This window comes from Diabrotica virgifera, chromosome 4 (assembly GCF_917563875.1).
Source record: "Diabrotica virgifera virgifera chromosome 4, PGI_DIABVI_V3a".
In the NCBI taxonomy this organism is placed as follows: Eukaryota; Metazoa; Arthropoda; class Insecta; order Coleoptera; family Chrysomelidae; genus Diabrotica; species Diabrotica virgifera.
In genome coordinates, this window is record NC_065446.1 from 260,554,526 (window position 1) to 260,611,313 (window position 56,788).

Genomic DNA, 56,788 nt, shown 5'->3' on the forward strand with positions numbered 1-56,788 from the left:
TAGTTTAATAAAAGGAAATTTAGAAAGAGATCCAATTATAAAAATCAGAGGGAAAACAATAAAAAGAAAAATGGAAACAAGATATTTAGGTATTATAATAGACGAACAAAAATTATTTACAAAACACATGAATTGTGTCTGTGAAAAGGCAACAAAGATCATGCATAGCATTGCTAGTCTGGCACAGAAGGAATATAGAATTTCGTTCCGACAGATGAGAATATACCTAAGTACAATACTTGCATCAATTGTAGGGTACGGTTCAAGTGTATGGGCACATAGATTAATAAATAAAAAAAATGCAGAAAAATTAAATAGAGCTCAGAGAGGATTTCTTGTAAGAATGACGGGAGCATTTGGAACAACTGCAACACAGGCACTCACAGTTTTAACTGGAGTAATGCCAATGCATTTAGAAACACAAAAAAGAGCATGTAATTATTGGCTAAAAAAAGAAAAATATGAAAAAATAATACAAATAATAGGATTAGATATAAGAAATAAAAGAGAATTAAAAGAAATAATAAATAGAAAAAGACAAAATAAATGGGAAAATTCAACAAAATCTAGACGTTTATACAATTTTATACCAATATTAGAAAACATTCCAAATTATTTTAATCCAAAACAAGGTTTAATACACTTTTTAACAGGACATGGACCGTACCCAACATATTTGGAAAGATTTAACTTAAAAGATGATGCATATTGTGAATGTGGAGAACTAGGTACACCAGAAATATAGTGTTAGATTGTGAAAATACTATAGAAAATGAAGAACATACAGAAATGAGAAGAAGATTAGAAAGAATTGAAATAAGAGATATATTACAAAATGAAGAATATTTTGAAATATTAAACAATCTCACACAAATAATATCTAAAAAACAACAAGAAATCTATAATAATAGAAGAAGACAACCAATAATCCAACCAAATAAATAAATAAAAAATTGTCGATTTTATTAGTAGGTTGTGGGACGCTGCAAAGTCTATTAACCTTGTTCCATTATCGTTGCTGACATCGTGAAGACTATGGTTACCTATTGTTGGTTTGTACGCTGCTTCCTTCCCAATCTTTGCATTGAAATCCCCTAAGATAATGAGCATGTCCTGTTTTTGTAGATTATTTATTTAATAACGTTTATGTAGATAGACAGCAGCTTGTCATTGGTTACAAATTAATTTAATTTTTAAACAATGATAGGCTACAACATGACATGCTCACCCATTACCTGTCTAAAACTGGCGTCTGAGCTTATCTTGGAAATGAACGTAGTATAATTCTTTGGTTTCTAACTAAAAAACTTTTATTTACATTTCAGTTTTGCCGAAGATAAAACCGAAGCAGTTTACACGGTATTGCCAGGTCTGATGACTGCGTTTGGGGCTGTTTTAAGTCTTCTTAATCCTTTTTATATAAAAATTCTCAAATCGTAATGAAGATAGGAATTTAGATATATTTATTTATGTTTATATATTTATAATTTGAATAAAGAAATTTTATAAAAAATTTTATGTTTTTTGAACCTATTCACGATATTCAAACTATTTTGTATTGTTGTGTTAAACTATGATAGAAACCAAATAGACAAGGCGAAAACGGCGGGTTCGTTCGGAAAAATATTCCCATGAGATTTTTTTGCATAATCACAATTGTGAGACATTCCAGAATAAGGTTCAAGAAGTCGCCCACTTGAAAAGTGGTCCAAATTTTTTTTAACAATTTTTTTAACCAAATTGAAAGAATCAATATTTTTGGCCTGGATAATTGTTTTGTACATTTTTTGGATCATTCTGGATAAAAAAGGTCTCTTATAATTTTTCTCTAAAGTTGATCTTTTTGAGTTATAAGCAATTTAAAATTGAAAATTTTTTTTAAAATTGATTTTCAAGGCTTAATAACTTGGTTAAAAGTTCTTATTATGAAAGTCAGAAAGTGACTAAATCAAAATTTAATGCCCTCCCCCCCCCCTACAAGATCCTGAAGAAATGTTGGTCATTATTTTATTACTAAGCTGTTACATATTTTTAAGTAATAATAATGAGCGTCATGCACGTGTTAGGCGGCCGTAAATTCCGAGTGCGAGAGAGATGCCATTCCGGCAGTCCAATAAATTGTGCATGTCACTTTTACAGCCGCGTCAATACGATCTAACCGCCCATTTTTATTAATTAAAAATAACAGCTTAGTAATAAATTTCTAATACAGATTTCTTCAGGATCATGTAGCGGAGGCTTTAAATTTTGATTTACTCACTTTCTAACTTTCATAATAATAATTTTTAACCGAGTTATTAAGTCTTAAAAAGGGTAATTTTCGCGTTTTTCAAATTTTAAATTGCTTATAACTCGAAAAAGATCAACTTTAGGAAAAAATTATAAGATACCTTTTTTGTCCTGAATGGTCCAAAAAACCTAAAAAAAATTTGTCCGAAACAAAAATATTGATTTTTGCAATTTGATTAAAAAAGAATGTGTGTGTACTTTGTACGCACTTACGAAGTTATACTTCTATTATATGATTTCTTAAAAATAAATAGGTATACTTTAAACAGTTTGTTTTAATTTTTTTAAACACCAAACTAATTTTTGTGCTTACCGCTTTCTCGAAAAAATAAAAAAAGTATAGGATTGCACTGGATTCGAACTCACGACCTCTCGAACTCTGGCCGAATTAGTCGAGGCATTGAAGCACAAAAAAAGGCTTTACTGTCGATTTTTGGCACAGTAAGACGGATTTTAATGCAGTTTGGTGCGTTGGATTCGTGAGAATGTCACAAAATTTTGTGAACTATTGTAATGAATAAGAAATCTGAAATTGCAATTGTGCATAAGAAAAATTCATTTCAAAAGTGCATTTTGAAATAAGTAATTATTATAAATTTGCAACTCGGTATAAATAGTTGGGCAATATCCCGATTAATTATCTTAATTATTTTTAATTATTTTTAATCATTTTTAAGTCCATATAATAATAGTCTAAGATGACAATAACCATTAATAATAAACAAAAAAATTTTCCTTATAGGGGAATTGAACCAAGTACTAACAGGTCCGCAACTAGATACACATACCGCTAGACTATGCAGACACTTGATTGACAAGGGCGATATTAGGTATAAATAAAAACAAATAGGTAAGTAAAAATTGTAAAGAAAATTAGTACATACTTAAATGTATTATAAAATTAATATAATCCTAAATTTTAGAAGAAACATTCGTAAATAGGTATTGTTAATATCTATTAATGTTAATAAATGAAATATAAATATTTTGACGTTTCACAATTTGACAATTCACTTTTAACTGCAGTGTCTTATAAAATTTTTAAAGCACCTGTGCTTTAAAGTAGCATTTTTAACGCTCCTATGGAGTGCTATAAATTGCATTTTTAACACGTTTGTAGACAAATATATTTAAAAACACTAATATACTCTTTCCACACCTTTTCTGGACTGATAAATACATAAATTAAAACATTTAGTAACGAACTCCATAGTGCCTGTGTGCGCTTGCTCGCTACTAAAATTTCACCCTCAATGACATCGCGCCTAAAGAAGTATAACTTCAAAAATATAATATGAAAACTATTTAAAAAGGCAGTATAACTATTAACTAACCTTTGTTTGTTGTTTCTCTTCCCACAAATTTTAAAACGCAACAACGATACATAACCAAACCGTCAACCGTCCAAACTACAGCTGCCATATTGGATAATTTTTGACATGTCATTTGAACATCCAATCAGAACAAAGTTATAATGCGCATGCGCCCGGATCGTAGGTTTTAACATATAAAAATTCACCCTCATATCGCGCGTAAAGAAATATAACTTCAAAAAAATTGTTAAAAAAAATTGAACCACTTTTCACGTGGGCGACTTCTTGAACCTTATTTTGGGATGTCTCACGAATGTGATTATGCAAAAAAATCTCATGGGAATATTTTTCCCAACGGAACCCGCCGTTTTGGCTTTGCCTAAAAATTAAAAAGAAGTAAGATAAATAAATGTGACATAAGCACACATAAAACAATAATATACTAGAAAACTTATGGGAAAATCGCCGAGAAAAGGACACAACAAAAGAATGAAGATTGAAAAGTAGGTACCTACATTTAAAAGAAATTAAATCGGCTCACAGATTAAAGACAATTGCGAAAATATTTGTCTTTATTGTCAATTTATTTTTGTCTTTTAAAAGTCCAGTGATATAATTTTAAATTTAACATTTTCCTTGTCGCGCCCTCTATTAGTAGGTTTCTGTAGTCAAACAAGTTGGAGGGTAGAACGGTGCAGTTTCCTATAACACCATCGTTCTTTTACATACAAAAGCAATGCTTTAGCGCTTGTATCATAGAGGGCAAAAGTGGTATTATTAGCAGCTAGAATTTTATTAAATATTGATATTATTTAAATTCTAATATAAAAGTACCTAAAGAATGTACAAAGTATACAGAACAGTAATGAACAAGTACATATAATAAAATATTGAAAGCAAAAGGAAATATTGAAGAAATATACAGGAAGAAAACAAAATAGATAGATGGAGGACATACATACCTACTTTAAATAATAGGGCTTTTCATTCACAGTCATTTTTTCGAGCTTCTGTCATTGTCGTATAATCCGTTAAGTTTTTCTGACACGCTTCAATTTTTTCTGAGTCCCCCACTTTTATCGTGTCCCCTTCTAATTTTTCCTGGCTCCCTCTAAGTCTTTTCAGGGCAAATTCAACCTCGGTAAAATGTATGTCAGGTTCGTATTCAAAGACTGTGATGTGGATCTCTGCGAGAAGAGTGCGATGTGTCACTGCTGGAGGAGAGTAGAAAAAGTGGAGATCTGACATCCAGGTTCACACAAAGTATCCACCGGAATCTGATCCATATTGGCGTACCTATACCCTAAAGGCTTACAGTACGACCCAGGGCCGTCTTAGGCATACACGGCGCCGGGGTGCAAGACTCATCTTTGCGCCCCCTTTTGTCAGAAGATTATACAGGGTAGCGAGAGAGTATAGAAACACGGTAATTTCTCGGAAACCGCTAAAACGATTTTTATAGCTTTTGTGAGCCAGGGTCTTCTAATGCGGCCGATATTATAGTGGTAATTACATTGTTGTCAAATCTTCCGTTTCTCTAGAAATCTAATGAACTTTCTTATTTTAAATAGAACACTCTATATATTTTTGCGTTTTTAAGTATCTAAGAAATTTTCATGTTATGTTCCCTATACCTAAATGCCACAATTTCGGAATTATTATGACATTTATTAAAAACAATTTTAAAGGAAATTTAAAAATCAATTTTTTCGGCCCGGTTAGCTATTTTTTAGGTTTCTTGGATCATTGGGAATAAAAAAGGTCTTTTATAATTTTTCTCTAAACAATTTAAAACTGAAAAAAAAATCGAAAATAGCTGATTTTCTAGGTTCAAAAACTTAAGTAAAAAATATTATTTTTGAAACTACAAAGTGCCTAAATTCAAACTCAAACTTTATTTTATCAGCTACCGATAAGTGATTTGGTCTTATTTCATTCTAAAATATTGTTTTTTAGTTGTTAATGCAGCCCGATCGCCCGTCCTCTCTTATGAGTTTCATTAACAATAAAAAACAATGTTTTATAATAAAACGTGCCAACAATTCTCATAGGGAGCTGATAGAAGAAGGTTTGAGCTTGAATTTTGGTACTTCGTAATTTTAAAAATTATTCTTTTTACTTGTGTTTTTGAACCTTTAAAATCGTCATTTTTCAATTTTTTTCAGTTTTAAATTGTTTATAACTCGTAAACGATTAACTTCAGAGAAAAATTACAAAAAACCTTTTTTTATTCCCAATGATCCAAAGAACCTAGAAAATGTCTAACCGGGCCGAAAAAATTGATGTCTATAATTTCTTTAATTTTTTTTTAATAAATGTCGCAATAACTCCGAAATTATGGCATTGAGGTATAAGGAATATAACATAAAAAATAATCAGTATTTCTTAACGACTTCAAAACGCAAAAAATATACAGGTTGTTCCATTTAAAATAAGAAAGTTCATTAGATTTCCAGAAAAAAGGGAGATTGGACAACAATTCGTGTAATGTGTTCTGATAGCGTATTATCAAAATTGGAAATATATTCTATTAATTTTAAAAAGTTATCCTATTCATGGAACCTTTGACTGGTTCCTCTTAATGGTAAATTTTGTCGTGCTAAAAATGTTATTATTTCGATAATTCTTTCTAAAACCGCCGTCCACCTTTTTCTTTCGCGTTCAACTTCTGCTGAATTGACAGAGTCTACTGTATGACTTTCTAGCAAGGCTTTTTGTAGATCTAGGTACATATTTTTTTTTCAGAAATTAAGTGGCTACCCTTCTCTCACGTCTTTCTAAAAACGTAAAATAAACGTCTTTCTTGTCACAAACGTAATAAAGAAAATTAGGTTTTAGAAGATCAGCATTTATATTTTCCTATTAAAAAAGGCGTCGCTAAAAGTGGGATACATACATAGCTCCCCAACGGCAATTATACTTTTATCAGCAGAATCGGATACACTGATAATTTTTACAAGATGGTGATTCATTGTTACTCGACATTCAATATTGGTCAAAATAGTGTACGCGTCACCTTTTTGAAATTATTGTCGGAATAAACTAAATGGGTTTCGTATTACATTTGCGTATTGTAGGTGTAGTAAGATTAATAGCCTTTGTAAAAAATACCGAAAGCGCACTTGTATGTTTTTGTTATTTTTAGGTTTTTTAAGGACAAAAAGCGCAATTTTGAGCTTAGCAAATGTTCGGCTTGCGCCCCTTGGACTTGGCGCCCGGGTGCCTCGCACCCCTTGCACCCCCGGGTTAAGACGGCCCTGGTACGACCTCCGAACATCCATAACTTTTCCAAATTCGTCTGTACACGGCCTTCATCATCTTTGATAGAAGGTAGAAGATTTCTGTTTCTCTATGAGTAGTCTGTCTTTGTCGAAGAGTATTTCAGTGTTATTTGTATCAGGTTGAATCTCTCAGCAGATAGTCAAAAACTATAATAAATTACGACATACTGTATTATTTATTGAGTAACATTTTTTATATTAAAGTAATGGTAGGGGAGCAAAGTATGCTAAATGTGCAGTCCCTAGAGCGTTATGGGGACCTATTGGGTTGTGCAGAGTCGGTCCTAAAACCAAAAAAAGTTAAATAAAGTTTTCCATTTTAGTGGGCGCTTGTCATTTTAAAATCTTTTTATATACTTGGCTTGGTTGGTGTCACGGACTCCGCAAATTTTGTAATCCATTTTAAAAATAGTTCTAGGCTACCTAGACACCTGAAATTTTCAGGATAGCTTAGAGCTAGTTAACAATGCAATATTTAACTGCTATTATACAGGGTGATTAATTATTAGTGGGGTGAAGCTCCGTAGATCCGTTATAGTAATAGATAGCGATAATAATTAATAACAAAAATTGTAGCGAACTTTGAGCTTCACATTACAAAATTAGCTAGAATGTTACAGGGTGTTCGATAAAATAGTGGCAGACCAAACTTATGTTTTTTTTAAATAGAACACCCTGTATTTTATTTTAGATATATTCGAAATCCTCATAACTTTTCGATTACAAAAATATAAAGGTTTGGTATGTTATACGGGGTATTTATAAAGTTATAACCAATTTTATATGAAATTCGTAACAAGTTTAACTAGCTGTATAAATAAAAGCAAGCACAAGGTCAATGGTTTATTGACGTCATATTTTTTTATTTATTGTCAAAATTTTCGTAAATGTTTGTTTTGCTAATTTTGTTTATATTGAATACAGGGTGAGACAAAACGCAAGTACATTATTTTCTCAGTAATTTTAAATAGAATACCCTGTATTTTATATCATTATCGAAAAGTACCATTACCATACTATAATTTTTGTATAACATTCCCTATGTATAAATTTATTAGTTTTCGAGATATTTTCATTTTTCAGAGCAAAATTATTAATAATTACGGGTCTAAATCTTTCCAAATTTTAATTAAGCCATGACTAAATAATTGTCTAAAACAACAATTTACGATTGTTGATTATCAATATGTAATCAAAGTTAGCTACAATTTTTGTTATTAACTTTTATTACTATCTATTACTTATAATGGATCTACAAAGCTTTACTGACCAATCACGCTATATTAGTCCAGAAAGCCACTGCGCATTCGCTAGGAAAAATATTCTAATTCGGATTTTTTGCACAATCTTACTCAAAAAGGACTCCTTTTAACAAATTTGCATGTTGCTAGGACCAAAAGGTGGCCAAAAATTGTTTAAACGTTTTTTTTTGTTTTTTTTCCTAAAATTAATTTTTTTGCATGAAAAAGTTTTTTTAGGTTTTTTGGATCATTCCAAATAGAAAAGGTCTTTAGTGACTTTTCTCTAAAAATTATAGTTTTCGACATATAAGCGATTAAAAATTGCGAAATCGGCCATTTTTAACCCTCAAAAACTATGTGAAAAACTGAAAATTTGAATGTTGCCAAGGTAGGTGAATATTCTTTAAACATCGATTGATGAAATCCCTAAGAGTTTTTTGCAATACAATATTCAAAACTCCTTTGCTTTTTAATTGCTAATCAAGCGTGCGCGACCCTATTTTCCACCGACAGTATGGTGCAAATGAAAGTAATAAATTCGTTATTTCGTAAACCGGCGACTTTAAGGAAAAATCCCGAAACAGGTCGATTTTTATTTTAAGTTATGATATTGTGGCATATATGGAATACTAGTGACGTCATCCATCTGGATGTGATGATGTAATCGATGATTTTTTTAAATGAGAATAGGGGTCGTGTGCTAGTTCATTTGAAAGGTTCTTAAATTCTCTATTCAGTAATGTAAACATTTACATAATTATTTATTCCAAAAAATTTTTATTAAATTAAAATATTTGACAAAAAAAGAAGTAGAAGGACACCCTGTATAAATAATTATGTAAATGTTTACATTACTGAATAGAGAATTGAAAAACCTTTCAAATGAGCTACCACACGACCCCTATTCTCATTTAAAAAAATCATCGATTACGTCATCACGCCCAGACGGATGACGTCACTAGTATACCGTATATGCCACAATATTAAAACTTAAAAACAAAAATCGACCTGTTTCGGGATTTTTCCATAAAGTTGCCGGTTTACGAAATAAAACGAATTTATTCCTTTCATTTGCACCATACTGTCGGTGGAAAATAGTGTCGCGCACGCTTGATTAGCAATTAAAAAAAAAAGAAGTTTTGAATATTGTATTGCAAAAAACTCTTCGGGATTTCATCAATCGATGTTTAAAGAATATCTACCTACTTTGGCAACATTCAAATTTTCAGTTTTTCACATAGTTTTTGAAGGTTAAAAATGGCCGATTTCGCAATTTTTCAATTTTTAATCGCTTATATGTCAAAAACTATCATTTTTAGAGAAAAGTCACTAAAAACCTTTTCTGTTTGAAATGATCCAAAAAACCTAGAAAATACTTTTTTCCATGCAAAAAAAATAATTTTAGGAAAAAAACAAAAAAAAAACGTTTAAAAAATTTTTGACCACCTTTTGGTCTTGGCAACATGCAAATTTGTTAAAAGGAGTCCTTTTTGAGTAAGATTGTGCAAAAAATCCGAATTAGAATATTTTTCCTAGCGGATGCGCAGTGGCTTTTTGGACTAATATGGATAAATAATTTTTTTTTAAATTTCAAACTATTTTAAAAATGTGACTACTGCAATGATATTTTAAAGTACGTTAATAAATCGATATCTACAAATTGATGGTGCCTAAGTAGCATTAGACTGCAGATCGAGAGATCCCCAGTTGGAACCTGGCTGTTGCGTATCTTTTTTTACTTGTTTTAATAAATAATTAAAACTTTATATACTTAAGATTATATTATATACCGTTTTAAACAACAGTGGTATTTGGTATTTTAAAAAATACTATTTTATACTAGTGTAATTTTTGGAATCATAATTTTTAATAACAGTTAATACATCTACCTACTAAAAATTTATATTTTATATGTTAATTATTCTTTTCAAATATGTTGTGCCCTACATAAATATGTACATGTACAATAACAAAACCGTGATATTATAAAAACTACTTTTTCTACTCTATGTCATAATATTAGGTATAAGTTTTTAGTTTGTGAAAACTGTCATTATAGATAGCAGTGCGTGAAGGATTTAAAGTGTGCGTGAAGTAACAATGTATTTTAAATGGGATTTACTTTTTCGCACTGTTTTTAACTTTCGCGTTGTCATGGTCGCAATCCTTATCTTTCGCGTTGTCATGGTAATGACAGTATGACCAATGAATTACAACAAAAGTCTTGACAGTTTTGTGGTTTGAAAGTAGTTAAAATTTTTGTTTAGGCAATACGTAAAGTATCCTTAACAATAGTAACCTATACTTATTGTACGGTTATAGAGTATATTCCCATAGGTAAGCTGGTTAAGAGTAGATAACGATTTTTCATATGTAATGTAAAGTATTATCTGCATAAATGGCACAAAGAATATTTGCTACGAGAGGTATATGGTTCAAAATGCATACAGTATCACGACTAATAAGTTATGTTCACATACATGTAGAGTACTTACAGTTTTATTCCTTGATGACGTGTCACATCAGAGCTCTGATTGAATTCCATAATCCATTTGGTTCATTTGTAAGGCACTCACTAATACGCTAAATAAATCATCGTCGATAATACTGAGCAGATTGAATTATCTGAGCGGTATAAAACGATAGCAAAAAAAGCCGGTAAAATGCGGCCTTTTTACGAATAGCGGGAGCGTCGATAGATTAGAGATGATTCTCGTTAGGAAGCTTTTGACGATCTGCCCCGGCGAGGGGTTCAAATGCGAGTCTCAACAATAACCTGGAGTTTCCAGAAAGGTTACATAAATACTACTTGAATTTTAAGTAATCAGTAGTACAGGGGCGTAACTAATTATTTTAGTGAGCCGTGTATAATATATTTATTGTACATATTGCCGGGGGCGACAGGCGAGAGAGATGGCCTATATCACCTCGAAGAGAGGGGATTGGCAAAGATGTGCACAACGATAAGAAATGTTTGAAGAAATTAGAGTTTATATACACAAGGGGTAACAACGATAAAATGGAGGAAAACGATAAGTTTTCCCCCTAGGGATAGATTTTAATCTTCCAGGGGAATCACAGCGATTTTCGTAATACCACGAAGAAAATCACCGTGAGTAGTGTGAATCTTGACAGTACGAACTAGACCATCCTTACCAGGCAATACATCTATTACCCTGGCAGTTGGCCATAAGAGTGGAGGAGTACCATCCTCCTTCAACAGAACCAAATCCCCGATCTTGACAGGGTCAGTAGGGTCGGTCCATTTATTTCTTTGCTGCAGGAGGCAAAGATAGTCTTTTTTCCACAATTTCCAAAATTGCTGTTGAATTTTACTAATACGCTGAAAAAGATTCAACCTATTTTCAGGTATCTCTGAAACACTTGGTTCAGGGGGCGCGGTTAAACTTCTTTGAACTAAGAAGTGAGCTGGAGATAGGAAAGCGAAGTCATTGGCGTCAGACGACATCCTAGTGATGGGTCTCGAATTTAGAATAGCCTCGATTTGGCATAATACTGTGTTAAACACTTCAAAGGTGAAGTGGGAATTTCCTATAATTCGATAGAGGTGATACTTCACACTCTTTATTCCTACCTCATGGAGGCCGAATTGATGGGGGTTGCGGGGAACACCCATCTTGAAAGTTATGGAGTTTTGAGTACAGAATTCCTTAATCTGTTCCGAATTATTTTGATTTAAGAAAAAATCATAGAATTCGCGCATTTCATTTTTTGCCCCATGGAAATTTGTGGCATTGTCGCTCCAAATAATACTGGGCGTGGATCTTCTGGCAATAAACCTTTTCAGAGTAAGAATATAGGCTTCTGCGCTTAATCCTGTGACGAGTTCGATATGAACACATTTAGTGCTCATGCAAATGAAATAGGCTACGTATGCTTTGTAAAGCGGTGCCTTCCTCAAATGTGAGGACTTAATTAAGAAGAACCCCCCATAGTCCACTGAGACGACTTGGAAGGGTCTAGTGGGGAGTACACGATCGGGATGCATATCTGCCATCTGTTGAACAGAATTGGGTGTCATGAATCGGAAACAGTTTACACACTTACGAATTAAGCGTTTAATCTGTCTTAATCCGTCAATTGGCCAGTACTTCATTTTGACATACGAAAGTACTGTTTGCGCGCCTGAATGTAATAACTTATGATGAGCTTGAGTCAAGATTAGTTCTACAACTCGACATTTAGAAGGAAGTAGAATGGGGTGTTTTTGATTATACGATATGGGGGCGTGTCGGAGACGTCCTCCCACACGAATCAGCCCATCATTATGTTGTAGGAAGGGGTTGAGTTTACGAATGGCTTTATTGGTCACGAGTTTAGCATTTTTCAATTCAAGAATCTCTTTTTTAAAGTAGATACTTTGGATATACCTGATGATCGCGTGATCAGCGATCTCCATTTCGGGTGGCGTCAATATATCCGTATCTCGTGGAGAGTTATTTATTTTCTTTTTAATATTACTGATGAATCTAAAAAGATAAGCGACAATTCTTTGAATTTTACGAAAAGAAGAAGATTTAGCGAATAGATTTTCAAAGGTGTCGTTGAGTTCGTGATTTGTTGCTATGTTTGAGACAACTAACTTCCTTAATTCAGGAAGATCATCCTGAAAATGAGGAATTTGATGAAGAGAAAAATCGATGGGATTGTCTCTAATAAAGCTAGGTCCGCATAACCAGTCTTCGGTGGTCTGGGGATTATCAAAGACATTTATCCCTCTGGAAGCGGGGTCAGCGATGTTTTCGTGACTTCTGACGAAATGGAAATCACAAGGAAAAGTTTCCAACAAGGAATTGACCTTTTGAATTCTGTTTTGTACAAAAATGTTCCAAATGTGTTTTTTAGAAAGTATCCAAGACAAGGCAATTGTAGAGTCAGCAAAGAGATGAGATGAAGATATACTCAAATTTTTCTTGAAGATGTGAAAAAGTCTATGAGCCAGAGTGACTCCCAACACTATTCCACAAAGTTCCAATTTGGGGATGGTGAGTTTATTTTTTAGCGGAGAAATTTTGTTTTTAGAAGCGATAAGCCGCGACGATACAGAAAAGTCTGAGTATGTCGCTTTGAGATACACACAAGTGCTGTATATTTTTTCCGATGCGTCGGTGAAAATAATTAATTGAACATCAACAACTTTCTTTTGTAAAAGTAAGCATCGAGGTACCTTGACCTCTTCTATAGTTTTGAATGTCGATAAGAGGTTTTGCCAATTTTTCATAATGATGGGTGAGTCAATGGGTTGATCCCAGTCCAATTTCTGGGACCATATTTCCTGTATCAAGAGCTTAGCGTTCACAAGGACAGGGGATAACCATCCTAGCGGGTCATACAAAGTAGCAATGTAGGAGAGAATAGTACGTTTAGTAACAACATTAGCCAATTTGAAGATAGGAGTTTTAAACGAAAAGTGGTCGCGTTCTGAATCCCAGAATATGCCTAAGACTTTATCAGATCCCGTGAAGTTAAGACTGACTTCAGAGACGGGATTTAAATTGTGTTGAGACAGAAATTCTGAAGAACTGCAGTTCCACTTGTGGAGGAGGAAACCATGGGTTTCTAGCAAAGAAGTTAATTGTTCGAAAAGACAACTTAATTCATGAAGACTGTCAGCACCGCTGATCAGGTCATCCATATAGATAGATTCTTGCAGAACACTAGTAGCAAGTTCGTGGGTATGTTTGTTGTTGTCAGCGATGTGCTTGATAACTCTTTGAGCGATAAATGGGCTACTTGGGAGCCCGAAGGGTAATCTTTGAAATTGATAGCACCGTAAAGGCTGCTGAATATTGTCCCTAAAGAGAAAATTTAACAGAAATGTTTCAGTGGGACAAATGGCGATTTGTAGGAACATAGCCTTGATGTCGCCTACTAGTGCGAATTTAAACTGACGAAACTTAGCGAGAATGTCAAAAAGTTCATGTTGGACGACATAACCTTTGTCTATGACGTCACTGAGGGAGATTCCCGTAGACGATTTATTGTTTGGATCGAAAACTATACGAGTGGAAGTAGTAGAGTTGGATTTGAAAACGGGAAAGTGAGGGAGAAAGTAATTAGGTTTACCTGAGTCATTTAGCATTTTTAACGGCACTTGAATTATTTGTCCGTTATTGAGATATTCCGATATAATGTCCTGATATTTTTCCAATAAATCAGGGTTGAGTTGAAAACGTTTCTCGAGACTGAGAAAACGTCTTTTTGCCGAGAGAAACGAATTTCCCATGTCTATATCTTCGATAGGGAGTTTGAGATTGAGTGTGGACTCATATCGTCCATTGGGGAGAACATTAACATGTTTTACAAAATTAATTTCAGCGGGGTGATCATTAATGAGATCGGTGTTCTGAGGAGCGGCTTCTTCCAGCTCCCAGAATTTTTGTAAATGATCGGATAGTTCCTCGTTGGACACTACCGGCTCATTTACGGCGGAAGGAGTGTTATGAGAACAACAAGTAACGAGAGAGTTTGAATAAAATTCCAAAGCCTTTTTAGTATTTTTCGACTTAAGAGCAAAGTCTGGAACTGACCCTGATATCGTGTACCCGAGTAGAGTGCGTTGAAGAACGGGAAGACCTTTTCCCAAACGAATTATTTCAGGTTGAATGATATCGTTATACAGGTCTGCACCGAGCAGGATACCAATTGGGGATGTTACATGGAACATCGGATCACCTAATGGTATCTCTGAGGGTATGTTTAGTTTGCTCGCCGAAATAGAAATTTGAGGAAGTGGATTTGTTATCTTTGGGAGTACAGAGCACGAGATGTCAAAAGGAACGTCGTTAGCGACAGCGAAAATTGTTGTATCTACAATAGATTGAGACGAGGATGAGGTGGAGTTAATTCCATTGATCCGTAATTTTCCATCTCTAGTGGTGAGTGACAGTTCCTTTACGAGGTCAGCACTAATAAATGAAACCTGTGAGGCCGAGTCTAAAAGTGCCTTTGCGAAGACCCTCTTGCCGCTAGGAGCGACAAGATAGACCTGGAGTGTGCTTAATAACACCAAATGATTATCAAGCGAGGCTGCAGATAGAGCCATTGAATGTGGAGTCGAATTTTGAAGATTAACTTCCGTTTCAGGAGCTCTAACATGTGAGGGCCCCTGTTGTGAATTACCCTGTGTATGGGAGTTATTTGAGATAGCGGTTTTATTATGATTATTTGAGTTGTGTTGGCCAACAGCCGCGGAAGGGTTACTATGACCCGTTTTGTCGAAATGGAGCAACGTGTGATGACGAGATTTACAAACTATGCAAGAGAATTTGGATTTACACTGATCGAGCATGTGAGACCCAAGACAATTAATACAAAATTTATTTTGTTTGACAAAACTAAAACGTTCTTTAGAATTCAACTGCTTGAACTGAGGACAAGAGTAGATCGAGTGAGAGTCGTTGCAATAGGAACATTTCTTAGGACCTAAGCGAGGCGAAAGGTTACTGGTAGAAGTGTCTGAGGCTAGGTGTAAAGAGTGTCTGGAAGTAGTAGTCGATTTTGGTTTTGATTGAGATTGAATATTCTCAAGATGAACAACGCGTGTCTCGATTTCCCCTAGAAAATGGACAAAATCAGGGGTAGCTTGGCTACCACCGGATTGGAACTCAAGAGCCCTAATGGTAGGTGCGTCGAGTTTCTGAGTAGCGATATGTATGAGAAGTAAATGCAAGAGATCTGAAGGGGGCCTATTCAAGTTCAATAGGGCCTTGAAATTATTTGACATGACCGTATGAAAATTTCTTAATTGTGAGTGATTTGCGTTTCCAGAAATAGGAGGCGCATCAAGAATTTGAGAGATGAGAGTTTTGATAAGCGATTTAGAGTTGGCGTACCTTTGTGTCAGGTTATCCCGGGCTATTTTGTAATTGTCACCTGTGAGTGGGATATGCTCGAGAAGCGTCAAAGGCTCGGAAGTTAGAAAACTTTTGAGGTAAATGAGTTTTTCCAGATCACTTAATGTAGTATCAGATCCTATTATTGTATCAAAGGTCTCAATGAATGAATTGTATTCAGTAACTAAGCCACTAAATGGTTTTAACTGAATACGAGGGAGGTTTACTGTTCGTTGCCTAGCCATAGACTGTGAGGTTAGAGAAGAATTAGGGTCAAATTGGAGGGAGGGGGTAGCAGTCACATTAGAACTTTCAATGACCTCTAACCTTTCTTCCAATAGAGAAATTGTATCCAAATATTTATCAAAAACCACAGAGGAATCAGTAGAGGGGGTAGGTTCCTCGGGGATCGTCTCCAGCACATTTTGAGCATCGCGGAAAAGTCCGTAAGAATGTTTGAGTTGTGAAATTATTTCACGAATTTTATATTTGTTTAGAGAATTAAGAGTTGTGGGAACCGAATCAGCCAACTTGGTTATATCAAGTTTTGCGGTGAGCCTCTGTCGGTTATATTTTGATCGGTCAGCCATGTTGCGAGAATGTGAGATTAGATAGATTATTTGCAAATGTCTAAACCTATAAATCGATGCGAAAATGAGAGAATATGTACAATATATTATATATTACACGTTTAATAGTGTGAGATTGGCTTAATAGTATCACCCTGTATGAGCGCAGATTAGTATATGAAATGCAAAACTATAAAATTTCAAAATATATGCAATTTTCCAAAATGGGTATTTTTCAGCAAGTGTGAGACACCCTTAACAAGTATTTAAATTAATTAAATTGAAGGAAAAAACAATTATTTATTTTCTATAGTTTTCTAGAAGTGTAAAATGAGCTTAAGCGAAGCTAAATGTAGCAAAAACTTACAATTTATGCAAGAAAACAAAATTATTTTTAATAATTTTTGTAACCTGTGAACCAGGCTTAATCGGATTCAAAATTATAAATTTAATTTAAATCAAAAGGTTGAACAAACAATGTTAAAATTATAACACCCGTACTATCAGCCAAGAAATGAGTACACTTTTTGTATACTATAAACAGAAAAATATATTTACGAAAATAAAATAATGTAATATATGCAAATATTTTTTCATACAAACAAAACGACTCCTTTATTTGAACAAAGCAAGTAGTTTCTGAAATTGCACGTGTAGACCGGGCTTAACAACCTACCAGCTATTGTAGAGACGTGCTGGGTTAAATACTGAGAATTTGAGTGCAGAAAGAGAGGAATATTTTATTTTTGTGCCGGGGCGGCGTGGCTTGGAAATTTCCAAATGCAACAGAAAGACACTATAAATGAAAAACCGTTATTCTCAGAATAGAGATTATCAAAATATGCAAATACGAAGGACCTTGAGGATTTAATTAATAAATAATTAATATGATACGGCTCGATGGAACAGAAATGTTTAGGCAATACGTAAAGTATCCTTAACAATAGTAACCTATACTTATTGTACGGTTATAGAGTATATTCCCATAGGTAAGCTGGTTAAGAGTAGATAACGATTTTTCATATGTAATGTAAAGTATTATCTGCATAAATGGCACAAAGAATATTTGCTACGAGAGGTATATGGTTCAAAATGCATACAGTATCACGACTAATAAGTTATGTTCACATACATGTAGAGTACTTACAGTTTTATTCCTTGATGACGTGTCACATCAGAGCTCTGATTGAATTCCATAATCCATTTGGTTCATTTGTAAGGCACTCACTAATACGCTAAATAAATCATCGTCGATAATACTGAGCAGATTGAATTATCTGAGCGGTATAAAACGATAGCAAAAAAAGCCGGTAAAATGCGGCCTTTTTACGAATAGCGGGAGCGTCGATAGATTAGAGATGATTCTCGTTAGGAAGCTTTTGACGATCTGCCCCGGCGAGGGGTTCAAATGCGAGTCTCAACAATAACCTGGAGTTTCCAGAAAGGTTACATAAATACTACTTGAATTTTAAGTAATCAGTAGTACAGGGGCGTAACTAATTATTTTAGTGAGCCGTGTATAATATATTTATTGTACAATTTTTAAACGTCAAAGTTCTAAAAATTGTAGAATAGAAATGAATTCCAGTGACGAAGAGTTACAGTTTTTATATTTGTTTATCGTAGATAAAATATTGTATGAAACTGTACGTGAAGTACTTTTTGCGAACTTACGCGATTTATAGCACTCACTCCGTTGTCGCTCGTACTCTAAATATCGCGTGCGTTCGCAAAAAGCATACTTAACGAACTGTTTCATAAAATAACTATTTTTATTAGAGTATAATTTTTGGAATTTTAAGCATTTTATCGTTAAATCGTTTATCGTTAAATAATTTTATATTCTTTCCTGTAAATAATAAAAAGGTTTTATTATAAAAAAAGTTCTTTTTTATAAAAGTGTAATTATTTTAATTTAATTTTCCATGTCCAACAATCGTTTTTTCCGATTATAAAGCCATCTATCCTTAATTAGAAAAAATGTTTCGAATAAAAGTTATTTATTTTTACGTAAAGAATCCAAATCTGCAATAAAAAATGGGGGCTCCTATTTAAGATTTTAAAGTAACCCCCACCCCACCTCAGTGGGGGTCTTGTTTGATGCCATTCGATAGATTTTTCAAAAATATTGAAGTGTATTTTACAGTTTCTCGATCTGATGTTCATTTCGCGAAATATCGCGGGATTCGTATTTAAAATATTAAATTTACCCCCCACCCCTCTCCGTGGGAAGTCGTGTTTGGTATCATTCGATAGATTTTAAAAAAATATTAAGCACATATTTTTTAGTTTTTCGATCTGCCATTCATTTAGCGAAATATTCGCTTTTTTCTTGTGAAATTTTGGGATTCACCCATTTCCTTACGCCCGGCTCAAATCGTCAGATTTTTGAAATGTACACTCTTTTGCATGTACTTAACTTACCTTATCTTAATCTGACAATTTCGAGTTTTTTTAAGAATAATTTTTTTTTTTCGTGCCCCCCTTAACGAACTTTCCTGTGGTAAGAGCCAATATATGCTAGAGGTACATCTGCAGGGTACCAGGTTTCTCCCCATATGATAATCTGACGCGCTCGAGTAACTGCAAAAATCCCCGCTTGGACTCCCCTATAGTCCAGAAAGCCAGTGCGCATCCGCTAGGAAAAATATTCTAATTCGAATTTTTTGCACAATCTTACTCAAAAAGGACTCCTTTTAACAAATTTGCATGTTGCCAGGACCAAAAAGTGGTCAAAAATTTTTTAAACGTTTTTTTTTTGTTTTTTTCCTAAAATAATTTTTTTTGCATGGAAAAAAGTTTTTTTGGTTTTTTGGATCATTCCAAACAGAAAAGGTCTTTAGTGACTTTTAAAAATTGAAAAATTGAAAATCGGCCATTTTTAACCCTCAAAAACTATGTGACAAACTGAAAATTTGAATATTGCCAACGTAGGTGGATACTCTTTAAACATCTATTGATGAAATCCCGAAGAGTTTTTTGCAATAAAATTTTCAAAACTCCTTTGTTTTTTAATTGCTTATCAAGCCTGCGCGACACTATTTTCCACCGACAGTATGGTCAAATGAAAGGAATAAATTCGTTACTTCGTAAACCGGCGACTTTAAGGAAAAATCCCGAAACAGGTCGATTTTTATTCTTAAGTTATGATATTGTGGCATATATGATATACTAGTGACGTCATCAGTCTGGGCGTGATGACGTAATCGATGATTTTTTTAAATGAAAATAGGGGTCGTGTTGTAGCTCATTTGAAATGTTCTTCAATTCTCTATTCAGTAATGTAAACATTTTCATAATTATTTATACAGGGTGTCCTTCTACTTCTTTTTTTGTCAAATAATTTAATGTAATAAAAAAATTTTGGACACCGGCTATAAATAACTACGTAAATGTTTATATTACTGAATAGAGAATTGAAGAACCTTTCAAATGAACTAGCACACGACCCCTACTCTCATTTAAAAAAAATCATCGATTACATCATCAGGTCCAGATGGATGACGTCACTAGTATACCATATATTATGACACAATATTATAACTTAAAAATAAAAATCGACCTATTTCGGGATTTTTCCTTAAAGTTGCCGATTTACGAAATAATGAATTAATTCCTTTCATTTGCACCATACTGTCGGTGGAAAATAGTGTCGCGCACGCTTGATTAGCAATTAAAAAACAAAGGAGTTTTGAACATTGTATTGCAAAAAACTCTTCGGGATTTCATCAATCGAAGTTTAAAGAATATCTACCTACCTTGGCAACATTCAAATTTTCAGTTTTTCACATAATTTTTGAGGGTTAAAAATGGCCGATTTCGCAATTTTTCAATTTTTAATCGCTTATGTCAAAAACTATCATTTTTAGAGAAAAGTTACTAAAGACCTTTTCTGTTTGGAATGATCCAGAAAACCTAAAAAACCTTTTTTCCATGCAAAAGAAATAATTTTAGGAAAAAAAAAACGTTTAAAAAATGTTTGACCACCTTTTGGCCCTGGCAACATGCAAATTTGTTAAAAGGAGTCCTTTTTGAGTAAGATTGTGCAAAAAATCCGAATTAGAATATTTTTCCTAGCGCATGCGCAGTGGCTTTCTGAACTACTACCGTATAAATGAAGTTCTGGTATGTAACAGAATTTTAAACTATTTTTACTGTCTACGAATAGTCCATGATAGTAAACGTGATTATCTGTGCATGAGGGCTAAGTACGACCACATCTGCAATTGCAATCTCGTGTGAGGTTTAGATAAATCCACTATCCACTTAAAAAATTCAAATCGCTGATTTATACATAAGTATCTCATTTCAAAACGATTTACATTATTTAGTTAATCCCTACAGTATTTATTTGTGACGATGGACGACCAAAGTGACAAAAAAGGTAAAGAAAAAATAATTTCTAAGTTTCTTGTTTTATTCTTTTCTTTTGTTTCCTTTAGACATAAAAATTGAGTAGGAGCAGGAAGCATCATTTTATATTACCTTGGTTAAATAACTATTTCTCCATCTCTAGGATGGTTTCTAAAATGGTTGATGTTATTGGATTTTTCTTTGAGTGTCTTTTTATATCTCTCTCGATTTTCTTCTTTGTCCAATGTTCAGGTAATTATTTATTTTCTCATATATTTTTAATTAGATGGACTAGATCACTCCATCTTCTTGTGCGCTCGGCTGATACTTCTTCTCTACAACTTCTTGTACCACTTGGGGACTTGTTCCCTGCTATTTTAACGACTTTTGTGTCCACCATTCTATTGATTTGATGGTTGCATTCTTTTTTCTATTTAGTGTTACGCCTTTACATGCTATACATTACACTTATGTTTTCTGTAATTCTTCTGCGTATTTTCATTACTCTGTTTTCCTATTCATTACTAGCATTCTCTATGTTTTGATTGTGTCGTATAGTGAGTGTGTGGAAAAAGAATAATTCATTTGTGTTGCAGAAGTCCGTCAGAAGATCTTCGTCTTCGTTTCTGGACCTTTTGGTTCTGAACTTGGACCAATTCTGTAGAGCATTTAAACTATCTTGAAGATAAATAAAAATGTATACCATTTTTTTTACCTTTCAATTGCCAGATGACGCTAGTCACCTAATCCATACACGTCAGTTGCAATGTGGAGATAAACTTTCATGGTTGGTCACTTCGAGCAGATAGCAGCAGGCCTACGCCTCTCCGATGATGACTCCAATAAGAGTCGAAAATCGTCGATTCAAAGTGCTGGACTGCGCTCCCTATTCTAAGTGAAAAATAAGATTGTTTTGCCTTCGCATTGCAACTGAATAAAAATGGTATACATTTTTATTTTTATTTTTATTTTATATGAGTATTACTCCTATAGAGTAACTAGGTCCATTTTCCGTTGGAACTTTACCAAGCTACAGACGGGGGTTGTGAATTGCATAGTGTATATTCCTTCCTTTTTGTCTTCACTTCAGCATCCATCTGGCTTGCACATTGTAGAAGCCTTGGAGGTGTCACCAGGGAAATGGACCAATAAGTTTCAATTTAAAAATCTTTTAGTAATATTTTTAATATTTTTCAATATTATTAATGTTGCTATTAGGATTGAAAACTCTACCTTTTATCTTGAAGATGTTTCTGAACTGTTATCTATCTACTTTTGTGTAAAGTACCAATCCGGCATTATGTTATGATTGTCCTTTAAATATTTGGGATCTGTTTACTTATTGCAGTGGCGGCCCGTGAGGTAGTGCCATAGAGCCATGGCACTACCTTGCTAACTATCCATAAACATATTTTTTATCTTCAAAACTTTTTAGTTCCTATTAATTTTTTTGTGTGTATTTCTTTTGATCTTCATAAATTATATAAAATATGGCAACTATGGGCGCAATACAATCCCTGCCGACAGCGGAGAGCATTCGACAGGAGAATCTCCTTCGCGCCGAAGTCAGTACTGGCACGAGTAAAGAGAGAAAGATTTTACGAGCATTATATGTAAGTGACAGAGAAAGAGCTATATTGGACTATTAGTATACCTTAACATTAGAATCTCTGTGCCAGGCACGAGGGTATGAAGCCAGGTCTATTTATTTTGAGTTTCTTTACGTGCTGGTTTGTCGCTTTTATTATGTATATTTTCTGTTAAAAAGTTTTTGTATTTATAATTAAACGTTTAGTGCATCATGATCGTGGGTATTTTGATAATATTTTGATTATTTATTAAGTTTAATTTATTAACTGACAATAAAGATTAGTATTTTAAAAAATTTTTTGGTGGTTTTACAAATGTTATAAGGTGTTGTGGAGCTTTCGAGTTAGCTTTAAGAGGTCACGACGAAAAAGAAAATTCAGAAAATAGAGGCATATTTAAGGAGCTGGTCAATTTTAGCGCCGAATTAGACAACGACTTAAAGGTTCATATTATTCAAAGTACCAGATCTTTCAAAGGTCTACCTTCTCCGGACATTTAGTTGCTTCTAATTTATTTATGTCGGAGAAGTTTTCTGCTTATAAGCATCGGTTCTCCGAATCATTTCTTAATGAACCATGGAGACAATTTTAATTTTTAAGCAAAACTCGGTTTAAAACTGAATTAGAAGTAGGTACTGTATTAGCGAGACGAATTAAGTACTACCTCTGGGGCTGTTTCGCTATCGGTTTTATTGTAGAGGGAAGGTTTAAAAAGCACATTTGAAGAAACTATTAAACTTTTAAGTATTTTAGTTACCATTCCTATATCAACATCTGAAGCAGAACGCTGTTTTTCGATGTTTACATCGAAACCTAGTGCTTTAGGTATGCTATCTGCAGAAAAGCATTTTGTAAATTGTATTGATAATTTTAATTATAAAGTCATTGAAAACTTTGCAACCAAAAAATAGAAGAATGAACTTCATATATCGTAAACTTTAAAAGTGACATTACAAAAATTTGTGTATGTGTGTGAATAATGAAATAGTATTATTTTTATAAATTGGTAAATAGAGACTAAATCGTAATTTAGTCAATTTTCAAGCACTATCAGCAGTAAATGCTGGTGGTAGGTTAAGAGGTTTTTATTATTAATTAATTTACGGAACTGTTTTGATCAATGTTGGACAATTGCTTGGCACCTCAGATCAATAAACTTAAGATATGTACATAAGATAAAAGTATCCGCGCATATTTTTTTTTTAGTTTTTGTTGTCAGTATACCTTTTTTTGACAATATCGTGAATCCGTCACTAAAAATTTTGGCGGCTGCCCGAGTTGTGGCACTACCTTCTTAAAGTGGTACGAGCCGCCACTGACTTATTGTTCCGTTTTGTTCCGTAGAACATATTCTCATGTCTTGCAGTATATTGTAATATCTTTATTCAACATTTGTAACAAATATTTTTTAATTCTAACAATAATTGGCTACTTACTCAGTCCTGACCTGCAGTAATGCAATACTCCATACTCCATGCAATTACTATTTTCCGAACAAAGTAACAAAGACAAAGTAAGTGCTAACATTTCCAAGGTTATCAAATGCAGATGGCACAATTTATTTGCAGTTTATCTTTCCCAATGATTTAAACTAGTGTTCATTGATCTAAAAATACATTTGAATGATTACATGCAAACTAAGTGAAATGTCTTAAAAAGTCTTCAAATAATATGGATGGTGATTATTTAAATGGTGAAACAGGTAAAGTATGGACTCTGTATATTTATCAAAATCAAGGGAATGGACATAATGCAAATTTGTTGGTCAGATTTATATATTTTGGTATCATAAACTCGTGAGTGCCAGCAATTTGTCGTGACAGAAAAAGTTTCCTGTAAGTTTGTTTGAAAACAGAATTCTTTCTTTGACGTATGAAATCGTTTCAAGTATCCTGCAGACAAAAAGTCGCCATCTTTTATCCAAACTATTATTATTTTTTAAACTTCACAAATGGAACTGTAATAATTAAGTAAACTAATTTATTTAAATTTTTTTATGGTATTCTATTTTTTTCTACACATGTAATCAACAATGTAAGTAGGTAGTATAATTTAATTTATCTAGGTATCTTTCGCTATCTTTTTGATCGTTCTGATTAATTAAGTATTACTGAAAAATAGTGTAGAAGAGTGAACAGAAATATATAATAATATCTATCATCCTGCAAATAATTTGACTGAAAAAGAGAGATAAATCATGGAAATGTCAGTGTTATTGTCATAGATTATCCTAGAAATAAGTTATTTATTTATATACCGCTGTCAAACCGCATCTTTGTCTGGGTTGTACTTTTATTATTTTTACTTCTTTTCGTGATTGAGTCCCGTTTTAGGATCACCTTTCCTTTCCATTCTCATCACGTGTCCCATCCATCTCACTCTCTATGCTTTTACGAAACGACTGATGCTTGGCTCGGTATACAGTTCCTCTAGCTCTGTTCATCGCGGCTAACCTTTCAGCGTGTTAATAGGGAAAAACATCTTTTCATACAGATTACGAATAGCAGCAGAAATTCAAAAGCAAGTTTTAGATAAATCTTCAAACAGAACAGGCCATCCAGCAATAGGTACGCCTTATATGAGAAGACACAATTGGATATTGAAAACGGATAAAATTTCGAGAAAGGTTTGAATTAATATTTCTATCATTTATTTTCCCCTTTCAACTTTTCCATTGTGTTTTTCCTCTTCCCTTTCGATCTAATTTATTTTTTTTCCTTTTTTGACTTATTAGACAAGGCGGAAACGGCGGGCTCGTTGGGAAAAATATTCCCATGAGATATTTTTGCATAATCACATTCGTGAGACATCCCAGAATAAGGTTCAAGAAGTCGCCCACGTGAAAAGTGGGCCAATTTTTTTTTAACAATTTTTTTTAATCAAATTGCAAAAATCAATATTTCTGGCCCGGACTATTTTTTTTAGGTTTTTTGGACCATTCTGGACAAAAAAGCTCTTTTATAATTTTTCTCTAAAGTTGATCTTTTTCGAGTTATAAGCAATTTAAAATTTGAAAAACGCGTAAATGGCCATTTTTAGGACTTAATAACTCGGTTAAAAATTATTATTATGAAAGTCAGAAAGTGACTAAATCAAAGTTTAAAGTCGCCGCTACATGATCCTGAAGAAATCTGTGTCATTAATTTACTACTAAGCTGTTATTTTTAATTAAAAACAATGAGCGGTTAGATCGTATTGACGCCGCTGTAAATGTGAGTGCGAGTGAGATGCACAATTGGACTGCTGGAATGGCTTCTCTCTCGCACTCAGAATTTACAGCGGCCGCACACGTGCATGGCGCTTATTATTATTACTTAAAAATAACAGCTTAGTAATAAAATAATGGCAAAAATTTCTTCAGGATCTTGTAGGGGGGGCTTTAAACTTTGATTTAGTTATATATTGACTTTCATAATAATAACTTTTAACCGAGTTATTAAGCCTTGAAAATCGCCATTTTTCGTTTTTTTCAATTTTAAATTGCTTATAAGTCGAAAACGATCAACTTTAGAGAAAAATTATAAGAGACCTTTTTTGTCCAGAATGGTCCAAAAAATTAAAGAAAAAATTGTTCGGGCCAAAAATATTGATTATTGCAATTTGATTAAAAAAAAATTGTTAAAAAAAATTGGCCCACTTTTTACGTGGGCGACTTCTTGAACCTTATTCTGGGATATCTCACGAATGAGATTATGCAAAAAAATCTCATGGGAATATTTTTCCCTTTGAACCCGCCGTTTTCGCCTGTATATATATCTGTATGTATGTATCGGTTTTAGAATGTCTTTCGACGTTGTCCAATGCCTAACTTCCACACGTCCTTCTATCATCCCGTTGGTCATCTGTAAGATCACTTGTACTCATTGCTTTGGTTACCTCTTCTTTCCATGACTTTTTGGGTCTTCCTCGTTTTTTGCGGTTTGGTGGTACCCACTGCATAATCTTTTTGGGAAATCTTGTGTCTTCCATTTTGAACATGACCATACCAAATCAACTGTTTCCGCTCAATGTCTGTTGTTAAGTAACCATCTATTCCAATTTGTCGTCTTACTTCCTCATTTCGAACTCTTTCCCTACGGGATATACCTAACGATCTTCTAAACACATCAATTTCTACAGTTTCTAATTTTTTCCTGTTCTTCTCGGTTATTCTCCAAGTTTCTGCTCCGTAAAGTAGGCTGCTTTTAATAAGTGTTTCATAGATATTGTATTTTCGCTGTATTCCTATTTTGGAGCTCCAAGTATTCCATTTAGGCAGCCAATTGTTCTTCTAGCTTGTGTTACCTTTTTCTTTAATTTCCTCATCGTCTTTTCCCGATCTATCGAAGATTACTCCCAGGTACGTGTATTCACTACAGAATGTGATTTCTTCATTATCCTCTAGTTCGAGATTGGATAACTCAGCTCCTATGGGTAGGTATTTAGATTTTTCCACATTAATTTCCAAGACCCACTGTTCATATTCCTCCTTTAGTTTTCTTGCCATATACTGTAGATTGTGTAGATCGTCTCTATCATTAGCTTATATCTACTTAACAAATTAATAAATGCTCAAGAAATTCTATCATTTCACCATTTTGTTTTAGATTTCAATGTAATCGTTTTTTGTAGTTTATCTTTGTCCTGACGAAAGATCTGATCCAGACACCGAAAATACTCAAGATGAATCCCAGCGGAAACTCAGCGATCTTGTAGCACCTCCTGACAAGTACTTCATCGCTCATTTGTTATTTTTCTTCACTGGCTTGGCTGGAATGTTACCTATTTCCTTTTTCATTGTAGCAAATGACGTAAGTATGATATTTTGCTAAAGGATTTACACAATAGCAGGATCAAAGATATCGTAGTCTACCTTTTAACATAATATTAGTATAGAATAGCAAAGAACGCACCTATAACGGTATCATCCAATAGAGAAAATAATTAATAAGTAAAATTTGTGCTATATATATGGTGTTCAAGATTTAACTGGTGTAATAAACCAATTTCTTCTAAAATTAGGACTCGTACTCTTCGCTACTCCAGCCTTCATCGTAAAAAAATTGTGATATACAGTGAGTCACCGATCAGTCTATTCCTTCTACAGCTCAATCTGAAATTATGTGAGTACATATCCCTTTTTGTCGGCCAATTTAAGTGAAATTCTTTCTTAAGAAAGTTACAAATAGAACAAGGGACTAAATATAGTAACTCATTCGAAATTAATCCTCAAAATCTGATATTGAAATGGTGCATATTTCATTATTTATTATTATTATATTATATGTAATGCTACTTAATATCCTTGCGTAGTCTGCAGTTTAAATAAGTTTAACTTAGATGGATTAAATGGACAGTAAATTTTTTTGGTCTTTTTGCATATTTAAAACTGAACAGCATAGGTATTTTTTAAAGTTTGGATTATCAAAATTATCAACTCTGATCATCAGCAAAATGTTAGTAATATGGTCTAAATTGAAAGAATATCTTTTACGAATTAATTAATTTTCACCTCTTTCAGTATTGGATGTACAAATTGAGAGATATAAACTCTGATGAAGTAGATCTAAAAAACAAGACAGACCTCCAAAGAATGTTCGTTTCAGTGAGTTCAATAAGTCAGGGGTTTCCCCAGCTAATAGCATCAATTTTATCAGCAAAATTTGCGTATAGGATAGGCATTAAGACAAGGTATCTCATCACCTTGGGATCCATCAGTGCCCTCTTTGGGATTTTTACAGCGTTGGTTAAAGTCAATACAGATTCGTGTAAGTAGAAAAAGAAAAATAGTAGGTACCTATTTTTATTTACCTTAAGTAGGGGACGTTTCCGCTGATGTTACCTGCTATTATAATCCAGTCTTGATAAAGTCCATAAGGAAAAATTTCCTGTAACTGGCTGTATACCATTAATTAAGTACAAAAATTGAAGAAAATCTTCTGTCTAAAAGGTATATTTATTTAAAACCCCAATAAAGGGCTACATTAAAAAACAGAACGTTTTCGCTCTAAAGAGAGCATCATCAGTGTTCTAAGTAAGCTCTACATGCTAAGCCACCAAAAATACATGGGTTAAAACCCTTAAAACGCCGACCAAAAGTCTTACATTGGCGTGTTATATATTAAACCCTGGCGATGGGTGAAATTTAAACAAGATATACCTCCTGTTTTTTAATGTAGCCCTTTATTGGGGTTTTAAGTAAATATACCTTTTACACAGAAGATTTTCTTCAATTCTTGATAAAGGGTTCTGCAACCTATGGGCACGATTGCGCCGAGAACAGATTCAATGCTCACAACTCACAGTCCTTTACTTAATACATATAAGTTGAGTAGAGGCTACGCAATCATACTCAAGGTTGGGGCAATCGTGCCCTCAGCTAAATGCATCTCCATAATCTCTTCAAATGAATCCATGATACGAAAAGCTTTTTCAAATTTGGTAAAGATGAAATACAGACCTGGATTATAGTTTACTATTCCTATATTGCAGTGGGGGGCAAAGTGCGGCCCGCGGGCCGCATGCGGCCCTTTAGACATTTTTTTGCGGCCCGCGAAAAAAAGTGAATTATTTTCATTTAAAGATTTTTTAATTATTGCTAATACATATTATTAATTAAATATAGATAATACAGCTATTAACACTTTCGCAGCGGGTGATTTTTGCGCAAATTTTCAAAACAACGCGGGCAATTATTTTGGGTTTCCGGCACAGTTTTTTCGGCTCTCTCAATGAAATCCATGAAATTTCAACAGATGGAGACGATATTTTTGAAGTAGTCAGAAACTGTTTGGAAATTTTTAAACTAACTCGTAATCAAGATTTTTTAATTATTGCTAATACATATTATTAATTAAATATAGATAATACAGCTATTAACACTTTCGCAGCGGGTGATTTTTGCGCAAATTTTCAAAACAACGCGGGCAATTATTTTGGGTTTCCGGCACAGTTTTTTCGGCTCTCTCAATGAAATCCATGAAATTTCAACAGATGGAGACGATATTTTTGAAGTAGTCAGAAACTGTTTGGAAATTTTTAAACTAACTCGTAATCACCTAGTAAGTGTAACACCTGATGGAGCACCAAAAAGAGGAGCAAATATTGTAAACTTAAATTCATGAACAATCTCCAGAACATTATTTATTATTTTGTCACTGCATAATCCATCAGCAGGTATTGTGCAAAAATGTTTTGCAAGTAAACATCATTTCAATTATAGCTAATATTTTTGGTTTTATTCGTTCAAGAGGAATAAATCATCGTGCATTCATAGCATTTTTGGAAGAGTTATAGAAACAGAACATACTGATGTCTTATACCACAATCATATTCGATGGTTAAGTTTAGAAAAGGTTCTTAAAATATGTTGTGAATTAGGGTAGGAAATTGCTTTATTTTTAGAAATGGAAAACTGCGACAAATTAGCTAAATTTATAAGTTTTGAACTCAAAATGAAACTCAAACTATTCATTGATCATACAAAAAAGGAAGAATTCGTCATTTTCGTCATTTAAATCATTAAATAATGTAGGATAAAATAAGTTTAAAATTTATGAAGAGAAACTTTGTAATTTGCTGACGGAATTTGAAAATTGTTTCAAAGATTTTGAAGATATATTTTTCATTGCCACTTCTAAGAAATAATTTTTCAGTTCAAATTCATTCGATACCAGTCTACATTCAACCAGAAAATAAACCACAATTTAAGTTTGAAATTAAAAATATTTGACGTTTAGATTTCCACTTCGGAAACCGTTATAAAAATAAAAACATACAAAACGATTCAAAAACATATTTAGGTGTTCATCACTTTACGATTTGACAGACAAAAGAGAAATTGAAAATAAAAGTTGTCAAAACTTTAAACGCGTTTTTCTCAAAACTGCTTTTTTCAAAGGCGGTTGACATTGCAACTCAAAAGCTACTTGATAGATCCACCTGAAATTTTTTATAGATTTTTTTAGACATTTCGTGAGGTAATGCTGTCGAGATATTTTTTCTTTAACAATAATAAATAAATTTGTTTTGCACCCCTTTTTTACAAAAAACTTTCTTATTTTGACTTATGAGTGATATCAAAAACTCAAAAATCATTAAAACTAAAAAAATTTGACAGCGTTACCTCGATAAACTCATAAGCTAATATAATATTTTTGAGTTTTTTGTTGATGTCTACTGCAAAATCCTTTTTTTTTTGAGGTGTCTGTAAAAATTTGCCACCGTTAACTTATTTTTCAATATTTAGTCTTGAAATTTTTTTTAATATTCTTTGGATTGTACCGAATATGTTTATTTAATTTAAAAATAAAATAATTATACCATAGTTTCAAACTATGAACCCCCTCCCCTTTAAACAAAATTAGTAAAGAATTAAAAATTCGAACATGTTAAGGTAACAAAAAATATTGCGGCCGTCGGTAATAGACCAAAAACATTTTGTTTCCCTTACTAAAAAAAGTTTGCCCACCCCTGCTACCAGGGCCTATTTTACCACTAGGCCCGTGAGGCACCTGCCTCGGGCCCGCATTTTAATAGGGCCCGGAAAGATCATCAAAACAATTTTTTATTGCAATAAAATTTTTTCAAAATTCTTTCATTTTACCAACAGAAAATGATTAATGATGACTCCACTGTTGATTTCCAAGCGACTTCATCTGTCACAAATAGATCTATAGAAAACGACAATGTCAATAACTCTTTTCCAAGCCATATAGGGGATTGGCCAAAACATTTATATCAGGAAATTCAACAATATTTTATAAATAATCGGTCCAATAAATATGTTGATAAAATTAGTGAATGTGTTACAGAACTGGATAAAAAACCATTCATTTGCAAAGTGCGATTTTTGTTAAAGGAAAGCTAATGGGGAAAAATTCTTCGTGAGTGGTTAGTATACAGTCCTAAACGTAGCCCTATTTATTGTTACGTTTGTAAACTGCTTTCCATAAAAAATATTGTTCTAACTTTCGATGCATATAATAACTGGAAAAATATCAATAGAACAGTTATTCAACATGAGAGATACAAGAGAAGTAGTACAGCAGGACAAATTGTAAAATTAATGGAAAAAAGTTATTTAGAAGAAAAGGAACAATGAAGAAATGAAAGGAAATTTAAATAATATATATATATATATATATATATATTATTATATTTTTATATATATATATATATATATATATATATATATATATATATATATATATATATATATATATATATATATATATATATATATATAATTTATATTTTTTAGAAAGAATTTTTATGTTTTTATAATTATGTTAGTTATTTTGTAAACCACGAGCAGTAAGTTTTTATTTTTCTAGTTTTCATCTAAATTTAAACATTTGTATTTTTAGATTGTCTTGATAAAGGAAATAAATTGTCCGAAAGCTCGACAAAAGTTCAAAGTGTTTCACTTCTAATCAGCCCAAAACACATTGACTGCATTCCCCAAAATTATTCTTTTTGTATTATTAACAGTCACTACATATTAATAATCATATATATATATATATATATATATATATATATATATATATATATATATATATATATATATATATATATATTATATTACGTAAGTGTCACATCAGCTCGATGTTTTGGTTATCAAAATAAATACAGATTTGAAGTTTTGCACAGTCGTACAGGTTGATGGTTTACATTTTTTAAGATACTCAGCTGAAATTTAAATTTTAAACGTAGCCTGCTACAAATCCACAAACAGTAAGAGTAAATTTTTGATAGTTTGCTTCGCGTTAGAGATATCAAAAAAAGTTAAGTACATATTTGAAAAAGTGGTTCCAAATTATTCCAACCCCACATACCAAATTTTATGACTAAATTCGCACTTTTAGTATTTTCATTATTTGTACTCAGGATCCTAAAACTTAAAATTGGCTGGCCCGAGATGCATCTGTGCGAATTTTGTCATGCAATTCGGTATGTGGGGCTAGAATAAAATTTGGAAGTACTTTTTTAAATAACTTTTTCCGATATCTCTAACTTGAAGTAAAATATAGAAAATTTACCCTGTTGTGCCGCGTGTGCCTACAGACCGCGATTAAAATTAAAATTTCAGTTTAGTATCTTAAATGATGTGAACCTTCAACCTGTATGACTGTGCAAAACTTCAAATCTGTATTTATTTTGATAGCGGAAATATAGAGCTGGCTTCATCTTAAATGCGACACACTGTATTTAAACAATGTTTAATTGTTTAAATGTAAATTTTATTTATTGTTAATAAAAACGTAAATTTCTGGTGCAGCTATATTTCTATTAAATAATTAATTCATTTAAAAAAGTTATTCTTATTATTAATTAATCATATTTAGGGGTCCGAAAATTGTGTAGTGCCTCGGACCTGATTTGAAGTAAAATAGGCTCTGCCTGCTACATCGTTATCCAGATTGCTTGTCTTTCTGCCAGCATTATCTTGATGTCTATAAAGATTTATTGTTGTATTTTATATACTAGAGTACCTGAAGGGTGTATATTTTTAGTTTTATACATTTTTATTTGATAGAGAATTACTACGTGGGGAACGTGAAAAATGTGTGGCTAATTTTTCACAGGCCTATAACCTGGTAAACATGATGCAATTATTTTCTTTTTCTTTAGCTGCTGTCTCCCAGGTACGACCTAATTGTCGCCATCTAGGTGTCCAACTAAAAATATTGATCAACATATTATCAGAAAAGAAAGTCACGAGCTTGGCTTGGACATTAACTTTTCCAAAACCAAAATCATGGTATTCCACAAGAACCCCCATGAATAAATTACACCCAACATACAAATAAATGGTATCATCCTTCAGAGCTCCCAAAGCTTCATATACCTGAGCAGAGAGCTAAATAGTCAGCTAGAGCTAGACCAGTCAAAAGAAATTAGAAGACGCATTGAAATAGCAAGGTCTGGTTTCATGAACATGCGTAAAATGCTCTGTAACCCCAAGCTATCAGTCACAATAAGATTGAGAACACTAAAGTGTTATGTGTGGTCTCTATTACTATATGGCTGTGAGACCTGGACGTTAAAACAGTATGACGTCAACAAACTGAATTATTTCGAAATGTGGATGTACCGCGGAATGTTAAGAATAAGCTGGACCAGCAGAACTACGAATGAAGAAGTACTGGAAATAATAAACACGCGTCCTTATCTGGTCAATACAATGAAAATAAGAAAGACGTCATATCTAGGACACATAATGCGCCATAGGGAATTTGAGCAGCTCCAGGTAATATTAGAGGGCAAAATCGAAGGTAAAAGGGGTATATGAAGAAAGAAAAAATCCTGGCTCAGAAATATCAGAGATTGGACCCACACAACAGGGAATAACTTAATTCATCAACAGAAAAAAATTTGCTATATTGGTCGCCAACCTCAATAGAGAAGGCACTTAGGAGGAGGAAGAGGCCTCCATGCCATGTAGTAGATGCTTTGTATACTAACTAAAATTTTCAGAAAACCTACTCAAACCGATCATATGATACTTACATCATCTAATCATCTCTTTTAACAAAGATGGCAGCCATTCAATGGTATGTCCATATACTTCTTAATATGCCTATTATATGTTCCACTACAATTATAATCCTCCTCTATCTTTTCTCCTTCGTAAGGATGTAGTGGCGTCATGTAAGTTGTTTGACTATTTCTGTCCAATTCTCTCTCTCCTGCGTGTGTTGTTTTGCTTCGGAGAACGAGTAAGCAGTCATGTCCCTTATTTGGTCCGACCATCGTAATGGAGATCTTCCTCTGGATCTTCTGCCCTCTATGTTGCCTTCAACTATCATTCGTTCCATGCCTTCTCTTCTTTAGTTATATGTCCAAAATATCGCAGCATATTTTGGTTAATAGTTGTGGTGAGCCTAGTTTTTATGTTAAGTTAGGCTAATATTGAATTATTTGTGCGATGTGCGGTCCATGGTATGCGCAACATTCTCCGGTAGACCCAAATTTCAAATGCCATTATACGTTTTGAATCTGCTTTTTTGATGGTCTAAGAAATAATATTAACGCTCGAACAAGGCGTAATTTTGCGTTGTTATAATAACAATTATAATAAAGAAACTTAAATTATTAAACAAACAGCACTCAACAATGGTTTTCTTCTCTCTATTGTATATAAGGTCATTAGAAGGACAATACTCAAAAAGAGACAACCTAGCCTGTAACTGACTCAGAAAACAAACTCAAACTACATCTATTTATAGATCCTTGTCCTATAAGACCAATTACTGAAAAAATATATCAGCCTCTTTTTTAGATTATCGAATGCCTTTTATTATTTAGTTTATTATATAGATTGATGTATTTTTAGGGCAAAAACTATTTTTTGGAACATCAATCACCGTCATTGCCATTATCACTAGTAAGTACCTACAAAATAAATTTTAAAACGAAACATTATTTTTCAAAAAACTGCATATTTATACACTCTAAATTTTTTAATATTTTCTTTATCATTTCAGTCTTTCATCCGTTGTACAGCGTCACCAATATGGCCTTTATGTCGAGATTTCCAACCAAATATATAAAAGTTAGCATGTACGGCAGCTCCATATCTGCCATGTTCAGCGCAGTCCTTCAAATTATATGCTTGAGCCTGACTCCCAGTCCGACGACTGTGGCACTTATATATTTCATCTGCGGCACAATCATAATGCTGTTTACATGTTTCCTTTGCTATGTTATGCAATATTCTCCAGGTAAGTGTCGTATCAAGGCATTTTTCCTCATCTATTTTCATTTTCTCCAGATACCTCTCCTCCTGACCGTCATACAGGTCTAGTCCTACTCCCATCTGGTCTTTCCCAGAACATATTGTTTATGAGTCAGCTAGAACTACTCCACATCATAACCTAAGTTGAAGCGTACAAATGGGGCCTAAAGGAGGTCAAAACAAAAGGAATCAATCCCCACGTTGGGCGCCAGTTGAAACGTTTTAAAATGTTTGCTCAGATGGGGTCAGGGATATAAGTAACTACATGGATACTGGGGGTCGAAATGAGGCGAACGGCGCATCAGTTTGTTGTGCGGTGAGCAGGTCGTGAATTCGTCTTAAGGAATGGGAGGGGGTTGGAGAAGAACTAACTACCATTACCAAATAAACAAAGAATACTTACACTGACTAGGGGACCTTTCTACTATTTGAAAAAAAATTCGGACGCCGTTTGAAAAATTTCTGGTTCACTACTGGGTACTTACTGGAAATATATCTTTACTTACGGGTACCAATTGGGGTGACATTCATATGAGATTCCAATTCTCAAACCGGACTGATTCTCTTTCTCCTCATCGGTTCACAACGAGAAAAATCGCGCGTAAAACCGCATTCTGTCATAAAAGTCCAATCAGACACAGTCCTTCAAGGGTATCTTAAAATTTGTGGAAGAACTATCGACTTTTTGTTTACGCAAGTGGATTATATACTACGTATAAAATAAATAGATTAGAGGAGATATGTATACAGGGTGTAACCAAAAACTTCAACAATATTAAACAAAGTTTAAAAATTTTTTAAATGAATGATATTACCAACACAAAATAAAAGGAATAATTGTTTATAGGGCGGGTTTAAAATAAAACATGATAGCAGATTTTTGAAATGCTACAAAGTAGATCTATTAGAGAATGAATAGTCAACCATCAATAAAACTTAGAATACGGGCTAAAGCGAAAGGGAGAAATTTTCCTCCTAAAAAGGGTTTAAGGAGGTGATCTCTATATTGAAAAAAATAGTGCAACAAAATAGACTAATAAATAAAATAGTTTTTTTTCTAATAAAAATAAATTATCTAGAAAAACGGCTTGAAAGCAGGCACGTCAAATATAGAGATTATTTATAATTGTGATTTTCATTACCATCAGGATCATAACCATAATCAAGCAGATTGTTCCTAAAGAAATTATAACTGGTCCTATCGTTTCTTCTATTATCATATCGAGGTTCCAAGTTTTATGTTCCAAGCTTTTGCCAAATGTCACATAAAATTTTGGATATAAATCATTTAGTGGTTAATGAAAATTTTTAAGTTTAACTATTGAATTAAATCCCGCGAAATATCCATTTAGACAAGGCGGAAACGGCGGGTTCGTTGGGAAAAATATTCCCATGAGATATTTTTGCATAATCACATTCGTGAGACATCCCAGAATAAGGTTCAAGAAGTCGTCCACGTGTAAAGTGGGCCAATTTTTTTTAACAATTTTTTTAATCAAATTGCAAAAATCAATATTTTTGGCCCGCACTAATTTTTTTTAGATTTTTTGGACAATTCTGGACAAAAAAGGTCTCTTATAATTTTTCACTTAAGTTGATTTTTTTCGAGTTATAAGCAATTTAAAATTTGAAAAACGCGAAAATGGCCAATTTTAAGACTTAATAACTCGGTTAAAAATTATTATTATGAATGTCAGAAAGTGACTAAATCAAAGTTTAAAGTCGCCGCTACATGATCCTGCAGAAATCTGTGTCATTAATTTACTACTAAGCTGTTATTTTTACTGAATAACAATGAGCGGTTAGATCGTATTGACTCGGCTATAAATGTGAGTGCGAGTAAGATGCCCAATTGGACTGCTGGAATGGCTTCTCTCTCGCACTCAGCATTTACATTTGCCGCACACGTTCATGGCGCTTATTATTATTACTTAAAAATAACAGCTTAGTAATAAAATAATGACAAAAATTTCTTCAGGATCTTATAGGGGGGGCTTTAAACTTTGATTTAGTCATATATTGACTTTCATAATAATAACTTTTAACCGAGTTATTAAGCCTTGAAAATCGCCATTTTTCATTTCTTTCAATTTTAAATTGCTTATAAGTCGAAAATGATCAACTTTAGAGAAAAATTATAAGAGACCTTTATTGTCTAGAATGGTCCAAAAAATTAAAAAAAAAATTGTTCGGGCCAAAAATACTGATTCTTGCAATTTGATTAAAAAAAAATTGTTAAAAAAAAATTGGCCCACTTTTCACGTAGGCGACTTCTTGAACCTGATTCTGGGATGTCTCACGAATGTGATTATGCAAAAAAATCTCATGGGAATATTTTTCCCTTCGAACCCGCCGTTTTCGCCTTGTCTAATTCATTTGAGATCATTTTAGTTCAACGGGACTCAGTTCGCCAGGATAGCATAGTAATAGTAACATTGTTGAATATGTATAATAATTTCTATCTCTCTCCAATGCATCCGAAATAAAGCCTTGTCTCCCTCCAAACTATGGGCTCTTTTCAGCAATCTTTCGGTCTCCATCTCATTACATGACCAGTCCATCGACGTGGTGTCTGAAATTTAACAAATTCTGAGTTAGATGTTGGTAGAGCTCATGGTTGTAGCCGGATCTCCATACTCCGATTTCGTTCATAGGTCCAAATATCTTCGCTATTGGTCTGATAATAGTTTTGTAGAGCCTGATTTTCGATCTTCATTGTGTATTTTGGAGAGGAACACATGGACGAGTGAAAAATGAGTTTTGTTTCCGTTTAGTATTTTTTATTAACTTCTTCAATCTATATTAATCAATCTAAAAGACCTCTTTCTTTTCCAGTCACTGCTACTTGTTGGTTCTATTGTTTAAATTCCACCAAATCAAAATCGTTTTGAGATTGAGATGCACATAGGTACCTACCCTTGGAGCATACTTTTGGGGCATACTTTGGTAACCCTTGTAACAAAATTATTATTAGGAATAAGTTAATCTCTTTTTTATTTTAGTGATCAATTTTTATTGGAAAGACGAACCAACAGACAAAACCAATACTTCAAGTCATACTTTGAAAGAATTCTATGAAGCTGCCTACAGAATTTGGCCCATGTTATTAGCTCTTGTCATAACAACAGGTACTACGGGAATAGGGCATGCCAATATTACGAATCTAGTGGTGTCTGAGGGGTATACCAAGGATACAAAAAATCTGTGGTACAGTAAGTATTATACTTATATATTTGAGAGAGTATAAAAGATAAATAATGGACAAAAGGGGTTTTGTAGTAGACATATTTGAAGGAAGGTAAAAAATTGTCGACTTATTAGTGAAAAATGAGATTTTATATCTATAGAGATTTAAACAGCTAACACCAATCTCACACTTAGTTGGTTTCCATAGCTGTCTTGAGTGTCTTGAGAGTTCTTGTCCTAATTCTTCTTCTTTAGATGCTGTGTCCGTATTCAGATGGTGGCCGTCATCGTATTTACAATTTCCTAAAACCTTTCTCTATCGGCTGCTACGCGAAATAATTCTTCTACCGTGGAACCACACCATTGTCTACTCTTATGCAGCCATGAAAGTTTCTTTCTACCAATTTATCTTCTTCCCTCCACTTTTCGTTGGATTATAAGGCGAAGTAGATGGTATTTGAGCCCTTTAACTATATGGCTAATGTATTCTGTTTTTCTTCTCTTTATGATGTTTATGAGCAGACTTTCTGAATTCATCCAATTTGAATGCTTTCTAATTATCTAATCGATAGGATAGACCATCACGATATCACGATGTGATACGATAGTCACAATGTACATAGGAAAGTTAAAGAATTCTCAGGTGGACTAAGACGGAGACAGAGAGGAAATCTAACTGATTTTGACGGAAACATCATCTTAGATAAACAGAGCAAAATTAGAACGTGGAAAGAATATCTAGAAAAACTATTTGAAGACCAAAGAGATAACACTTTCGAGCTAGAAGAAGAGGTAAATGATGGACCAAGAATATTACTGCAGGAAGTTTATTCTGCCATAACACAGCTAAAGGATGGCAAAGCAGCAGGTCCCGATAATATACAAGCAGAACTGCTCAAACTGATGGACAACGAATCAATAGCAATAATCACAGGGATATTCAACAACATATACAACTCTGGACAAATACCAAACCAGGAGCCAAAAAGTTCGAAGAATATCGTACGATAAGCCTGATGAGTCATCTCCTAAAATTGTTCCTAAAGGTAATCCATACGAGAATTTACTATGAAAGTACTTCTTTACATAGAAGCTATGTGAAAGTCAAATTTCGCCCAACCAGTTCGGGTTCATATAAGCTGTTGGTACGAGAGAGGCTTTGTTTTCAATACAAGTCTTATTCCAGAGATGCAGAGACGTAAATTGCGACGTATACGCATGTCTGGTTGATTACTAGAAGGCGTTTGATCGAGTACACCACGCCAAGATAATGCAAATACTAAAAGAAGCAGGAATTAACAACCAAGAGCTGAAAATAATTAGAAACCTTTACAGGAATCAGACTGCAAACCTCAGAGTTGACGGTGAACTTACCGAATATGTCAAAATCATGCGTGGAGTGAGGCAAGGCTGCATTTTGTCCCCCCTAATTTTCAATCTTTACTCTGAAAGAATATTTATCCAAGTTTTGCACGAAACTGAAAAAGGTATTCTACTAAACGGGTACCGGCTAAATAATATCAGGTATGCAGATGACACCATAGTATTTGCGGACAATCTAGAAGACCTACAAGTCCTCATGGACAAAATCACGTATTACAGTCAACAATATGGACTCAATATAATCGTAAAGAAAACAAAGCTTATGATCGTCAGTAAGAAAAGGTAACAGAAGGTCAACTCTATATCAACCAAACCCCTGTAGAAAGAGTGAGGCACTACAACTACCTCGGCACCATAATAAATGAAGAATGGACCAACAACCAAGAAATAAGAGCGCGCATCGGAAAAGTTAGATCAATCTTCAACCGTATGGGGGCGTTTTCAAGAGCCCTTTCAAGAGGCCTTTCTCTTGGTATAAAAGTAAGAAGGCTGAGATGTTACGTATTCTCTGTCTTTTTTATAATGTAGAATCATGGACCTTGAACGAGGATATGTGCCGAAAATTGGAAGCATTTGAGATGTGGCTATATCGGAGAATTCTTAAAATCCCATTGACTGATCGGATCACAAATGAGGAGGTTCTTAGAAGAATGGGGAAGAACCCAGAAGTATTAACCACCATTAAATCTCGAAATTTGGAACACTTTGGACACATTATGCGAAATGAATCCAGATATGCCCTCTTACAAGCCATCCTGCAAGGAAACATATTTGGAAAGCGAGGTTCAGGAAAAAAAGAACATCCTGGTTAAAGAACCTCAGAACCTGGTTCAACACAACATCTGTGCAGCTTTTCCGCGTTGCTGCAGATAAAGTGAAGATTGCCATGATGATCGCCAACATTCGTCACGGATAGGCACATCAAGAAGAAGAAGAAGGATAGACCACACATAACACTTCAGAACCTTCTTAAGAATATTCATCGACAGGTTTTTGTTACATAAAAGCCTATTACTGGTTTCCAGGTCACAAAAGGCTTACGTGTTATTTCGATCCTGGTTATTATCTCTTCATCAGAGTCACAATTTATCTTTAACTAGCTGCCAAGGTATTTCAAATTGTTTACCCGTTCTATTTCCTCTCCATTAAGAGAAAGCAGACCTTAATCTGTATTAATGTCATCCACTTTGTCTTTGAAACATTGATTTTAAAACGTTTCCGATAACTTACTTCACTGATTAGATTTACTGTCTGGAGATCTTCTAAATTTTCTACAAGAATGGCTGTATCGTCACCGTATTTGATATTGTTGATTATTTCTCCGCCTAGTTTTACTCCCTCTTGTCTTGTCCTCCAAATGCCTGCAATTCATGGCTGGATATGATAATTTTTGTGTTTATTTCAGGCAAATATTTTGTCCCCACAGTAACATACTTAGGCTCAGATGTTTTTAATCTAGCAGGAAGATTCTTCGGACGAGCAATAGAAACTGTAAGTACCTTTACCAAATATGTATATAAATTTAGTGTAAAATATTTACCTGTTTTTAGAAAAGATCTGCTCTTTGGGTAGTGTTGGCCGCAGCCCTTAGAAGCTTTGTCATGGGTCCTTTGTTCCTATTCTGTAATGCACAACCACGACATCATCTTCCAGTGTGGTTTCCGCATGACTATCAGTACATGATCATACTGTATATTTACATATTTGTGGCGTCAGTTTTGGCAGTAACGCAAATGTTGAGTTTACCAAAGTAAGTACATTTTGTTCTATACTAGGTACCTAATAGGTGCGTTTTTTGGATGATCCGTAGTACGTACAGGTAGGATACTCCATTTTTGGGAGTAGGGAAAGATAATTGGTCAACGTAGATCGACCAAGTAATGGTTTGAAGTATCTAGGATAGCTATTACAGAAGTGGTGAGTGAAACGGAAAGCAACAAACAGTATAATGTATAACGAAATGTTTCCAATCCGATGGATGGAAGAACCACAAAAAAATAAAATTATTAGACAGATAAATATATTAGGGGAAGTTTTCTCAAGTAAAATTTTGTCAAATTGGAATGAATGAAGTATATTTAGGACATGATTGTCTAGGATGGAGTTCGAGGTTTCTGCTTTATATAATCTGCATAGATCTTACATGAACCTTACACAGATGTTTGGGCCTTTGCTTGATGGAACAACAGAACAATACAGGATAAGAACTAACAAAGAGCTCGAAAAACTATATCGAGACACTAACATAATAAAGGAAATAAAGTCCAGAAGACTCCAATGGGCATTCGGATGAAGGATAATAAGGCCAGTATGGGAAAAAGTCTTAACTGGACGAAAACCACGTGGACGACCTTCTCAACTCCAGTGGCGAGATGATATAGCAGAAAATCTTAAATCTATGAACGTGTAGATTTTATTGGCTATTGCTCAACGACACAGAGTAACGAAATATTCCACCAGGGATATTGTTTTGGATGAATTAATTGTATATTTGTCAAAATATTCCTCAGCCGAAATTAAACAAAATATACCTACAAATAGAGACCACAGTGCATGCAGAATGTTGAGTGATACTGAACTAGCACACAAAAAGAGTTGGATTCAGTGGCGTACTGAGCATGGTACCGCGGGTTCCGCGGAACCAGGGCCCGGGCCTCGCAGGGGCCCTCTCTAATAATTTTATGTATAATACTCTCTAATACTCTTTTGAACTACACAAGTACACACTAGGAAATGTAACTGCTTAATAAATTTTTATTTTTGTGTAGTTACTTATAAATAAAAACGAATACCTAATACCTATTTATCAAAAAATTTGAAAACAAAATTTATTAAGAAACATAGGGAACGCTTTTGTCAGGTTCTGTACTCTTTTTACCTGCTTAAGACGAAGCCCTGGTTTCAACACGTGTTTAAAGAATAACCGCCTGTAGGTACCTATACTAACCCAAACACTTGTGTTTATATCAGCACGATCCATGAATAGTTGTTGTAAACTACAAAGTTGTAGAAATTTGGAAATTGAGATATTCAATGTGAGTTTTATACAAGAGGTTATAAAAATAATACCAAGACAATAAATTAGACGTATGATGCTCCTTTTATTCGTATTTATATCACCTTCAATCTTCAGCTTTTACCTACTTTTAGGTAATTCTTATAAAATAACTGAACTTAAATTCTAAATATAGACAAAAATGAGGAAAACCGAACTTACAGGTACGTATCAGAACTTTCGCCCTTCATGTGTGGAAGCAGTCACTGCAGTTAGTAAGTTTAATCAGTACAGTTACAGTTTGAAATATGAAATATCCAAGAGCTAAGACCTAAGGCTATGGTTTCCAATACACGCTGTACGGCGTCTATTGGATACTACCGGCTATCTTATTACCGCCAGCTTATTACCGAGGGCCGAAAGTCCCTTAGAATAAATAAAAAGTTTCTTTTGAATGAGATATTTGAAATTAAAAATTACACACAATTTTCTCTTTTTATTTTCACCCCTTTAACTTATTAAAGCAGAAATCAGACTGCTATCTTGCTATCTATCATCAACACAATTCCTGCCATTTGACATGTTCTACGTGTCGGACTTATTAAAATGCCTAACATATTTGTTGGACAAACATTTTTTCATATATTGTATAAAGTTTGCTATTGAATGAACTTAAAAACAACTTGCTAATTTTCACAATCATAAACGTGTTAGGATGACAAGTCCCACAGTTAAAATCACGTTCCACAATTAAAACTTCCCCTGTTCCAGTGTTCCCATATATCAAAGTTTGTCCGAATAGACTCCGTTAAGCTATTAACTCCGTTAAGCTACCAGCTTGCTGTTAATAAACTTTTTTTGGTACGCGGGACCCAGGCCTTAGATGTAGAAAATTTTCCAGTTTCATTATTTAGGTATAAAAACGGCTGGAGTAAAGTGATCAGCCATGTCAGTATGAAAAACAATAGGATTAACGGATTAATATTATTTTACTGTTTTAAATTAGCTTGAGTTTTTATATGTTGATTTATATTTTTAATGTTTATTAAAAAATTTTGATATACAATGTGTGTTTTTATTGGGAGAGCGAGTGTTGTTTTTATTATAACCAGCGCCCGCTGATCTATCAGTACGCTACTGGTTCCATTATGCAAGCTTGTCATACTCTTACTTGTTTTGTTGGGTTTATTATATTCATTGGGTCTTCCCAATGTATTAATTATTTGTTGCCTTTTCTAGTAATAATTTATTTATGCACATAAATGAATTCAAAGATTATCCAAGGCGATAATACACAAATTCCAATCAATAAAATCAAAACAAATTGGAACATATATGCATAATAACGTAGATAACATTATCATAATTAAAAATTTTTTAAAAAGGGTCTGTAAGTACTAATAGTCAAAGTTATTTTGATAAGGCAATGGTAGACGCGATTGTTGACACACGTATGACGTAGTTGGAAGTAATCACTGATCAACAATCAACAGTAGTTGTATCAGTTGAAAAAAACTTGTATTGGTGTGTACTAAAATTTTCCAGTACCTGCTTTAATTTGACATAGATGCTGAAAAGAGTGTACGTACAGCTTGAACCTACTTGTTACATGGATATGTTATGTCTTTAAATTTCTATTAACCGGCAATGTTGGTAACCTATATTCTTGTTGCTGACTTCTTCTTTTAGACTCTGTTTTTAATGTATTTTTCATGCTTGTTTATCCTGACACCTAGTAGTCTTGCAGTTTACCAACAGAGAAATTGGTACAGTCACAGGATATTTTATAGATTCAGTTCTTTATTCTCTGTTGTGTGTTGTTAGGTTAAGTTTTGGGCAGAATAGATCTCATTTTATTGTTTGCTTTGAATGTAACTGTACTATTCTCCTATTTTTTTTCAATTTTTTCTAATAAGCCATTTACATTATGGTATTATTGACATCTTTAATCCCTTCTAGTGAGCGTCTTAGGATTGCTTGTGGTGTTTTGTTTTTTTCCTTATTTAATCTTGTGAAACTCCTTGTTTATAAATGATAAATTGGTAATAATTTCTTGTTGGAATCTTTGTACAATGTTTTAAAAGTTAGGTGCGTAGCTTTAAATATACAGTGCGCTGAAATAAGTGTTCCCCCCCTTATTAACTTATTTATTTTTAGCACATAAGCAAAACGCTCGGACAGGTCGATCTTTAAAATAATCATAGTATATTATAGCATCAATGTTTCGAACTTTACGCGATCCCTCTTCAGATGACAGCCGCAATTATGATTTTTTTAAATGGGAAAGTACATCACGTGGCACCTCATTTAATAGCTTTTGTTTTTGAAATACTGATTACAAAAATGTATAACACTTCAATCCTTTTTAAGACAGTAGGCTCAAAATTTCGTTCGAATTACAGTGCAACCCTGATAAGTCGGCCCCCGATAACCCGGAAGTCCGGCTAACTCGGACCGGTTTTCATCAGACAAAACAAACATTTTTCCAGTTTGACTGAGTTTTTTTACCAAGAAATGAACAATACTGTAAGTAAACAACTGTACGTAATTTAGATGTATTGTCCATAATATATGTATTTCATGTTTTCGCAATTATACTGGAGTTTACATGTAAGTATACATTATTTTATTAATTTTTAGCATATTCTCCGGCTACCCGGATTTTCGATAACCCGGATCGGCCGCGGTTCCGATTAATCCGACTTATCGAGGTTCCACTGTATTTTTAAATGCATTTATTTTTTTTTCGAATCCTGAGAAAGCTAATAAGTATTTTTGAAAAATTTAAACGCAGAATGAAATATTACAGTGTTATCGAGGGTGGAAAGTCCCTGAGAACTTCTATAATGATTATTTTAATAAGTCGCAAAAGTGAAAAAAATAGAAAATTTAGTCTGATTTTTAATTTCAAATATATCATTCAAAAGAAACTTTTTGTTTATTCTAAGGGACTTTCAGCTCTCGATATTAATGTAATCTTTCATTTTTAATGCGTTAAAATTTTTCAAAAATATTTATTAGTTTTCTCAGGATTCGAAAAAATAAATGCGTTTAAAAATAATTCGAACGAAATTTGCGCATACGCCCTTAAAAAGGATTAAAGTGTTATACATTTTCGTAATCAGTATTTCAAAGGCTTTTAAATGAGGTGTCAAATGATGTACTTTCCCATTTAAAAAAATCAAAGTTGGGGCTGTCACCTGAAAAGGGATCGCGAAAAGTTCGAAACATGTATGCTATAATATACATACTATGATTATTTTAAAAATCGACCTGTCCGAGCGTTTTGCTTATGTGTTAAAAATAAATAAGTTAATAAGGGGGAGTAACACTTATTCCAGCGCACTGTATATTTTTTTCAATTACAAATTGTCAGGCGACAAAAATAATTACAATTTTTTTCAAGTGATAAAGTGATGTTTTAATAATGTATTGTTACTATGGAACGCTTACAATTTTGAACAACTTTAACAACAAAATACTTGGATCACAGAATATATCCTGGTGTATTCTCTGCTTAGATATTCCAAAAATAATAAACAATAAATAACTTTTTATTAAGTTCACGTCTTAAATCAATTATTTATCAAATACACAATCAATATTATTTAATGAACAACTCAAAATATTTTCGATGCCATGTCAAATATTTAAAATTGTCACTGTCATGTCTTCTTCTTCTTGTGCCACTCCTATCGGAGATTGGAAATCATCAAGGCTACCCTGACTTTGTTTACAGCTGACCTAAAAAGTTCATTAGTGATGCAGCCAAACCACTCTCTCGAATTCCGCATCCATGACATTCTTCTACGGCCTGGATTCCGTTTTCCTTCTATTTTTCCTTGCATTATATTTTGAAGTAATGCATATTTATGACCTCTCATCAGGTGACCCAAATACTCGAGTTTTCTTCATTTTATCGTTAACAAAAGTTCTGGGTCTCTTCCTATCCTTCGTATTACTTCAAGATTTGTGATTCTTTCAACCCAACTTATCTTCAGCATTCGACGGTAACACCACATCTCGAAACTTTCAATATTTTTTATGTTGGTCTCTACACCGTATAATAGCGTGTTAAATACGTAGCCTTTTAGCATTCTTAATCGTAGAGGGATGCTTATATCTCTGTTGCAGAAGAATTTTCTCATCTTTATGAAGGTGGCTCTGGCAATTTCGATACGTCTTTTTATTTCATTGTTTTGGTCTCCAGTTTCGTTTATTAAAGTTCCCAAGTATTTGTAACTTGATACTTTTTCAATTTGAATGCCGTTTATACTAATATGTGCTGGTTGTGTCATGATTTTACTGAAGACCATATTATACTTGGTTTTTTTGATATTAATGTTTATGCCATAATTGTTGCAAACAATATTTATGTTTGTAAGTAATTTTTGTAATTCTTCCACTGTTCTTGCAACTAGTACAGTGTCGTCTGCGTATCGAATATTATTTACAACTTCTTCATTGATTATGATTCCTTCATTTGCTTGCAAAAGGGCTTCCTGACAGATGCTTTCACTATATACATTAAATAGCAGTGGTGACAAGATGCATCCCTGTCTTACTCCTCTACGTATTTCTATTGCTTTTGATATCTCATTTTCTATTTTGATGTTAGCTTTCTGATTCCAATATAAGTTGAGAATTATTCGCAGATCTTTATTATCTATGTCTTTTCTTTCAAGAATGTCTCTTAGCCTATCGAGGCGTAAGTATTCTGTCAAACGCTTTTTCAAAATCGATAAAACATGCATGAACTTCTTGATTAACGTCTAGGCATCTTTGTGTAAGAACATTCAAACCGAAGAGAGCTTCTCGAGTACCTAGCCCTTTTCTGAACCCCATCTGTGTATTACTAATATCTGACTCTAACTTTTGATAAACTTGGTTGTGGATGATTTTTAGAAATGTCTTTAGTAGATGGCTCATTAAAGATATTGTTCGATGTTCTGAACATTCTTTTGCATTGGATTTCTTTGGCAGTGTAACGAATGTAGACAGACTGTCATGTCACCATATTCTAATTGACTCAGTGCATTGTATGACAAAGATAGCGAATGTTCGATTTGGAAATTATCACCACGGACATGGTGTCCTTTTTTCTCGAATCCTGAAAAAACTAATAAATATTTTTAAAAAATTTAAACGCAGAATCAAAGACTAAATTATTATCGAGGGCCAAAAGTCCCTTAGAATAAAAAAAAAATTCATTTGAATGAGATATTTTAAATTAAAAATCACACTACATTTTCCCTTAGATTTTTCACCCCTGTAACTTATTAAAATAAACAATATAAAAGTTTTCAGGGACTCTCGACCCTCGGTAAGAACGTAATCTTTCATTCTGCGTTTAAATTTTTCAAAAATATTTATTAGTTTTCTCAAGATTCGAAAAAAATGAATCCCATTTACATAGCATTGGAGCCGAAACTTTGTACCGATTCCTTAAATGCTACTAGGAGCACTCCTGAATCATAATTTACAATGTATATACATTGTCAATCCCAAATCATGATTTCCAAAGTTTATAACTTGTAAATTATGATTCGGGAGTGCTCCTACTCCTAGTAGCATTTAAGGTGTCTTGGTTTGTTTATTTCTACTGCATCTTGATTGTAAATTTAGTATAAGTACTTATGATATTAAAAAGAGTGCATGGTGCATGTGTATATTGTACTTATTGCATCGAGAAAGTGTGTAGCATTTAATATATTTTTTCAATTACAGATTGGCAGGCGACAAAAAAGAGTTGGCTTTTATCACGTCGCAAGTGGTTGGTACCACAACAGGAACATTAGCTGCATTTTTAAATCCAGTTTTTGTTAATTTATTGTAAATATGTTGTATAGGTATAGCGTTAGTAATAAAAGATGAAAAATATTTGTAATAACAGCTGTTGTGTAGCTTGTAAGTCAAATAGTATAGATAGGTACCTACGTTAAATTTTTAGTTAGGAGACTTACAGCCGATTTCATAATCATTCGAAAAAGTGGACTTTAGTAAAAGGAGGCTTTAATGTTAAAGTGGACTTTAAAGCGGCTGTTAACGATTTTGATTTCATAATTCGATTTAAAGGATTCTTTTAGTAAAGTGTGCTTTAATGAAATTTTATACTGTTGGTTAAACTGAATTATGTTATATTTGAACTAAAATGGAAATAATGACATTTGAATGTCATACATTTTGCCAGTTTGTAGGATACTCCCCCTATAATTATTGTTTTTACTACAAAAAGTTACTTATTATTACTTAATTATTATAATAATTATTATTACTTATTGTTATTACTATTTCTATATATTTATTATTACTCTACTTTTCTTTTTAATCACCTAATACTTACTTTTTAATTTTATTATTGTACTTATAGGTATTACTATTATTTAATAATTATATACACCTACTATTACTTAATTACTCATCAGTAAAAAGTAAAATCTAAAAAAATGGACATATAACGAGATAACAAAAAATTACTTCTACAAACTTTAGCAAAGAGGAGGACTTCTTGTGTTACAAAAGATAGAAAGTTATAGAAATATAATAAATAAATGTGAAGAATAAAGGAAAGGGCCGTACAATATTTTATTTGTTAAAAATCGTTTAAATTATCCAAATAATTGAGTATCATGTATAGGCAAGCTAATGATCATTTGCATTGCATATTTGCAGAACAGAAGGAAAAAAAGGATAGAAAGGGAAGAGGCAGAATATAAAAAAATAAAATTATTGGATTTAAAAATAAAACTACCTAATAAGCCTGGATCTCGCGCACCAAAAAAGTTGATTAATAGCAAGCTGAAAATTTGTTAATAGCTTAACGGTGTCTAGTCGGACAAACTTTGATATATGGGAACACTGGAAGTTTTAATTGTGGAAGAGTTTAAAAATTTGGAAAGTCAGATTACGAAAACGTCCCATGTATTTTGTCGGACAGAACATCCAATTGATTTGTTAAGCTTTCATTAAACTCTCATGCAAAAATCAGACTGCTATTACTAACCGACATGATTCCTGTCATTTGACATGTTCTTCGTGTTCCACTCATTAAAATGCCCAGTTGGTGATAAACACGAGTCTGATTTTTGCATGAGAGTTTAATGAAATGGTAACAAATCAATTGGAATTTCTTTCCGACAAAATACGTGGAATGTTTTCGTAGTTTTACGTTCCAAATTTTTAACCTGTTCCACAATTAAAACTTCCCCCATTCCAGTGTTCCCATACATCATACATCAAAGTTTGTCCGACTAGACACTGTTAAGCTATTAACAAATTTTCAGCTTGCTATCAATCAACTGTTTTTGGTATGTGGGATCCAGGTCTATAAAAAAAATGGGATAAACTAAAATAAATAAGAAGTTCAATACATTAATTTTGCTTTTATTAATAAATATATTTACAATCTACCAAAGTTTTCATTTATTAACACAGTTATATTGTTTTCTGAAATATTTTCGTTATTTTTTATCGGTTGTAATTATTCATTGTTTGCTTCATCTTCAGTTTTATTCACAGGAAAATTATCATCCATATCAATGGCAATATTAAGAAGCACTCTAGTTGCAACAATCATGTTTTCTAATTGTAGTCTCGTTCCTAAGCGGAGTATAGGAAATCTTCATTTCCACAACCCATATTGCTGTTCTACTACATTCCTTGTTCGTCACTGTCACCAACCAATATGTAATGACCAAAGATACCACTTTCAAAATTCAGGGGATTAGCACATGCATACCTAGGTACAAGTAGGAAAAATGAAAGAATACCCATAAACGAACATATAAAACACGCTGTATTTTCCTGTCACCGAGTCACTCAAAAAACTGGCCAGCGCAAGTACATGTAATAATTATTGTTACATGTACTTGCGCTGGGCAATTTTCTTTGTGACACGGTGACAGGAAAATACAGCGTGTTTTATATGTTCGTTCATGGGTATTCTTTCATTTTTCTGACTGTACATATTATAACGTTCAGTTACTGTAACCCTAATATTTCTGTAGACGAAAATAAAACAAGTTTGTGTGATTCTAAGCCCCTGAATTATGCTTCAGCCCATTATTATTAAAAATGTCTTATTTGATGGCCACAGTTCAACAATATCTCTAATTTTAAATTTTGCATCACTGACTGAACATTCAATGCAAAAAATGATTTTCTGTACCTGAAAATTTCTGCATCCTGGACACCTGCAGAATCTATTTTAATTAAAGTATAACCCATTGCACTCATTATTCTAGGGAATACAGCAATCTTGTAAAAATCTTCAACAGCTTTCCATCTCTTGATGATTCTTGCAATTTTAAAGGATACTATTTTTATAATTCTACTTGCTGAACCTCTGGACACTGCTGTAAAATCAGCTACATTTAATTGCATACTTCCTGATGCATAAAATCCCACAGAATTTGTTGCATGGCAGTAATGCATCCACCTCTAAAATAAATAAACAGCATTATTTTTACTTATTATCAACAAATTTTTAGTCACTTACCTAATAGTAGGCAAAGTTATTTGGTTTTCTAGTTAAGAAGGCACACAAAACTGTTTGTTTTCAACCTAAATCTTTGATAAAAATCCAGATCATCATATTATTATTGTTCAAAACAGTTTGTTCTTAATCTGTTCTGGTTAATTTTTGGTCTTCTGAATACAATAAATTTCTTGAACTAGACGTTTCAAAATTATACATAATTGTGCTTTTCAAGTACAATTAATTAATCCTAGTAATAATAATTATTATTGACTGTTATGTTAACCTACTAAAACAACTGTGTTTTTAACTCAACAAAATAGGTTATGTACCCTTTAAAGGAGACTTTAGCAACTTAAAGGTCCGAAATCTGCACTTTAAAGTTAAAGAGGGCTTTTGATAAAAAGGACCCTTTAACTTGATTATGAAACTGAAAATCTCAAATTAAAGGCAACTTTAAATTTAAAGCCTCCTTTAACTTCATTATGAAATCGGCCGTTAACGGAACTTTAGTTATTATTTATGTTTTTTATGTAGTTTGGGTTTATGCTTTTTATGTCTTCTGGTTGTTGTTTCATTAAATGTTCCCCCTCCCCAATGCAAATGTCTAGATCCGCCAATGCTTACTAGGAGTAGAAGGGCATCTTGGGTGAGGGACTGGATTAAAAGAAGATCAAAAAATAAAAATATAATGGAAACATTATTGGAAGAAATTGAACGAAAAGGAATGTTATAAAATCCTTCTTCGAATGCTCTTGCTGATTTTCAATATTTGGTGAATAATAGGTACATATAAAGCATTCCAATATTCTATTCCAATTTGTAGTCCCACAAATTGGAATATAGGCAGAAATTTATAATAGATAAAAACACTATTACGCAAACGACGCAATATTGATAGCCCAAGATGAAGATAGTCTGCAAAAATTAGTCCACAGATTTAAAAACGATCGTGCGCGAATAGCGGAGAAATCTTGCAACTTTCCTAAATAAATCATATTCTCAATTGAAATTGTCAAATTGACGTATATTTTATACCTACTGTCATTGAAGAAGAAAAATTATATGTTGCTCCACAATATTGATATAGCAATTATTATATGTATAAAAGTAAATTTAAATAATTGTATTTTGCTTGCAGTACTGCATTTTAATAATTAATTTTATTTACTACATACAATTGTTTACCTTTTAATAACATAACATAAATCTTACTTTTTCTTCTTATAATTTTTTTGGGCTATAGCCTTGACAATTATCCAGCAACCAGGACTAATATAATTAAAAGTGCGAAAAATGTTGCTGAGCTATAAAACCAGATGTCGCTTTTCCGAACTTGCACGGTCCCAATATGGCAAAACCGACATATTAACACTGATATAAAGTCAAGAATTTATAAAGCCAGTGTAAGACCAATAATGAAATATTATGCATCAGAAACAAAACCCGATACAGCCACAGACTATTATAATCGGTAGAGATGAGAGTACCGAGAAGAATTACAGGAAATACGCTGAGAGATCGAAAGAGTAGTGAAGATACTAGAAGAAAATGTAACGTACAGAGTATAAACGAATGGACACTAAATAGGAAAAGAGAATGGAACAACCACATAACCAGAATGGGGGAGACACGTGTGGTCAAAATAGCACGAGATAAACCACCAAGAAGTAAAAGAAGTATCGGTCGACCGCGCAAAAGATGGAGTTACAACCTTCCATAGAGGTAGGGGAGAGTTGGACAAAACCGGGTAGGTTGATAAAACCGGGTACCCCTTAATTCTTCTAATTGTCTGCTGCTATCTATTAGACAATGTTAAAATTAGTGTCCCTTTACCACCAACAGTCGTGTTTATTCATCTCTACCTCATTTGAGTAATCTGTGCCGAAGCAGTAAGACCTCACCTGTTTTTTGATGCAGGAAACTTGATTTTTAAGGTAAGTTTATAGCTGTTTTCTCCTCTAATGAATAACTAATGGCCATTTCAAAATTTAATACATGTAACCTGGTATATTACCTTTAATTTGGCCAAAAATTTTGAATAATGTTTCATAAATTAAAAAATTAAATAACAATTAATGTCTTGTTTACGAGTTTGACAAAACCGGGTAGTCCGAAAATCGACAAAACCGGGTACCCGATTTTATCAGAACTGTTGTTACTTCTAGTTTCTGCAGTGGTTTTTTTGCTTTTAGTTAACTACAACATGTGACTTCTTCTGTTGAAGAAGCTAGTAAGAAAGCTAGTAGGAAAAATTTAAAAAAATCTTCAGTCGTAAAAAAAATTAAAACTAAATGAACTGAAAAAAAAAAGAAAAAACGTGTAAAAAGGGCTGCACCAAAAACACAATTTTGAAGAGTTTGGAGGAAGACGATAATAATGACTATGCGTGTCTATATTACAATTAACTATTTTCAAATTATAATGCGAAGGAAGGCTGGATAAAATGTGTGTCTTGCACCAAATGGGCTTATGACGCCTGTAGTGCCTATGATAATGTAGATAAAGTTTTTATTTGTAACCTCTGTTCATAGATTTTCGATTTTTGTTCACATACTTTTAATAAATATTTTATTTTCTGCCCATTAGTCTTTTTACATGGTAATTAAGTTACTACCCGGTTTTATCATACCGGTTGGACAAAACCGGGTATTTTGCAATATTTTCATAAAAATTAAAAAAATTAAAAATCTAAGAATATTTTTAAAAATTGACAATGGCATATCAAACTTAAGTCATTTAAGAATATTTCAATCTGCAGCAAACATTTGCTACTCTCACCTAGCAAAAGATACAGACGGTTTTTGGAGTGGTACCCGGTTTTGTCCAACTCTCCCCTATCTATCCGTCAATGAACAAGCAGGATTGCTTATAGAGAGGAAGAACTCTACACCATAACTATGTCATATCATGGTTCTTGTACAGTTAATACCCCTTTGATCACTTGGTTCACTCATTTTTTTTTAAAATTTTTTCCTTACGACACAATAATTTAACTACTTAGTTGTCACCTAATAGTTGTCACCTAAACTTGTAAGGTCCTACCTACAAATTTCCAACCTATATGGTTGATGTCATGTGATGCCAGGGGTTAATCTGGAAATATTTTTTACATCCTTTAAAATCGGATAATATAATGTACCTAACCTCAACTGTTTAAAAACAACTCAAGTGTATTTACCCGTATATTTTGGTGGCTTAAAGCATGTGAACCTATGATAACACTGATGATGGAATATTGATTCCGAAAACTTTTGTTGTGATACAGCCCTTTTTAGGGATTTTAAATATACCTTTTACAAGATAAAGTTTATTTTTTGTAATTTATGGTATACAGCCAGTTAACATAAATTTTTCCTTGTGATATTTTTATATTTAATAATTTAACTTACGTGCAGCATGTGAAATACCGAAATAGTTCATGCGAAATTTGGAATGTATCTGTTGAGATTGAAGCCTCATGGGGCGGAGGTAAATTCCTCACCAACCAGTAAAAACATATAATCCGACAGGTATTTTCCTCTCCAAATTTAAAGGTTCCTATTAATCCGGTAGGTATTTTCCTCACCAACTCACTCAGGTAATAAAATAAAAATATAGATTTAATTTAAGAATGAAAGCATCCGAAATCCAAATACAAGACATTAATTTCCTTACATTATAATAATTTATTCCTTGCAATTTTTAGAAGGATGGGAATAATAGGTATAAGAGAGAATCTGTTTCCGAATTAAGAAATCCAAAGATTTTATTATTTTTAAACATTTGTTTGTTTGAAAATAGAGTTTTTTGGGTTTCGACATTTTATTATAATAATAGTTTATAATATAGATAATATGCAAGACGTGTAAATTATTATTTAATATTTACTATAATAAGACAGACACTTTACAAAATCAATTCTAGTCATTTGATTAGACTGATATCTTATTAATAAATTTACTAAGTACATTTTTCAATTTCAGTTTAACTTGTTTATCTTTGATAGGTTTTGCAATATGCAAACTTTAAATTTTAACATACGTATCTACCTGAAATTCTTTAATTTTTTCAAAGAAAATATATATGGATGGATGGGTATTACAAAACGATAAATTAAAATGCGAATGAAAAGATTCGCAAGCATTCGTAATACGAATAACAGAAGAATTTGTATAATACATAATTTGTATAAAATAAACTATAAAAGTTTCAACTAAATGATCAACATATCTATCTTAAATTTCATTTCCTGGTTTGCATGACATTGAAACACAAAACAATCTGATACGTCTTCTGGTTTTATATGTAAGGCCAAAAGTATGTTTGAGCCACTTGCCTCTTTCAGAATCATTTTTATATTCTGATATTAAATCAAGAGACCAAGACATTTCTATACCAAGCTTGGTGTAGGTGAAATTTACAACCATGTATTTCAGTGTTCGGACACATTTTAATGATTGCATTCCTGTTCAAAATCTTCAAAAATTTTACTAGCATTAAACTCAATTTTGAGAGCTTTAAAAATTTCTGATTTTAACAAATAAAAAATATTGTTGTAAATTTCTGTTTTGTTGTTTGGCAGTAAACAGTATAATAAAGAAATATAATGCCCATTAATTAGCCCATGAATAATGAATAATTGCAAATAATATGTGGTACGGTAAGAAAATGTATCATCCATATAATAAAATTCAATGTGGCTAAAAGTCTTATATTTGTTTCACAACTAAATACAATTATCCTACTTTTGACACAGTTTATAAAGAGAAAAATTTCCCTCTTGGTTGTTTTTTGAGCACACCTCTTCACAAATTCTTGAACCTCGTCAATATTGGAAGGAAGTCGACCAGGCATCATTTTTCGTCGATAAGGCTATGGGTACATAATTCGCAAATATTTTACGTGTATTCCTACTTTTTCTGTCTTTACACGGCAAATTACGTGTAGTAAAATTCACACTGGTATGGATATGTAAACATTACTAAAATGTCATTCTACTTGAAAATGTCATCATTAATTTAAAGAGATGGGTTTTGAATGTTCTTGGATAACTGTTATTTTTATAATTGGAAATTATTCAGTTAATAAATGTGATAATTTTTTCACTAACTATGTATTCAGTGATTGTAATAATTTATTTGTACAACAAAGACTAATACTCAATCGAGAAAAGAAGAAAAGTGTTAAAGTGATTTTTTAATAATATATTGTTATGGAACGCTTACAATTTTGAACATCTTTAACAACAAAATAATTGGATCACAGAATATATTATCCTGATGTATTCTCTGCTTGGATCTTTCACAAATAATACACAATAAATAACTTTTTATTAAGTTCACGTCTTAAATCAATTATTTATCAAATACACTATATTTCAATAATATTTAATCAATAACTCAACATATTCTCGATGCAATGTCAAATATTTAAAATTGTCACTGATTGTCAGTGTCTGACTGACAATATATGCTGACAATATTATATTCGGCTGAGTGCGTTGTAAGACAAAGATAGATTTGGAAAATATTACCACGGCATTGTGTTTATTTTT

General features: G+C 33.0%; 1 protein-coding gene across 2 annotated transcripts; it reads left to right on the forward strand.

The window, feature by feature from the left end:
• Positions 1 to 20,768: 20,768 nt before the first annotated feature.
• Positions 20,769 to 48,656, forward strand: LOC114325645 (equilibrative nucleoside transporter 3). Of its 2 annotated transcripts, none has more exons than XM_028273768.2 (9): positions 20,769 to 20,933; positions 27,103 to 27,281; positions 27,992 to 28,238; positions 34,811 to 34,861; positions 34,962 to 35,198; positions 38,215 to 38,424; positions 41,187 to 41,272; positions 41,332 to 41,531; positions 48,504 to 48,656. In XM_028273768.2, exons 1-9 carry the CDS (start codon positions 20,909 to 20,911, stop codon positions 48,610 to 48,612), a joined length of 1,344 nt encoding a protein of 447 aa, XP_028129569.2. In that variant the 5' UTR covers positions 20,769 to 20,908; the 3' UTR covers positions 48,613 to 48,656. The 2 variants fall into 2 exon arrangements, with proteins under 2 accessions (XP_028129569.2, XP_028129564.2); XM_028273763.2 differs by lacking the exon at positions 20,769 to 20,933 and adding an exon at positions 24,028 to 24,193.
• Positions 48,657 to 56,788: the final 8,132 nt, after the last annotated feature.

Bases quoted from the DNA above. Each gene is read 5' to 3' on its own strand.
- LOC114325645 (XM_028273763.2), top strand. From the start codon at position 24,163: ATGGATGGTGATTATTTAAATGGTGAAACAG. The intron at 28,239-34,810 runs GTAAGTAGAAAA...ATGTATTTTTAG, and splicing joins TAAAGTCAATACAGATTCGT to GGCAAAAACTATTTTTTGGA. The intron at 35,199-38,214 runs GTAAGTGTCGTA...TTTTTATTTTAG, and splicing joins TGTTATGCAATATTCTCCAG to TGATCAATTTTTATTGGAAA.